Source organism: Vanessa cardui, chromosome 14, assembly GCF_905220365.1.
Source record: "Vanessa cardui chromosome 14, ilVanCard2.1, whole genome shotgun sequence".
NCBI classification, from domain to species: Eukaryota; Metazoa; Arthropoda; class Insecta; order Lepidoptera; family Nymphalidae; genus Vanessa; species Vanessa cardui.
Window position 1 is genome coordinate 9,518,597 of NC_061136.1, and position 72,089 is coordinate 9,590,685.

General features: G+C 29.9%; 1 long non-coding RNA gene across 1 annotated transcript; it reads left to right on the forward strand.

Moving 5' to 3' along the window:
* The first annotated feature begins 10,209 nt into the window (after nucleotides 1-10,209).
* On the forward strand, nucleotides 10,210-52,773 carry LOC124535038. The gene is made up of 3 exons (XR_006966777.1): nucleotides 10,210-10,442; nucleotides 19,869-19,907; nucleotides 52,731-52,773. It is a non-coding gene; the product is annotated as an uncharacterized LOC124535038 (long non-coding RNA).
* Nucleotides 52,774-72,089: the final 19,316 nt, after the last annotated feature.

A 72,089-nucleotide genomic window follows, 5' to 3' on the forward strand; every position in this document is an offset into this window, starting at 1 on the left:
GCCAATATCGATATTGCTTATTTTTTATAATGAGATAACCTAGATAATAGGCGAATTTTTTTTATTACTAAGCCCATTAATCATTAAGCTCATTTCAAAGACAATAACTTTACAGTTCCTATAACTTTCTAATAAAACCATCGCCTCCTCAACTCAAACCAGCAATCAATATTCAACGTTTGTTTGTTATTTATTCTATCATTTCCAACGAAGGTCGAAGAAAACAAAAGGAAACAGCTCTGTTGTTTAACTCGTTTCCGATACGGCCTCCCGTATCGACGAATCAAATTTCCTCTTCTATACGAATAAGTTTCTGAGATCTCGTTCGAAACGAAGATGGCAGGCGACCCGGAGAATAACAATAGGTAAATTTATGTAAATGAACACTCTCTACGCAACAAAAAGGAAATGAAGTGACGGTGTATACGACAGATGAGCGTTACGTTTGAAACGAACTTTGCTAGTTGTGACTGCGGCTTTGTTTGCTTTGATTACATAACGCAATTAAGCTGTAGTAAACAGATATGTTATTAACGCGCAAAAAGTGAAGACTAGAAAACGTCCTAATTGGGACGTTTGCCTTTAGTCGTTTTACGTAGTAATACGTTATAATACATCATAATTACGTAGTAATACGTTTTGCGTAATTAAAACATCTAGTTATTCCTTTTACTTATTGTTTTTATCAAGTTAACCTTTTTACTTTTAACGAAATGTAAAATAAAACTAAAATAAACGGTCCCCGGCGCGGCACGCTTTTTTCTGTTAATATAGATATAACATATCTGTTTATTAGAATATCATTGACATAACATATATTACCAAATTATACATTAAAAAATTAAAATTGGTAATTAAATATACTAGTTATATTAAACATCAAAATATATAATGTTATACAATATAGGTTTTGCTCGTGGCAGCCTCTGTTCTTCTTTAGGGTTCAAACTTGCCGTATACTAAATTTCATCAAATTCGGTTCATTGAACTAGCTATAAAAGCATAACAGATAGACTTATGACCGTATTTATTATATTAGTATAAATAAGTACGATGCGAAAATAACTTTAAATGTATATTACGTTAATAAACCCAATACATATAGATGCAACATGAAATAGATTTTGTTATTATTTATTTAAGAGTTTTTTTCAGCTAACAAATATAAAATCAGTTATATTTGTTAGCTGAAAAAAACTCTTAAATAAATAATAACAAAATCTATTTCATGTTGCATCTATATGTAGTGGGATAGGACAGACGTAAAAAACAGGCAGGCAAATTAACAAATCCATTACTATTTCGTGATTATACATAAATAATGTTTCCTTGTAAGAAGTAAAATTTATCTTTAAAATAAATTGTTTTTAGTGCCATATATTTTATGTGTAAAAACTGTATATAACCTTGCTCATGTGTATTATATACAAACAAAATTGTTGATAGATCAGATGTTAAATCAATCATAGGTATCTTCATACTATTATATGTCTCATTTTTCATTCGGTAAAGTAAAGATACACATATCCAATATATTAAAACTTTTAGTATAACGTATAACCGTCAAGATACCTACACATGCAATTCTATATGTATATAAAGCATTTCGTTTATTAAATTTAGTTGATTGAAGGCTTGCTGTATTTGCGAGGCTCGCGCATTTTTGCGACATATAGCTGAAATATCTTCCAATTTCATTTCTTGTTCACCTCCCTGGAGCGCAGTAAACACCATCTCATACCACCCGCCACCCTCGCTTATATTTGTCCGACAGATATTCTTAAAGATACACAAATGTAACACCAGCTTAAAAAGAACCCTCTATCTATTTATCATACAAACAAACGTTCGCAGAAGTGAATACTACGCAATTGCTTTAAAAGTTCTCCATTAAATGGTCGGGTATTCTGTTCGTACTTTGAAGTTTAGTAAACATCACAATGTCTAGAAAGTTTCGTAGAACTGTACGTTACGAATGTTTGTAACGAATTGGTGAACATTGTTGTTATTCGCATTGGGAATAAAACTAAGTATATTTCAAATTTTAGTTTGGTTCTATGTCATGACTAATAAATAAAGTCGTTCAAAGATTCCGGGCTCAGAACAATAAACTTAAACTATGAGAATATTTTAGTTGTGATATATTTCCCCAAGTGCTAACAAAGACCATGTCTTCATTGGTCATAACTCAGAGAATACACTTTGCAGAGACCTAGTTTATGGTAACAGTTAATTTAGCAGCACTGTAGTAGTTGCTGCTAAATATACTACTGTACATTAAGATTGAAATACAAATACTTTAAATTGTTGTTTAAAGTCGCTTGTTGTTGTAAAAAGTCGAGAAAGTCGAGAGTTTATTCGATATACGCAAGTAACACATAAATGCGTCTAACAAAAGCAAATACATCAGAATAACGCCCCTCTGCAAACAATCAGGACAAGCGTGATCACCCTTATTGGTTACAAGGGCTCTTCACACTCAATTGCGATGTTTGCTCGCTCTCATTAACTGTGTTTGTGTGAAACCTAATTTACGACGTGTTTGCATTTCGCAAGACCTTGCTAATTGACGTACACTAAAGTACATGCACTAAATATATCTTGCTATAGTCTATTATGTTGATATGATCAATTTCAAGATCTTATCGAAGTTGTGATCGGTGAATAAATTATAAAAATAAAAAACAAAATTTCGTTCTTTGATCGAAAACCTCACCAACCAAGTTCAAACTTCGGTGGTAAAAATGCCATGAGACAAAATTTACTCATCAAAGCCTACGAACTTTCGAAGGAGGAAAAACAAGTCCTTGTTACGTGGCCATAAAATTTATTGATAGACTTTATTCGGTACTAAAAATCTTTCAAATCTATCGATGTCAGAATGGTCTCCACTTTTTTAGCACATACAAATTACTTGGCAAAGTAACAAGATACATATATTTTTTGGTAAGAATATAAAAACAAGACATCGGCTTTAATTTCAAAGACCACGTATATCTGTTCACACTGACTCTTAACAAGCTTGTTTGACCCAAATATATTCGTCGACAAGAGATTTATTCAGGGCTTAAAAATAATTATGGATATTTATACAAGTATCTTTGAACGGTCTTAAAGTAAGGGGCACTGCTTTTTTGAAGCTGAAGAAACATCACTTTCGAAGTAATATCTCTTTCTTTGTATAAGTATTATCTATATCCTTGGCAAAACTAATTATATTGGATTATATAAATAATTTTTCGAGGGTACAAGTATCGATTGGGGCAGTCTTGAATTCTTGCCAAATAAACGAACCAAAGGCCAGGGGTAATGAGTTATGGGACAGAATTTCCGGTCGTCACTTTCGTTCAGATTAAAATTCCTCTTTATTGAATGCGACACGATTTTTCAATATTAAAGAATTAAAGTATTCTGCCTAATAATTTACAGGCCTCTGCACCAGCCAGCTTACACATATGCAGCTTTTATATTCATCCCTGTCCAACTATCAAAATCAAAATGTTCTCGATTGAACTAGGCCCTTAGAAGCACCTTTAAACTGTCTTTTTTCGAGGTTAATTTTAATATTACATTAAAACGAGTTTGGAATGTTGATTCTACTGAGAAAAACCGGAATAAATAAAAATCCAATGATTACTATTTTTTAATCAGATCGCTAATCGATAATCGAAACTTTAATATACCTAGTTATTGAGTTGTTTTTCTGATTAAGTATTTATCGAATAAATTACTCATATACCATTTATGTACTTATTCCTAATTATTAAATTTAAATTTATACAAACTTGTTTTCAAGGAGATTCTTAAAACAAAGTAGGACTATTCATTCATGCATCATACTTTAAAGGGGGATAACATAGTTGTTTACTTTATATGTTAATTAGTTTTACCCGTATCGGTGTCGTTACGTCGTCGTAAGATAAACGGCCCTGTAATGGCAGAAAGGTTTGGATAGACTGAGTCCTCGTCTGTAACGACGGACCAACCAATATGTAAAAGCTTACCCGCGCCGACATTACGCTACGCACACTGCTGACGACATTGAAAAGCTTCCATATTTAATTTTTGATTTTGATTTCTTTTCGATACAAATTGATTTCAGTGACTATGTTTGCACATGATATCAGTACCCTAAGGATATTTCTACCTTTTTTAATAATGCTTAATTTTATGTAACTATTTAATTTACTATAAATGAATGTCTCAAGATCCAATTTTATTAATTATTAATTAACAAATTATATCTGGTTTTTACCCAATATCATTAATTGTCAACGATAAAAGAAACAAGTATTTAATAATTTTAGAATCTAATATAGATATTCAACCTAACAAACAATACAAAAACCAGACCAATTTATTAAATTTAAAAATAAATGTTTATTTTGTTACTAAACATTCGTGTTTATACTGAAAGGAACAGTGTCTCTATGTGAGATAATAGTATTCATATAAAAACAAAGTATAACAAAACTCACTGAATACAAACAGGTTTTGTGACCTTATAAAACTTGATATAGTACTATATCAACAAAACAAAAATGTTATAAGTACATATATACTCATAATATATCCAGTTTGTAAAACTAGTTTCGTATAGCGGTTTGTAAACGACGCTTTACATTGTATATTGCTATTTACTTGTTTCAATGGTCATACAGTATTCATTTTATTATTTATTTCAATGTATATAAAGCCAATGCTATGCCTATATTTCAATGCATATAAATACATTACTAATGTATGTTTAAGCAGAACAAAGTACTAAAAATATTATGTTGATTGTAAATATATAAATTTAGGCTAAAAGAAAAAAATATTCGACTGCGTCTAGGATGACGTAGGCTGTGTACGCAGAGGGGACAAATACGGCACCAATATGAGACATTTTAGGTTACGCCTCTTCGTATATCCCGTGTTACACCTCGCACGGCCAAATGAGACCATTACTCCAACCTTATCTATGATATTTTAAATCAAACCTTATTTCGTTACAATAAGGTTCATTGTCTTTTGATTTCCATTTCAAACTTAAGTGCAGATACAAGCATTTTTGGAATATGGATCATATAATAACCTATATCTGACGCGTTAGTTCTTACGACTAAATGAAAATGTGCCTTAATTCTTGAAGCATATATTTTTTTTAATTCGATATCTTAGTAATCATGACTATGATTCTATTTAGTTTTAATAATTTCTTAATCATTTTTTTTAAATCATTGTTTTTTTTTTAATTCTATAAAATAAATACGTAATATTTAAAAATATAAGATTAAAGTAATAAAGCAGTCAAGTATTCTACTTAGAAAGGTTTAATTGATCAAGATAATAATGATCTTACTGTATCAGAGAATCTTAGTTTCATTAAAGTTTGAACATTTAATTGTGCAGCTCTATAACTCATGATCAAATCCAGCCATGAATAATCTCAGTTCAAGTTGAATAAACTGTCATTACAAGTGTCTTACGTCTGTATGTACTTCATATATCCAATCTTAGTATCCTGCAACGTCGGGTCATGGCCGCTTAAAGCCCTTGACGATATTGCAGCCGAATTCATTGCACAAGCGATAGCGTTTTGTGTAACAGTACCATAGACAACATTGATACATTATTATAATGTTAACGAGTTCGAACACGTTATCTCATAGTTAAATTTTATAGTCCAGATTTACATAATAAGCATACCTACATTGTAATAATCACTTCACAATCTTAAATATTGATTATCTTGTAGATTATATCTACATTCAAATATGTTAATTGACGATGTTGCGAAGGTATTTAAGAAACGATAAGCAACAGTTTTTTATTTTAATAATAATAATAGTATAAATGTAGTTTTGAACATTTTATAAATAAAATAATCGTAGTGATCTGTTATTACATTTTGTTTTCGATAAATATTTCTTTTAGACGCTCGCTAAGCCTCCCACTGAATCCACAGCAGAAGTTAAAGCTTCAATCGGAGCGCTCGGTCGAACCCATAAATCGTAACGAGTCCATGATTTATAAGCAACAGTGCATATATTTAGAGTACACTAAAAAAATCTTGGCTGATGTTCGTAGGGCAGATTAATGTGTAGGTAACAATAAAGCAGAGGAAATCGATTATCATAATATATAGTCTGTATGTTATAAAACACATACAGCAATGTATATTTTTAGTAATATATTAGGAATAATATTTATTTCTCCTCTATCATTCCACGTGAGTTCGACGAAAGAAGGCTCAGGAACATTGAGGTTTTTGACTTACGATTAACAGCTTATAGGTATATTGCTGAAAAGATTGAGAATTATTTTCAATAGATATCTTGGCTTGATCGAATCTAATTATTAAAATTGAGAAAGTTACACATCAAAAGTAGTATACTTTACAGATTTTATTATAATTGAGAATATAACAATCATTTATATAAAGGAAAAGATCATGATTACAAATTAAATTGCAAAATTAAAATATGTTATGATACCTTAATGAAGAAACAAGAATGTAATGAAGTAGGTAGTTTGTATATTATTAACTATAATTCTACCCATAGCTTTAGTAATAATAATTATTAATATTACAGTTTGATATATTTGTATCAGTGCGATTATAGGTAAGTATCTACCTATTTTTGGTATTTAATATAATTTGTTCTACAAAAAATTACAAAACTTTTTAACTAATTTTAATAACTCGTTCCTCCTTACGTATTATTACTCTTCTTAGCTGTAATCTACCTATTTAATATTACTAAATACTACGTACCTATTCAGTATAGGTCTACCGCCGTCAAGATGATACATATATACATTTTCATATAGAAAGTTAAGCATAAAACTAATGAGTATTTGCGTGTCTAACGTAATGTGTTCTGATCTATATTAGGATCATCGTTAGCTTAACAATTTCTCTCGATGTCACGGTATGAGCTGTCCAATTTTCTTTGTTTATAGCCAATTATCTGGTTACAATTGTTTCCGTTTGAAATAATGTCTTTTCCAGCTTTTGATATCTTGTTAGTATTGCATTATGGACACATAAAATGCAACATTGCTTGTTATTTTATGTTTTATGTGTATAATTGTGTCTATATGACATGAACATGATAAATATTATACATGTTAAATATAAAAGTAAACTTTAAATATCTCGGATCTGGGTGTTTCCTTTTTCTAAAGGCTTTTAAGCAGTTTATTCTATCACGAAGCTTTAATGCTGGTTAGTGGATACACGTGTCAGCATTTCATCCGACACGTGTAGTTTTCGTCGCAATGTTTACTTTAACCGCTGAGCACAGGCACGAGTTAATGGTACATTTATTTATTACTTATTAAACTAAGCACATGAAAAATTAGTTTCGAACCCCGAAGTTCAGTTAAGATTCACGTGTCGGTTAAGATAAGTCGTTGGAGGTTCGTATATGTGATAACATTAGGTATATTAAATGGCCATTGAAATGTTCGCGCCATGCATAAACTCAGTGTAACGTAAGTAAATGGTCACGGCTTTTAAAGAAAATTATAGAATACGTCTGTTCCAAAGTCGTTTTGTTTTCTATAGAAATAGTCCTAACCCTTTTTTGCATATTGCATAACAATTTAACGACTTCCTTGACAAAGATTTGAATAAAATAGTCTAAACTGGAGCAAAAAGTTTCCTCATATTGTTCGTTCCGTTACCTAGAAAGGGTTCAAACATTGCGGTTAACTGTTAAACAATCGGTACAGTTATTGTGTTGCCTTATGACTGGGCTGTAAATCATTTCAAGAAAAAAGTCCGTGTGACGTCATAGGCCATAAAGATTTAACGGCGAGACGATCAGCTGAGGTGAGGTCGCTGAATTCGATGACCCGAGCCTGGTTGTGGTATAACCACTTTTTCGATACCATGTGTTGAAATCACGTACTTAAAATATATATTTAAGATATTTATTTTTAAATGAATACTTTAATAGTATTTTCTATAACAATGATTATCAAGTTAGGAATGTATACTTACATATTGTAAGTATGTGTAGTAGGCAGGTGTGGATTAATCAATATTGAAATTAAATAACATATTCATACCTGAATATTATTGCACATTAGGTCAGTTATGTTAAAAAATGAGAAATAAAAAACATCCCCATTGCTGTAAACATAACTTTTTCATATTTTCAAGCCTGAATCATTATTCGAATGAAATATATTCAACTTATACCAGATAATAAAAACGTTTTACATAAAACATTTTATGTACTTATTTACTTAAATTGTAAATAATATATTCCTTTATTTTAAAGGCAAAAAGCATGAACTCTGCAATAAAGAGACCGATCACCATTTCTTAAAGCTTAAACGCAGTTATAAAAAAATCTAGAAAGAATGTAGTAAGTATATTCTCGACTAATTTTATGCAAACAATGCAAAATCTAAATTTTGGCAGCGTTCATATAAAACGCACGGATCGACAATTTTCTTTTAGATTACGCTGACATTACAAGCCATCTCATAAGATAAACATCTTCTGAATTTATTATATTTTTATTTATCTATACACATATTATATCGTTAAAACCTCTATGTTAATTCAATTATTATTTTTGTCGTAAGTGGAAAACCTAAATAAATATTTAAGCATATTTTTTATGGTTCTAGTTCATTTTAAATTTCTTCTTTAAATATGATTACTATTATACATGTGTACGTTTACGTCGTTTGTCATTCAATCACACTCAAAAAATTTTGTTCGAAATTCAATTTCCTATGTCATAGAAAAAAATCGAGAAATAGTAGGTACCTACTTTTGTTTCTTAATCTTTATTAGGTATTATGCATTTATGTCTTTATATATCACCAAACAAAAAACATCGAACATGTTATCTAATGATATGAGATCTACTATTAATTATTACTATTAATTATTCTATAAGATTAAATTAACAACAACACTCACATTATCTTATTCTTTAAGATATTATTTATTATTTTTATATTTACATTGTCATATTTAAATAACGAGTAAAGAACATTTCAATTAAGAATAATGCTTGGATTAGTTTCGCGTGAATTTAATTAAATTTTTTATATAATGTCCAAAGTGTAATAAATTATGAAATATTCTAATATTTAAATTGCATAAACAATTATAGCTCAAGTTACCAGCGTCGCCTTAGTATAGCATTATCTTGACGTTAATTGACCTCATCTGTATATTATTATAATTATTCAACTAATTATCTTAATCCACTTCCTCATATAAATTAATATGGATAAAATAGTTTTTATTTTTAAACAATGATATTAATTTTAATGCATAATCATTAACACTTTTTGCAATTTTATTTTATAATATAAGTTTTTTAATAAAATCTGTATTTTTTATTCGGAAGCAATACTAAGTCAGTTTTAGCATTTCTTATTGAATTAAATGTTTCTTAGAAAAATATTTTACTGCTGTTTTAAATGATAAGAATAACCTACCTATATTGTATTCAATCGAATTATGTTTATTAATAAGTAAGTAAATAAACCTATTGTAGGTATATATTTACTTATTAGTGATTATAAAGTAACTTAAGATAAATACTCAATATCTGAAACAAGTAATATAAATGTATCTAGGCTGTTGCTTAATCTCCTCAGACCATATATTAAACACAATAACAATTTCTACGGCAACCTGCACGATAACAAAATGGAACGCGTCCCTGATAACGAATGCGACTTTCTACGCATATTAAACTCGATAAACAGCGATAAGACTGGACCATTGTTGTTGAATTACTAATCAAAAGATCGCGATTGAAAATCCTTCGAGAACTATTAGATAAATGGGAATCGATTTTGATTTATTCATTATTAAGACCTCAATTTATACTGATTGTGCATATTTACATACAATACGAAGATTAATGAGCTATTTTAATTTGCATATTGTAATCAATTTTTGATTGTTGCAAAAATAATTATGAAGAGCTAGGGAGGCCTATGTGTGGTTTTAAACTGACCAAAAGTACCTGCAAAGACTTATTAGTAGAGTCAGCTACGCACCGCTGGTCGAGTCAGCGCAGTTCAAATCTACTTATGCTACATATCGCTATTAAAATCTGACTATAAAACCTATTATGACTCTTTTTATCGGTAATGCTTCAATAAAAGGCGCAACTGTAACCGAGCCGTATAAATCGGCAAACTAAACAATAGCCAGGGCAGTTTCGCTTCACATTTCTACGCGGCATGTTTTTTATTTAGTGAAACAAATTTTACGTTTTATCACAGTTATTAGAACACCACGCGTTGGGCAGCACGTCTTTGTTTTAATTATATATGTAAGAGTGTCAGTGTGTAACTGAAATTGTTTCTAAACTCAAGCATTCGTATTATGTGTTTCGACCCGAATACTGTCCAGACGTGTTCAACAGAAAACATGTGTGGAAAACACGCGTAATCTGTCCGCCTTGTATTGGGTGAGTGTTTCAATCTACCGATGTAAGTTGTGCTGTCGTATCCATACGATACACCCAATGCCATCTACCTAACCAATAGACAACTTAAGGGCAATGGAACAACCGTTGTACATGGGTCCTGACAACACATAAAAATGGCTACTACACGCACAATTTGGAACGTGTTTTTATATCGGTGTGCGTAAATATTTCCACGCATACAAACGTGCTATAAAGTCGTAAAAACAGCGATTGAAAAGCTTCAGCCGTTCGCCGCACGGTGGCGTTGTTGCCAAGGTTCGTAACTTAGTAACAACATTAACTTATGAACCGAAAGTGTGGCGCCACTGTGCACCTTCATAATATATTAATCTTCACATATCTCAGTAAAATAGAAGTGAAAAGTTTGTTACACATCAATATTTGCAAAGCAATTATTATTGAATTAAATATTATATTTTGATAATTATTATATATATAATCTAATAATGAGGTACATAAACTTATTAAATTTCTTCAATTAGAATATATTCCTATGGTTATTCAATATATGAGTTAACAGTATAAGCCACGAATAAATATGTAGTAATTTAATATACTTTAAAAAATATATCAGTATCATAATTTATCTTGTAGAAAATAATATACCATTAAATTTACCTTTCAATATTGTAAATTATACCTTATTAATTACCTTAAATGTCATTCCAATAAGAATAATACTACTAGAGTGCGTAGACTATAGATATAGATAGATATCTGCCTATATTAGAGTGATGATATTATTCTGGAGGTTGTTACTCGTAGGTACGCGCTTGAGTCTTTTTCATTATTTTAAAATGGCCGTAGTTGGTAAATTTAGTCAAAGTTCAAGTTTTACTTTGGGGCGGTGAAGGAATGCCCCTTTCCCCTCCACCCCCTCTCATCTAACTTCAGCCATTACTTGGGTCTTCCGTTCGTTCCAATTTCAAATTTGAAGCTGATGCCACGATATATGGCACCGCAACTTTGGAACGCGGAATTGAGCGGGACCATAAAGTAGATGAGGCAAAAACGTCGCTGTATACAGCCTATATTATGATATCAATACTTTTTTTTATTTTGTCTTATACAAAAAACTATTCTTCTTTTACTATCTCTTTCTGTTATAACGGCTTTCCGTATAGTAATGGTTATATAGATAAGTATTTTTTAATTATAAAATGTCAGCTATTATATACATAATAACATATATATTGAACTCTAAGCTCAATCATATATTAAGAGTACATTAAATAAAAAAATCTATAAACAATTCTCATTTAATATAAATTAATGAAACTGGACAACGTAATTTAGTACTGTGAACAAGATAATTTTTGGTTTTATTAAATTATTAATGTTTAGACTCTAAATTAATATTTATTAGACATTGACACAAACAAAAAGATTCGTGAATACGTTATGTATGCATTTTATTATAGTTGAATAATATTTATTAACAATAATACACTGATTTGCATCATTAACATCTTGCAACAAAAAAAAAAGAGAAATATGTAGCAATAAATAAAAACAGTTTAAATATAGAATACACACAAATAAAACCATTAATTTAAATAAACATTTAAATGAAAACAAATAAATAAATTCTAACATTTATTATGATAACAAAACAAAGGCTTCGTATTTCTCATTTCCAATTAACAGATAAGGCAATAAAAACATGCCCACAGAATGCTTCATTTAACAGAAGCTCGCGCTTCGCTACATTTGGGCAGCGTAAAAATAATTTCTTAAAGTTGCAGGGCACGTACGTTCGTTATTCTAGTCGAGTCAATTCTACCGTCTCGACTACACCCGATGCTGATATCTGAAATCATTCCATTCTAACACAAAGAGAAATAAAGCTACGTTTTTCAGAAAAGAATATCTTTTCTCATGCGCTCTTACGTGTTGAATTATATAACTGTAAACACTATTATGACGTAATATAAAAAATACGAGTGATATTATGTTACTGGTCCATGGTAATTGTCTTATTTGATATAAAAAAGTGGCCACAGTGTTTCTAACTTAGATATATTTTTGGATATTGATTTGGGTTTGTCTATTTAAAATAGTATATGTGTTTTATCACAGACAGCCTTTTTTATATACTGTGTTTAATTAACTATTCTTAAGCAAAAAAATATGTTTGTATGGTAGGTACCATACAGAAGCTGATGCTGGTAACGGAACCAGAACCAGCTTCTGTCTATCGCGGTCAAGGTGCTCTGCTAATTAACCTATGTAAATCGACAATGTAAATATAATGCTACGTGGCATACGTGGTGGTATAAAAAATAATTTTCAATCTCTCGAGTTAATTTATGGATGTGCAATACGTGGGTGGTGACATAGAACACTTCTCTGATGACGCTTTGACAATGTCAACAAGAACAACATAATTTTTTTTTTTCAAAACGTAACTCGTTTAGTAATCGTGTTGATTATTTCTGTATATTGAACTTTACTAGTACGCTTTATTCTATAAATAATCTAACTTGTTTAAACTTGTATGCTATATGCATTTAATATAAAATTTAAATAAAAATCTAAATCTGGTTTATGATGTGCAATACTACTAAATAATATTAAAATGATTGTATTTTGTAATTGACAACTTGATATATACGTACCTATATATAAATATAAAATTATATATAAATCTTGTTTAAATTTTAGTGGCATTTATTGGTGAGAAAAATATAAATTTAAATTAACAAATCGTTCAAACATCTTTGATTAAAAGTATGAAAATTTATTCTCTTGCATTTTGTAAAAAGATACATTTTTAGATAAAGAAGAATTAAATAAGAACTTTTGATAAACTTAATACAATTATTATTTCGATTGCAACATTGCAGTGGAATTAAAAAGTACCAAAATGATACTCATACATTTTCTATTAAACTCTCTGGTCTATGAGTGATACTATAGTCTTATTACAGCCAGTAGCTAAATAGTAATGCTTCCTCGTGAGAAAAGGACACCCAATCGTTTTATAAAGTCAACTTAAATGACCAGTATTTCTTATATTGCGTGTGCTCACTTGAAACTTCATAATACTGCTTTTGACTTAACTTCACTAAGTTCAATACATATTTTAAGATAGTATTTCAGAACAATTCAATATAATATTAATGTAATTAAAATACTTTTGTAAAGATATCAATAAATACCTATATTTAATATTGTAAGTACATATAATAATGTATGGTAAAAAATGTAATGAAAATGTTCGTTCTTAAAATTTCTACGTGAAACTATTTCTACATACACATTAATAAAATAAGTCAATACTAAAATGACCTCGATTCTTGACCTTTACTAAGTATTATTGAGTAATAATATGCCTATTAGTACAGTTCTCATTAACTCCGTAATTAAATATTATATTAATTTTTTCTTGAGCTTTCCTTAGAGCTGTATAATTTCACTGATAAAACTATGGGATTTTTTAACTTATTACGTTAATAATCAGATTTATGAATGTATTTAAGTTCCTAACCATAACTTATTATACACATACATGGCCAAGTAGGTTATAAATGTATCATATTACTTAATGTATTATAAGAACTGCTGCCAAATTAATAACACAAAGTGGTATTCTTGAACTGCAACAATAAAGTTTTCAATTTGATAAAGTTGTGGCTGTCAAAGAATCTTCCCTTACCAAAAATATTTACAGATAAAAACTAAGTCCATTTATGCAGTAACACTTTACAGAAACGAATAATATTTAAAATTTATGATGCAAAAATTTTATCTTAAAGCCGTGCTGTTAAATTTTTCAAAAGTTATATGTTTTAGTTAGAATGGAAACAGTTTGCAAATATTAAACAGGTGTAATTGCCTCAAAAGAAAAAAAAATCAAATATAAGTATATTTATTACACATCATAACCTTTAGTGCTGACAGTAGGATTTGAACCTTTAAAACTTAAACTAAAAATCAATGAAATGTTATTAATACTTATAAATGTATACCCCAATTCTTTACTAAATATCTTACGAAGCGAGTGACCACGCATACTCATAGCATTATTCATTCCCCGTTATAACCCATCAACGGACTGACAGCCTTACCATAAATCTCAGCATATACTTAACGACGAAGATTTTGTTTCGTCGAATAAGTATAATATTACAAAGCTTTTATATTAGAGAAGCTTTTACTTTGATAAATCTGGAGGTTTTTTTTATGAAGCATCGAAATATATAATATTTAAAATTATTTATATTTTTATATTTCAAAACAATATTATGTTACAACTTTTCTTTTTATTTATAATTTAAAGGTTAATTCTATTTATATTAATTATGTTAATTGTTAAGATATTTGAAAAAGAAAAAAGTAGGTATATAATTATTTATTGTCTTCGGAATGCATTCACCTGCCCAATAAGTAAATAAAATTAGAGCAGATGCTTCCAATTATAGCTTCTGATTATTTTATTTAAAAAAAAAATAGCAAAGCAATTACCATTAACATTATATTAATGATGCGTTTTATAGAGCAGCTTCTTTGTTTAAATTGCAATTTATAATTAAACACCAATTAATATTATAAGGCAATTAGATAGATAGCTCTGCATATAAACTGTGTAGGTACTTATAAGTTCACGTTTTATTTAAGCAGTATAAAAAGGGTATATATATAAGTGTCGTAGTAATATTATGTATCTGGAGACTTGAATATTATATACCTAGAATCAGTAACAATTTTCTTCGCAATGGTGTATTTGCGAACTTTTTCGAGACGGCCCGGAAGGCTCATGCAAAATGTATTTGCGCGACTCGCTTTCGTAAAATTTATATTAGACAGGGAATAGTTTGTCCCTCCCTTGACAAACTTCATATTTTTCGTGAATATATTCGAGAGAATTACGTCTCGTCTAAATCGAATGGATAAATAACACGCAAACAACAACGATGAATTTGTTTATTTGTTATTTTGGGTACAATACATATATGGTTATATCGTAATAAATGTTTACGTTTCATGTGAGAAGCTAATCTAAAATACTAAACAAAAGATACGAGGTGATCTTACTGAAATTATATAACAAGTGAATTTATAAAGAATACAATACCTATAAAATATAGATATAGGTACCTATAATATATAGTATTGTCTTTATAATAAATATACAATTTACCAGTATAAACAGGTAATAAGGTCATTCCATCATAAATTATTAAGTTATATTGAGGCAGTTAAAACAGTGTCTTAAGATTTATCATTTTAAAACAATAATGATTAAAAAATCATGAAGAACAATATTAATAAAAACTGCATTAACTTAAATCAAACTTATGACTTTAAACAAAGAGTAACTTATTTTAATATTATAAAAATTACAATCGAAATTATAAAATCATTAATGTTAACTAAATTGGATTACTGTCAAATTATTAGGTAATAGGTAATAATTTTATTATTATCACAAACTTAGTTAACCGATGATATTTTTCATAATTTCCTCTATCACCAAATCCTGGAAAACACACAAAAAAAAGTAAAATTAGTTTAAATTCTAAAGCCTGTATGGGTATAAAACAAGGTATATTATTTTTATAATACGATACTCGTTGATTCATTGCTCTTTTTTATATACTCGTATAATATATATTTTGTAAGTTTACCATTGAGTATAAAGGTTTCAGTAAAAAATTGGGACACTTTTTTTTAATATTACCTGATTGCATGTGTCACGGCCATAGCGTTTTTATAAATGAATATTGTAGTTCAAAATATGTAGTTTTTGTTAAAAGTGAAAGTTGAAATCCGTCGAGGACTAGAATTACGTAATACAACTAAAGTTAAGGGTTTTTATACTGACGATCGCTAAGCCCAGTGTTCACTGTCTGCAGGCTTTACGACTTACTTTACTATATTCGATCAAAATAAAAAGCGATGTACCCAATCATTAATTTTAATCTATTTAATACATATTTTAGAAATTACTATAATGAAATACGTTTGTTAAATATTAGTAAAAGCACATTTTATTTCGTAGTCTTGTTACGAACACGCAGATGTAATTTGACTTAAGAGGTAAAAGTTAGATGAACAAACCTTATTTCACCTTTTTGTTTTATCTCCGACTAGCAAAATAGCTAAAACATACGAGCAACGAGAAAAGTTGTAAGTAGACCGCCTTTAGTACAACCACGATTATTGCCCTCTAGATAAAGACACACGTTATATCCTGTAGCCTGCAGGTGAATGCAAATGTCTGAAATTTACAGTTATTTAGATAAAACCTTTTTGTTCCGTATATTTGGCTGAATACTTGTTTGCATAAAGCAAAAAAAAAAGTAATGAACAGATTATTTAAAAGTTGTTTTATAAATCAATATTTATTCGGCGTCTTCTTGTCTGCCATTATGTAAATATTTCTTTTAATCTACACAGAACAATCTGGAATAGATCGAATGATGGATGCAAGTCACGAACGAACCAATATATATATGTAAATCAGAAAAACTCGCTAATACTATACTGGAACAGGAAATCACAATTTTCGTTCGCCATCCAACGGAACCCTGGAAGGAAAGAAATTGATTTCATTAACATGTTTGCGCTCTCCGCATGTTATCCGACATTTTCCTTAAGTTGTTTATCTCAGACGAGTTCAATAATGCTATACTGGCACTCATAGATAACGATTGTAACGTTTTCCTATTATTTTCGGAATGGAGCATTTTCATTTTTCCATGTCCTATAAGTATCAGATACATTACATCCAAATATGACATAACATACATCATGTAATAAATTATGCTATATCACAGAAACAAAACTTTACATAGTAAACATAACAAAAAATTTTAACTATTTTTGGTGAGTACTTATCAATTATTATTACACTAAATGCATGTTGAATGATCATAAATCGTTTGAAATACATAAGTATTTTGAATGCTAGAAATAATATACCCACTAGAAATAAACTCTACATAAGTTTATAGATTTCACTGTGGTAGTACTTTTTATTTCAAATTATTTTTACCTTTGTACCTAAATAAAAGCTATAGAAATGTTTACAAAGATTAAAGTAAAAATGTATTGAAGTATTCCCTATTTCTATGCAAATTTAACAACGCTTTCTTCTCCGAATTATAATATTTTGATCTTTGAAACTAATTGGCGTAATTAAGAGAATTTTACCCTTTCGCAGAATGTATTTTATTATAGGAGCTATGAATACTAAATTTATTATCACTATGTTAGACCTGTGTTTTAAACATCTATGTATTTGTTTACTTGTGTATATACGGTGTGATGATTGAAATTACTTTTAAAATATTGTATTAATATTTCAATGATATCTATTTTTTGATAAGCAAAGGAAAATTGTTTCTTATATAAAACAATACCTCGAAATAATTCCGCTCTTAAAAAAATTAAAACCCTTAAGTAATTTGAAAATCATTTGTTCCTGTTCGTAGTGACCTCGTTTTGTCGCGGGAAATTCAAGGTTTCATTTTGAGAAGGTCTATTGTTTCGTCTATGTGATAGAGCCCCTATTTAAACGCGGCAGACATAAGACATTAATATCATTATATTTATTTAACAATCGTCTGCGACTGCGACCAATACCTATAATAGGGAAACAACTTTAGCGGTCTAAGAAAATCGTGAGAAAATATTGTGTTGAATAATACCCACAGAATAATGGGGAAATGTTAGACTGTTTGATCTTAAATTTTACTCACATCGCACCAAAACAAATGACACATCAATCATTTTAATTTATTTTAGTCGGATTGTTTTATTTAAAGAAATAACGGTTTGCGAGAAAAAGTGGGGCGTGCGATAAGAGGAATTAGCACAATACGGGCGAATAAATCGTTTGACTCGGCACTGATTCTGTTTATAATATTTGTTTAAATATCTTTATTTAAAGAATATAATTTGAAAAAAATGTTAGTATTCCCATTCGAAAATGGGATGTAAGATTTATCTTATTTATTTAAATGTAAATCAACAGTTTTAAATGTAGATTTTACTGAAAAAACTAGCGAAATATTCAGTAGATCACTCCTTTCTACCATTTTACATTATTTAAATATAGTACAATTAAATTCTGCACAAAAACAATCAATACAAACTCCATGCTCTTAATCATTTATACATGCATTTTATCATCTATATAGTGTTATTAAGTAGTCTTATTAAAGATACATATCTACTTCTTATTTTCACCCAATAACATCTGTAAGAAGATTAAGAGGAATAAAATCAATAATAAGTATATTTGTTATTTTAAAAAAAATATGTAATAAGTAGGTACCTACCGCTACCCATAATTGAATATATATATATATATACCTATCTAATAACTACCTCGATGTTATATTTTATTTGCTCTTCCAAATACAAATATCTTGGTTATGTCGCAAGTCTACACATTACTTCTGAGGGTGAACCTACGTACAATTATAAGGGTATATACAAGAAGATAATTATCCCCCGCGGCCCGCAACCCCGCGCCTCTGACCCTTGTTCTGCTTAATCCGTTTAAACTTTTATTTACCTAGTTCATTTGAATTGATGCGATTAATACTGGGTTCTTTTTTATTATATAAAAAAGTATTATTATTTATTAGATATCTACATAGCTTCAAATACTTGAGATATATCAATAAATTTATTTCTAAGTTTGGAATTTTTCTACTTAAGAAACGTTTAAATGCTCTTATGTTTAACATTCAGTTTAAATGAAAATTTATTTGTAACTTGATATTGGGATTGTTTATTTTGTTCCGTATAATATTAATTGTTTGTTATATTTATGAAGAATATATTGATGAGTAATCTCTTAACGTTCGCTCTACAAATAAAACAGAATAAACGCCTTATACTCTTCAATATCATAATGCATTTTACTTTCGCGATAACAATACTTGATAATTTTGAATACTCTTCAATTATTTTACTTTACAATTGGAAAATACTAGGTATGTACTGCAGTATTCGTACGCTGATAAAAACTAGATACTAATGAAGAAATAAAGCTACTTTCATTTGAAAAGGTAATATCATCAAAGTGAATATCTAAAAAAAACTAATTAACGGTAAATGAGATGCACATATCAGGTTAATTTATAAATTACTATAAACGTAATGAAGTGAAAGAAGTTTTATGTTTCCTCTATATTATGCAGTTGCAGTAGCCGACGGCCATGTTGCTGACCCGTCTCCGAGTACGCGCGACTCTATCTATCCTTGTCGATCGTATGCAAAATTTGTATACCTCTCTTTATCACTCTTAGCAAAGAGCCCCTGCACCCAATTAGAGTAATACGCATGCGTATCGTGTCAATGTCAAATCAATCCTCGTAGGCTGATGCAACGGGCTTATATTTATAACATTTTATTCTATTATATTTCATAGTATGTCTTTTGTTTCAGGATGAATGGTCTAGCGGCTTACCTACAATGGATTAAACGGTACGTATATCTAAATTACTAGACTGATTTGTTTAACGCACCCATTCTTTTAGAAATACTTATGATGTCCTAATGTCTAGTAAAGATAAATCATATCCATCTATCAATGCGTTTGGTATAGTAGATAATTATCGTGTCAAAAATACTACGAGGTCGTTAACCCCAATTATTTTCATTACTATAAACAATATAAGGTTTGAGAATATGTGGTTTAGGGACGAGTTGTTAAATATTTAGTCATAGATCGGGAGCCAACATATTTTTACGAGTGGCAAGATCAGCTCATTACTATCTTATTACGTACGGTGTTGGCTTGGGCCTCGATGAGCCGAAACACATCCAATTTCCCAACTTCCCATTTATTGATATTGACTCTGAGAGGACGCTCCGTAAATGATCTCCGGACTAGACGCAGCTGGATGTGACTAAATTAAAATATATGCAATTTCGATATTTAACTTTAACGATTTAATATTAACATTAAAAATCTAAGTAATTTGAAACTATCTCATTAAAAGTAACTTTTTTTTTTAATTTTTTATACACTTATTATAAAATAAAACATTGATACTGAATCAATGAACGATTCAAGTTTATCAATTTGTAATATATTTAGTTTTGTTCGTATGTAATATCTATATTGTGTTATTAAATTTTCATTTATATATAGTATAATATACCTAGTCATACCTAGCCCGTGTTCTTACAATGTTTAAGGTATATATTAAAAATTAATTATAAAACTTGTAGGTATAAACAGATTTTGCGTCATTTAATATACCTACTTACTAAGATTTTTGCGTAGAAAGTATTTTATACTATTTATATAACGGTTTGAATGCTATATTTCAAATTAGTTAACTGTGGTACATTTCATAGATTATTTTGAAAATGTATTTTCCAATAGATATAGGAACGTATTATAAAGACATATCCAGTGTCAATAATTCATTTGTTTCGATATTTCGCGGTATCACTTATTATCATCAAACCTAACGCCAGATAAGCCCGAGACGAGACGTGACTTGCGAAAAATAGTCATTTTAGCTCCCGCATTCGGATTTGTACTCACATCGCGTAAGAACGGATCAGTGCATATACGGCGCCTCAGTAATGAACTTGCCACCTATACATACATATGTACGTACAGTCACAAGGACGTGCCATCATGCGGCGTATGCCTAGTAATATAATACATGTATGTGTAATTTTTGAAAATGGAATCAATCTCTGATCTAACAGTCTTTTGATAAAAAAAATTAAAAAGTATACAACTGTAAAATAGCATCAAAGAAGGTTGATTAACTGGCATTTACGAACTAAAAAAAATATGCGGGACCTTTTTGGAATAAAACTCATTTGAACAAAACGATAATTTTGCAAATCCGTCTGTATGTGATGAAGTTAAGTCCGAACATAAATAATAAAATATAAGTATGTATTAACATTCAAATTGAGAACGTCCTCCGTTTTTTAAATCAGTTCAAAACGGTTTGTTATTAAATTAATTTGGAGCTTATTTTAAAATTACTTATTAACAAGCTATATTTTACGTGTCCACAATTAAATAACTAAGGTAGCAATAAATAAGTTCCGAAATTGGTATGATATAAAGCACGAATATCTATCTATCTTAATTCCAAACCGGTATTTTCTATAAATTAAAAGGCTAGACTTTTAAAATGTTGATTAAAAATAGCAAAATAATACTTGAATATAACAATTATATCTTCAATATAAATAATTCGATTATATATATAGGCTATATGTATAACTAAAGGTTGTGATATAATTTTTATCATCTTATATAACGTTATAAATAAAAATTATTATATTATCATTTTGTTACGTTAATCGTAATCATTCATAAAATCACATTACAGAAAAAAACTAATTTTTGAAAATATCGATACACAATAAAATAAGAGAGGGTTTGCTGATATTTCTAATATGGTAATGTGATCGGATATTCGACCCCAAACAAACTCAATATTGGCCTTTCAGATTCGTTGGGACAAAACGTAACAAACAACTTACTGTTATAAGTTCTCGGTATATTCGCAATATATGTATTTGGTAAAAAATGCTATCCCTATAAATAGAGATTTATGTACATTGGGTTGGTTATTGGTACATGTTTTTGAACGGAATTGTATAAGCCATATACATTATTATTAAAAAGAGGATAAAATGGTTTTATTTATCATCGATTAACTACTGAATTTATTTTGAAATGTACTTGTTTTTGTCAGAATTAACTGTCAGCGATTAGGTACTCATATTGATATTGATATATTGATAAATCATAGCCTATGTAAAATTCTGATATATGAGTTATATAATTGCAGAGTTTTATTAAAATCCATTCTGTCGTTTTTGTGTGGAAGTAAAAAAAAAACAAAGTTAAAGTAAACATTTATAAATACAAACTTTAGCCTTTGAAATGTAAGTAAGGATTTGACTGGCAGATTATTACTTTTATGTACTTTTACAAACAGACACAGCATATTATTTAACTTAAATTAACGAATGAATACGTATTTAATTATGGTATTGATAGGCGGTAATCTAATGTGGGCGGCGACGACAATGGTAATTTCAATGAATTGTTTTAGATACACGTTTACAGGTTTGCTGTATAAATAGGTATTAATTGTTGATAGATAATATAGGAAGTAAAGCGGGTTCGTACTTTATATGACTACCTCTTATCAACAGGAAGACACCGAACCTAAAGTTTAAATGAGTTTACTTGATCTAACAATTTATGTCCTCGTTCCAGATAGGACATTCCTTTTCACTGTATAAATTGTTGACTTAAACTTATTTAACTTCCGTACATATCTACTATTATTATTTACGTATAAAGAATTGTACAGCAAAAGAAAATAGCATCGAAAAGTCATAGGAGCTATTAATGTGTCGTACAAGAGAGTATATTATGGATAGTTACTAATTCCCTTCTTCTTCTAGACAAGTCAATAAATTGGAAGTCATTAAAAAAGAATCCGTTAGGTATAGGTAATATGATACTTTAATATAAATATGAACATTGCTGTAATATAACACAAGCATATATTAAAAATTAAATGTGCACATACTATTATAATAAAGTAATAAATATCCTAAACGCTTTGTAAAAAATGTAATTTACAAAAAAGTGTATAACCTACCTTTTGGATATTTGGATTATGAATTCAATTTATTTTTTTTTATCTATTTTTAGTAGGTACTTACTTGGGTAGTAGGTATGTTGTGCTCATTTCCAAGAAGTCGTATAAGCGAATCACAGTCATGAAATTCCAAAATCATCATTAATTGCAACGTACTTAACCGAATTCAGTCATGTACGCAGGTACTGAATTAATTTAAAGGCGAGCTGATTTCATTTGGAATTAGACCTGTCTTCGAAATTGGAATAAATGAAGCCAATCAGAGATAAATAACCGTCGGTCCACGAGCCGCTGGCGTGGGCCGTTTCATTTACATGTCAATGACGTGGGGGGGATAAGGGGTACATGCGGGTACCGCATTGGCAGCTCACCTGACTTTAAATACGTGATACACTGAATAACTATCTCTATTGCGTGTTTATTTCCTTCACTGGTCCGTTTACATTTTTTCTTTAATTAATAACGTTGAGAGAAACAAGATAAGACTAATGATGTAACTAACGAGAAATTTAACGATGAAATTGTGTTGGAATTGGAAATACTTTCTTACTTATCTTCTTTAATCATACAGCTTTACATTATAGAGTCGTGTAAATGTATTCTGGAACGATCCTGCGAACTACTCTTCTCTCAATCGCGTCGACTGTCATAACAATTGACGTTTACGCAAATTATAGTTTTAATACTACAGTGACTCCATTCGCCCTCCTTTGCTTGTAAACTTTTCTTGAGATGACTGAAAATAAAATAAATCAAAATTAATAATCTGTTATTAATAAAAATAAAATCCATAACACAAGGCACAACGAAACATTTATGTACTGAAGTAGGTACATAAAAAATTGTATTTCGATTTATTGGTCTGTCACTCCTGTTAACTATATAACAGAGTTTAATTAAATTAAATATGAATTAAATAATAATTAAACCAATCAACTATTACTAATTAACAGTTCAAATACTCCGTATATTTTTGCGTTTAAAGTGTCTTATACCATTTACGTTAGTTAGCATGTGTATATAAATAAACAACAAATAAAATTATGGTATTGTTCTCTAATGCCTTAATTATCTTTCATTATATTAAGCTATTTTTTTGTACACAGTATTATAATTGGCCATATGGGAGAGCAGGTAGTTACGAGGCCATATTCAATTGTATTTAATTAGCGTACTTACGTTACATTAGTCGTACAATTTATTTTAATTTAGATGCGTGGAGAATTTTCTTTTAAAGTAAAGTACAAATTATTCGTGTAATATACAATAATTTTCTACGTTCTACCCGTCCGACAGTAGGCATAATGTTCGTCTTTGTTCCTTTAAATTTTTTCTAAAATTAATCAACTATTTAATGAAAACACGTCTCTACCATACTACTAATTTTAAAAAGCTTTCTCTCCAATCAAAACATATAAACTCTAAATAAAAAAGGTTTTTTCTAAAACTAATTCAGAATAAATCTTGTTACTCTGTATCTTCCAAAGTAAATTACAAATTATGTGAATCCAGAGAATTTCTCCGAGGGTTAGAGTATTACCCATTAATAGCTTTTTTTCATTTGATCTAATAAAATGAAAAACAAAACAGACAACGTTGCACAAAATGAAAGACATGAGCCTCGTAAAGGTAAATCTATCTCGAAAGTCACAAGTCATTGAACCAATCGCAATTTAGCATAAAATTCCTTGACTGAAATCCTTAAAACTGAAAAAGACGGGTATACTAAAGAAAAATAAATTTGACGCAAGTGACGTCGCGAGAAAAACTTATAAAATAGTAATAATAATTTAGGTGTTAACGTTTTGACGAATTCTATTAATCTATTATGTTTAGTCTTTTATAAAAAAAAAATCTATATTTCAATTTCTTTCATTGATAAAAATAACTAAAGTAAGATGAACTTTGATACCCTTCAAAAATAAAAGAAAATCCTGTGTGGTTGATTAGAGTGAAACAATTCAAACTTACAACCTTCATTAATTAAAGTATCTAACCTAGCCGGCTTGGAAAAAATGCTGAACCTTAAAAATGTGTAGATATATAAGCATTGTATAATTCATTATAGTAGGTAGGTATATTTTGTAATAAAGAATATATATCAAGTATTTTTTTGGATTATCTTATTATCAACAGGTATGTTTTTGGAATTAAAGAATAATAGAATAAATAATTTGTATTCCCGAATAATTAAATTTACTAAGACACACAACACATGTATCGCGAAGTGTTTTTTTTTTTTTAATAATGAATTTGTTCTTGAACCTTATGTAGGTACTATACAATTTATATTTTCATGTTGGCGAAAAATAAAATTAACATAGTATAAAACAATACAAAAAGTAACAATAATATTATGCAAAAATATCTTTTAAATGAAACAAATTATCTATAAGTATGTATTTTAAGAGAATTTTATATTATAAGTCAAGTTCTAATATTTTAAAATTCGCCGTATAAGCGAATACCTAAACCTGAGAAGTGAAACCGGCATTCGGTAGCGACTAGCGACCATTGGTCGCGTACGTGACCTTCCCTCGTGTCAGCAATTCGTTCCTAAAACCATTTTCGTCGATTTTGCTTAATATAACCAGATATGGCTATCTTTTAACTTAAAGATATACCTACACATCGCAGTAAAAACGGATATACAAGCAGTAAGCGGGATAAAATTACAACCTTTTTTAATTTGCTGTTTGGAAATTAAAACGATAATCTTTTGAAATCACTACGTGTAATTAATTAAGCATGACATTTAAATAAAAAATATATTAAAGCTGTACAGTTACATGACATCGACTGTATTCGTTAAATATTAAACTGATATTTTAATTAGATCACGCAATAAAACATTTTTACTCCAACTTATAATATTGCTAGAGTTTAATAAAAATACAAATATGAAGAACGGTGTCATGTCGAAAGCTACTTTTACGTCTCGTCTGTACCCTTCAAAGTATTGGTTAGATATTGTTCGAACGAACTCACTTTGACTTGTTTATCCTAAAAATAGTTGGTATACGTCACATGAACTTCGATACAGACATGCCTATCGCAGGTGGGCGAGGGTGGATAGAAATATAGGTGGGGGCAATATGGGCGCATGTTTTATATTATTGAAGCCCCGGCCCGGCTGTTTACCTTGTTTACAGAAATGCGAGCAAAACTCGTGCACGGGATAGCCACTGTTACCTTAAATGTATTCCAACACACCGAGCTCGGAATTTAATTTTGTTTTTAAATGAAATAAGCTTTTCGTTTTACATATATCGTCGTCTCTTTTATCTGACGTAATCTTCGATTTATATGTTTAAAAGGGCGATCCAATCATGTATTTTTATATAGAACCATACTGTGGCGAAATATCGCCTCGTTCCAATATGATGTTAAACATTTGCGTTCCTTCAGACCATCGTCCCCGAACTATATAATATTGAATAAAAACAAGAATATGTTTGGACGCAACACGCATCCCTGATTATATTTGAACAAATATTCCTTGTATCTCGTGTACACAGTGTAATAAGTCTCTTGGGCCGTCAAATGGAGCCTAAAGGAAAACCATCGTGTCTCATTCTTACGTTTTACGTGATCCTTGCTGAGATGTAGGTAGAAATAGAATGTACGGAGGAAAATCTTTTGAGCTACGCTAAGGCACAAAGGTGGGTACCCATTCCCAGATGGCCTGGTTATTTTCTTATATTGTCGTCGTAGTCGTTGCATGTGACTAGGTAATAGAAAGTCATTGGCGAAATAGAAATATAGTTGGAATTGAAGGTTGTCCCGGGAGTGATATTCAACATTTGAAGGGGACATTTGGCCTCTTTTTACGTTACTTATAAACACGATATGTACGTTCATACAACTTATTTATTATTCATGAATATAGGAGAGAAAATATACATTAATTAACATCGATTAATAACAAATTTTATTAGCAATTATTCGCAAATGTTTTCAACGGAATTTATTAATTTAACTTCTCCCAAAATCCGATGCCGTGACAGTACAGTTTTGCGGAGAAATTTTGTTCGAATTCCACCATGTTTATGAAAATCGGGCCTTGTACTGACATACTGAAGGTCCATAATCTTTTATTAATATATATAAACGTTATTTATATCATCGCTAAAGAAAAGACAACTTTACGAGAAAAGATATAGGGTTCTGTATCGAATGTGGGATGGTGTAAAATTCGAGATCAGCGTGGCCGCCGCCTGTTGAGATGGGACCGCCAAATATTTTGGTCTTTATTTATGTCCACTTGAAGTTTCCCGTAACTATAATGAGGACATTTTTCGTAAAAGAGAAACAACAAGTACAACGAGTTTAAGCAAGTTCCCGTGTGTAGGTATTTAAACCCATTTGTATGTAAATATTAATCTCAAACCTGGAACAAGTTGTTTCATACTTCTTTTATTATATAAAGTTGAAATTTTCCTTAAAAGAAAAAAAAACTTCGCTTAGTTGTCCTGTTTTTGTTATAAAAATAACAATCATTTATAAACTTTTATATATTTTAAACTCTTATCGCTAAACTGTATCTATTTCAAGACTGAATAATGTTATTTGTATTAATAAAATATGGAACAAAATAGTACAATCATTCGTAAACCTAAAGTCTTGTCTACATAATATATCACCCTCATATGTCGTTCCCGGATGAAAATCCGGTAAAATTATCCGACCAAAACTCATTGTAAGAAGCCTCCTTCATATTATGTAGTGGTATGTTATTCACGGTTATATTCACATGTAAAAATACATGAATGAAAATAGGTGTAAAATGTATGTACAATTTATAAAGCTTATTGTAATGATTAAAATGAACGACTTTTCGTTAAGACGAATTACTCGAAATATAAATCGATTCTCTCAAATATATTTATATCGATACAGGAAATAATAGATCCGCGTGTTTTAATAAAGATTCAATCTGTATTTTACAGGTAATATAATTAAAAAATAGCGCAATATATTTAAAGGTGATAATATATTTATGTACAAGTAAAACCATCATAGTATTATTTACGTTACACGTATTAATAGGCAAGTGTAGCTCGTAGCGATTGATTTATTTTTACTACAATACTGTTTATACTCTCTAGTAATCGATTTACACGCTAAACGAAATTATTTACAAAATACAACGTATCCAAAGAAGTAAGATGAAAGCTATCGAGTATATTTACATAACCCAACAATATTATTCCTCTCTTAGGCAATGTTTTGTACTCACAAATAATCCGAGGCTTTTACTTTGAGATCCGACGGTATTAGGTTGATCTGCCTCGCGCTCCCACTTTGATTACCATACACTCCTTAAAAGCCCACATCCTGCCAAGGATTCACAAAACATCATCTTCACGGATATCTTTGTTCCATTTGTTAATTTCATTTACAATTTGTAACGCGTTATTTTATTAATGGAATTGATTTGAAACGAAAATTGTTATGGAATTTTATAAATTTATAATTATTTTGATTATGTTAGTCCAATAGAAAAATGATGTTCAGTTTTAGAAAATATATTAATAAAAAATAAATAAAGCAAATGAAATTGATTCTACTTAGTATTATCAGTTACTACATAATAAAATCCGATCAAAAGCTAATATTATGATTTTATTATAGGTGATTAGTAATGGATTTATATCATCATGACAATTTATGTTACTTATAAATTTAGAATCATCAGTCATCAAATAATCATATATTATAATAATTGAATAAATGTAATTTTAACTTATTTTCTTTCTTAAATTATATTAAATATTTTTAGATACTTTATTTTTTTTTTATTTAAGAAAACAAATTCTTAAGTGACATTTGTTTCGTAGTTTTCTCAACTCAGCTATACGCATAGATACTAAATTAATATATTCCTACGCATGCCGTGGAAGATTAAAACGTTATTTCCTTTAAAATACGACAAGAAACTCTCATTTCCTGCCTGTTTCAAAATTTTGTTAACTTTAATCAACTGAAAATTGCTCTAATGTTACCTTATTTGGATGATAAAGGGCAAAATATTCTACGCTACGACGTATGAATGTTTATTTCATTGTGCAATTAAGATGAAGCGCCAGTATTATATTTTATGATAAACAATAATTTAAATATTTGAATTTTACTCTTACATATAAAAATATTGTAAGTATTTGATAAATTTACATTTAAAACAAGTGGTTGAAGTCGATTTACATAATTTATGTTGTTGTAAAATCATTAACAACATACATATATGACATAAAGAAATTTGAATTGGCTGCTTGTACGTACCTCCCTAAATACCTACGCATTGCATTAAATCTGGACTTGAAGGTTATTTGAATGCAAGTGAAGAAAAAAATGTTAATCTGGAAACATTTTTGGTAAAACTTACAGAGGACATAATTTACATATTTTAATTTATATTATTACATACAAGTAGTTATTATTTAAATTTATAAAAAAAAAATAACAACATCGCAAAGTTAAAAAAGGACGAAATATGATCGTGGTCTTATTATATCGATATTGTCTGGTATAGATCTTCGTAAGCTGTACAAATGTTCATACAGCGAGTTAATTAATTTGATTCCAAAATTTGCATTTAAAATTTTTGATTCGAAATAACAGTTTTGTTGACAGGAGGATAAAAACATCGTAGGTGGTGGGTAAAATTATACTTATTAATGCCTTCGGTCTACTGAGTAAGATGAACAGACAAATCATTATCGACTTCTTAGATTAATTGTTTTACGAATATTTTGCCAAGTGCCAAATGCCAAGCTATGGAAAGTTCTTGTTTTACAAAGTTAAACCTGGTATTTTAAAGTGTAAGTTAAAGTCACTTCTAGACATATAAAAATAAGGGACCATTGTATTTTGTTGCGTAAAAAAATTCAAAACGATTATATAAATTAATTTGTAAGAGCACATACCTACGTAAGAGTGTTGGCATGTCTCTAGACATTTCTCTATAGATTTAAAAGTGACCGCTGAGTGCAGTCTATCAACTAGTCAATAAACGTTGGCGGTAATGCACAGCACTAAGCACGTAAGATATGTATACCTTGTATAGAGCTATTCCCTGAGGGTTGTTTTACTTAGCTCTAGTTAGGTTGAAAAGTCATGTCGAAATAGAAGCGTTGTCATGAATACCATTCGTTTAAAAATAACTAGAACTTGTTATTATATTAAGAAACATTATTTTGATTTCAATTAAATAGGTAAAAATATAAGAGCTATAAATGTGATATGTATACGTCGTAGCCTGCTTGTTTCAATAGCCCTTTGATTAACAGTCTAGTCTTAACATTTAACGGTGATGTTCAATCAGGGGCCTGAATTATATGCATTCAATATATCTTTTAAATTTGTTTATAGTGTACTTCAAGTTGCTTAAGACTCTACTAAAAATAAATAATATTTATTTTGGAGAAGTCATTTTCTTTATAAATTAATCTTTCAGCAGATTTTCTTGTCTTATTATAATTTATTTTATTGGTAAATATAAAAGTTTTATTAAAATACCACACTATTCAATAGACTACAATTGTGTTACTATTTTAATTTTATGTTTAAAGTAATTCTAAATATACGCGTTGTCCACTATCACAATACACTGCAGAGTGAAATACTTCGCTCAAATGGTCCTTTATTACTTACGTAAGGGCCTGTACTAACGGCCGTTGAGACAGCGAGCTATGCAAGTATACACTATACATCGGACGTAGCTTGCAGTTGAGTCATAAACTATCCACTTTCTACGGTCATGCAGCATAATATAACGTAGCTAGATACATACACGTGATAACGAATACCTATACGTCAAGTAATTTGATAGCAGGATTGGAAATTAAATTCAGGAAAATTAGTAGTATTTTGACATATCCATATATATAAAGATATTTCAAAATTAAACCTTATTTGTTATGAACAATGTACGCACCTTTTTACTTTTTTGAAAATTTTATTTATTTAATGTACCTAAGTATATTCTCTGTTGGATATTCTCAAATATTGAAATCACTCTCAGTAGTAGTCTAGTAGTTGCAGAAGTTATTACTACGGATATTATGTTATGATAAAGCCTTTTCATTTAAAAGCAGTGTCATTACAAAGATTGTAATTTTTATTTGAGGATCATATGATTTATATTTTAATATAGATAACATAAAGTAAATTTTATAATAAACGTTAACGCTTTTTAAACTACACCGTACTTACTACCTAGGTTAAACACGCACTATTGACTCATAAAAGTAATGTAATACAAAATAAATATAGACCTGATAATTTATTTTTAACTTCAACGTGTATAACATTGAAACTATTTAGAAATATCTGAAAAGTTCTCACCTGATAGGTTTCCTTACAAGTTATTTTTACCCGGATTTGAAGAAATAAAACTAGATGTTATATTTAAATTTGAATCATGAACTTAACCTTGTAACAACGTATCACGTCTATGCGATTTCACTCAGAATTTAAATTAAAAGGGCCATGATAGCAAAAAATAGGGAAAGCGAGTCCCATTGTGTCACCCTCATGTAAAAACTGGGCCAATAGGGAATGGTTATCCCGAACAATTGATTTTTTCCTGCCAATCGATAAAGTTTAGCAAGATGGCCGCGTTTCTATTCTTTTTTTTTTTTATTTAATTCGAAAGCGTTAAATTCTGGAGCCAAATGAATAAAGGTTCCAACAAAACGGAAAAACGGGTGTGTCTAAAAAATAAACAAATAGGTATACAGATTATTTTAAGAAAGATATTTAAAATAAATAAACATTGTGAATATAAAACTTGTTACTTTAATATAAACGTATTTCGATCTTGTAATATTGGTTTCTAATAACCAAAAAATACATTGTATGTGAAAGCATTTTTTTAAATAAAACTGTCATTCATTTTTTTTCTATACAAAATAGTTTTTTCTATACAAAATAGTTTAAAAAGTTACTTTGTAACAGTTGACCACTATCATTTTTAATAAATAAATCATTAGTGCCACAAGCGTCTTATTATAATTCTATCGTAAACTAGTTAATTAATAAGTTCTTTAGAAAAATACGTATAAATGACAAATTGGTAGGTACTTAATTGTGAAAAAATATTATAAATCGTAAAGTTCAGAAAAGCTGAATAGGTATATCATTCGTCTCTATATTTTACTACAACTGAATAAAAATCATCATTCGTATACAAGATTACTTGAAAAGACGACGACCTCGCGATCGAATAGGAATACCAATGCTACATAACAATCGATTCTACGATAATAATCTACAACTACGAATACTATAGCGGCTTATGTATACCTTTTTGTCTAGAACTTGTAAAAGTCGTCGCCTCTATGAATATCTCCATCAATTTTACGTTTATGAACTTATGACACGAAACCGAACGATCTTATATTAACAAAAATATAAGTATTAATATAAAATGTAAAGTTTTTTATATAAAAACGTTTAAAACTGAACTGACTAGCGCCATCTATCGTTATGTTTTAGTAGACGTTACTTTGATATAACTCTCAACGCATTTATTCGTATTTCACGCACAGAAAACACACACACGCAAGACTTTTTTATTTACCGTGTCCGACTCAAAGCTGATACACAAAACTCTACATATTTGTGTGAGTTAGCTCTATGCTTACACGGCTCGTATTCAATAAGCGCATGTGTGTGTGAATTGTAGCATCTACGTGGAGACCTGCACACATATAAATTGTTCAATGCACGTGAAGGGAACGAAAAGTTGCTAAAACTGACTAGTAGCGCCATCTAGTATGTACGAGTAAAACGAAAATGCTACGCAGCTGATGTATCAGGCTGTACGTGAATTTTTACTTAACAACGAAAGTGATGATGCGAATTAATCCTCAATTAATGTAATACTACTTTAAATAAAACTCATTTTTTATACAAATACATAAACATTTTAAATACAACTATGATATTGAATGCTTAAGTGATATTTAACTATCCATTTGGATTGTACTCGACCTAGAATCTTAAACAATCTTATTGATCCTATTTATTCTGTTTATTCCTATTAGAAAGTTGGTTATGACATTCAGTTACTTTTCAGTTGGTTACGTTTAATATTAAGACTTTGTTTTCTAACGGTTTACATCTTCATGATTGTGATGAAAAAAACTAATAGAAACTTGAATAGATGTATCTATTCAATTGTTGTATTTTATCAGATTCATATAACACGATCTGATTAGTTTAGGAAGTAGGCGTGTGGTTTAGGAATTACCAAAAAATAATAAAACAACTCCGAAAGCTTCTTCGGCGCAATTTGTCACTTTCATTTATAATTTTAAAAAGCAAAAAAGCAACTACGCAAGGAAAATTTAAGTTATTTTTTTCACTTGTAGATATTTAAATGACCTAAACTATAACAACCATATTTAACTCCATCGTCTGAATTAAGAGAGGTAGCAAACAACGGACAGGTGTAGAAAAACTTTGTCAACTAAACAAAACTAAACTAAAACGGTTTTTATTACTTAGCTATGAGTAGCTAAAACATAAAAGCCAAATAATAAAAACTGTCTTGTAAGACATATTTTTATCGTTAGTGTGAAAAGTCATTTAAAAATACGTTATGGAATTTCATGGTTCAGCAACATAAGTATAAGCAAAATGTATTAAATCCAGGTCTATCAGACTATAAAATTACAGATTATAAAATGAAATAAGACATACAAAAGTCAAAAATATGAAAGTTATTTTCATTAAAAAAATATTCATAATTGTTTGCTGAGTTTTTTTGTTATATTGAGAATAACGACGTAAAAATATTACAACTTTATTTAATATTTCCATTTAGATTTTTCACGTGCAACATTTTGCGCGGCAACACTAACTTAAAATAGAACTTTATCAAAGACTTACTTTGAGAGAAGTGATGTTGGAATGATTTGGATGTTATAATTAAAACGAATAAAATGATATATTGCGGACAATCAATAATATTTTATATACTTGATGATTTATGTAAATTAACACATCATTGACGAGTATGAATTGAAATTAAAGTTTTATGTTTATATTATTTAAATACGGATACTGAAAGAAAATACCATCATAATATAATAAAATATTAAAAAAATTAAAAACATCTTAACACAGTATTATTCCACACTCGACTATTTATTGTACTACATTGTAAACGTGTTTGACGCGTAGTACATTTTTCGACATAACCTATCTATTGAAATGAGTGCTGTAGTCGATAACTATGTATCTGCATAGGGCACGTCCTTGTCACACTTATTCAGAACATCATTTTATTATTTCGTGGGCGTAGTTACCGTATAAATATTGTTAAAAGTAAAAAAAAGTCGAAGTAACAGAGGTCTTTTGAAATGTATTCTCGATTCGATTATCTGTACAAACCCACGTCATATCTGCCGTCTCGTCACATGACCATTACGTAAGTCACATGGCTTTTGACGTGCCGCTGATCAACTTATATTCAGATATTTAAACACGCTTTGAATAAGTCATGCTCAGTGCGAAAAATTCTCCATGTCACGTCTAGCTAAATTTGCGTTCGTATATTTAGATCGCGAAACGAATTTAGACTCATTATTTTTGCTCCTCGGACAACCGTATCGTGGGTGCCTGTAGCCAGATTAGTTCATTGACATTCGGCGTAGACGACTCGAGGGGATGGTGGGCCGGTTTTCTAACCCTCTTCGTTCACTAACGTTAGAGGGAGACGTAAAATAAAACGCCTGCGAATTGTCGCCTGCTTTCGTGGTAGCAGGTGGCAATTATTGGCGTTTAGTCGGTCGGCTGCGTTTGAACTTTTGAAGGTCGAAAAATAAACACTCGTACGGTTTTAAAAAGAAATATTTACTAGTTGCGCAGGTTTCGGCCAACGTTAATGAATGCGGTACCATAGTTGTTACGTTCCGTTGAACTCAAGGTTACACGTGCTCAACCGTGCGTGCCACATACCTCGGCTCACTGATGAGATTAGCAATAGGACAGAAATAAAATCAAATCACTTTCATTCTTTCAAACATCGATCTTTTCTACATCCTATTTATTGTTATTATTTTAACAAAACTTCACCCCAATACTTGAACGTAATATAGTTTCGATTTAATAAAGAATCGTATATTGTCAGAAGTTTTTCAATAACGCAAAGAATGATACAGTATGATAGGAAAGCCAAGCGGAAAAATCCGACCGTATCATAAATATAGAGATAATACGAATAGAATAAGCTGGTATCGGACGAATCAAAATAAAAACTTGTTGAATTATTACGAATCTGGATGACATTATCTAGTCTTGTATGACCTTCTTGAGTGTAATGAGGAAATAGACAAAACAATGTGAATTGTGTTGCTTAATCTGTGGTTTTTAATGATTACAAATTAACGAATCATGTGATTACACAACACATAACGTTACACGTAGGTGTCTATTACCATCTTAAACATATCTAGCATGTAGATTAATGTGTTTTGAAACTAGAATGCTGGCATTCTTCTGAATAGTAACTGGTTGCATAAAAAAATACTTGCATCTCTATGTCGCTACTAAAACCGTGTGCATTTCATGATATACGATCACCATTTATGCAGCAAACAAATTTACATAGTTATGTATGTAGGTAGAAATTTTTTGAATAATAAGTATGTATATTTGTAAAAAATTTACAATTAGATATTGCATATTTTTTAACATCTTTATGCAAGTAGCTACCTATATTTTTGTATTTATAGCATGGATAAGAAAAGTCTTAATGAGGACCTAAATACAAATGTTTGAAAGAAAATAGTTGTTTTGAATACATATAATAATAACTATATTATTTCAAATAGATTATGAACACTTCACACTACGAATATTTTAAATTGTAAATTAGTTTTATGTTTTGTTGTTTTTTAGCAAATTTATAATTAATTAACTTATTTTAATTTATGTTGACCGTATTTGAACTCTTGGGATGTCAGACATAAAAAAATTACATGTGTGCTAATAATATAATAAATACTAACTTTACATCAACTACGTATATTATGAATTTAAAATGATTTTTTATTTTAAACATTATTTGAAACTCATTATAATTTGAAAGAAGAACCATATTTAGTCATAAATTTTAGTTATTATGAAGTATAAACTGTAGGTCTTCAATAAAATATCAAAATGATCATACCAATCCTTTGATCTTTAAGATGTTTAAAATTTATAATAGGTATATTATTTTCTCTTTCCTACATCGATTGATTGTATCCTTTGGAAAGAGACAACCAATAATTGAATGTGCGTCTTTAGAAAAGGCTTCGCTAAGGAAACTTCCTTGCGTCGAAGGCTTCGGGACGTTGATATCGAAATTTTATTTTAATATATTTATACATCTTTTACTATTTTGGTATATATAATAATTTTCATCTAAATTCATCTTTAAAATAGTGTAGAATGTATATGCTATAAATAATACTGATATAATATTATTAAATTAATAGATAAGTTTAAAAACATATACCGATATTAATCTTTTTCTACAGTCTAAAAAGTTTTTACTTAATAATTATATAATTGTATATTGTAACTTTAAATACGTCTTTAGTATGGTATTTTTAAATAAAAACAAATAATTTAATTTTAGAATCTAATTTTGGACAGTTAAAGTCAGTAATACTAATTATTAATAATTTTGACTTTATGAAACCAACATATACATAAAACAAATTTTACGCTAGTTAAAAAAATATTTTAAATTGAAAAAAAAATGTTGCTACGTCCCGCAGCTTTCGGTGTGGTCATGAAGAGCCTCCAAGGATTTCGGATAGATGGCGTTACATTCCACTTAATAGGAAATCTCTACCATGTTCCTTTAAAATCTAAAAAAAATATTTTTTTTATTAACTTATTTTTTTTGTAATTCTGTTCGATACTTAATTAAAGGTATTAAACTAAAGCTTAGAATTTCGCACGCAAAAATAATCTTTGTATTGTTCCGTCGAATGTTTGAATAAATTTGAATACATCATTGTTCTAATTTAGATACAGATAGGCCGCCGGCTAAGTACTCTTTATATTTTTTCGCAAAACTGAAATATTTATTAGATTTTCATTGTAAGGCTAATATATATTCGCTAATCATTGCCGACAAAATAGTCGAAGAATAAAATCGGCCCGTTATTTTTGTAATTAACTTTTCTACTTTTGCATTAATTCTACCAAAATATATAGAGGATCGGTCTAATTAGTTTTAACGTAGCGAAAAAACAGCCTCGTCGCGCTAATCCTAATAAGATAAATAGTTTAACCAGAGTCAAAGAAATATTATTGAAACGTGACGAATCTGGCGCTCTGTGATGTTCATGTGACGTTAATTGCCTTGTTATTTTATTTTACTCAACGATTGTACAAATTATGAGGATGTTTCTGGATCAAACGTCGTTGCATAACCGCGGTCAAATGGGCGTCCCGACGCCATATTTATAGTCACTCACACAGGCTCATCGACGCATGCGTAGTATCATTTTCGTCTTATTTGTTGGTAAACACTAGCAACATTATGTTTGGTCGATAATATCACGTCTCTAGGAAATAATAGGGACAGAATAGGCTAGTCAGAAGGCGTTGTCGAGCCGAATTCAATTAACATACTTACGCCGTTTCTAATTAGAATTTGCAAGTATCAAGACGATTTGTGTATATAATTGAATTAATCTATAATTTATTTTGTATAAATATTGATACTGATTCAATTGAGCTAAGTGTAATTAGATATGGCAGTACTTATAAGATAAGGAAATTGATATTTTATGGTTTACGATATCGATATAACTATTAGTTACATAAGCCGCTTTTAAAGTCAATAGTCTTATAAAATATTCGTTATTAGCATTTAAAACTGTTCATTTAATCATACATAAGAAAAGACAAGCCTAAAATTTGTACACTATGTATATAGATAGGTGCGTAACACCTGGACCCCAAATTCTTTCACACTTTTTCTAGGTATACCACGGGGCAACATTTATTCTTATTAAAATTGTTTCGGGTTAGAAAGACACGATTTCCCGAGGGTTGCCTATCTACAAAGTAGGGTTACATTAAATAAGGGACAAAAATGCCAAGAACGTACTAATTCCTTACATAGTAGGTAAGTATAAACAGGTAAGATAAAATCAAATTATTCCTTCTCTATTATATATTAATCTTGTTTTTATTAATAGTGTACAATAAGGTCAAATTAAAAATAAAATTAACACGGATAAAGTATTTATCTAATTTATAATAAATAAGTTAATTGTTATCGCATTATTTATATAAAACGAACGGAGATAAGAATGAAATATACCTATAACAACAGCTAAAAATGCAATAATTTATTAAGATGAATTATCTATTTTTTTATAAACATTTCAATGAAAACGCTTATAATTACTTCGCTATGTAATATGCTATTCATTAAACAAATGAAAGAAATAATACGCATTTTAACTCGTTTTAAATAGTTGATGACAGGTTATCAAAAATTAACGTCAAAACATTAGGTAAATAAGCATATCTATTAATAAACAATATTATTTTATTTTACGTTAATTACCTACCTAAGCACAGACGATAAATACATTAAATGTCAAATGTCAAAATAAATGTCACTCTTTATAACCTACTAAACACATTTTTTTAGTGGACATCTGCTTTCATAGATAATTAGTTATAACATTATTTTGAATATCTACTAACTTATAATATAAGTGTTAAATTAAGCATTTTTGTAATGATTTCATTTGGAAAAAATATTTAAAAATGCTTGAGTATTTAATATATTTATTGATTAAATAATTTGTATGCTATAGGCGTTAGGTAGAAATCAAAACAATTTCATGCACATCGCTATCCATAACACGTGGCTATTAAGATAGCAACAGCCAAATGGTTAGATTACTTCACAATTCTAATGAGAAAATCGTGCAGCTCTCATTTATTATGATAAAACACAGCCACAGATAACCCCTCGTGACTTATTGGAGTTGCCATTCAAATTTATTATACATTATCACTGATAATGCATACCTTTTATATTTGTGTAGATAATACCTATATTTTCAATTGAATTAGTATAAATAACAAATACACATACACACACACACACAAATCACGATCATATGATGATTCTGTATGTTTTATTTTAAATTCGTTATGTAATTAACTTATAATTTTATTTATATTGAAATATTTGATTATAATTTAAACATCTGTATTTAGCAGATGGCTAAATGGACTTGCATTATAGTTGTAGCATCAACAGATACCTTTCAAAACTTTAATCTATGTTATTGTAGATTATAATAGTATTTTCGTCAATCACTTGAAAACTACTGAATACATAGGTACCTATGTATGCTACATACGTGATACCTACGATGACCAATTGACGATATGTATGCATTTACATATATGATCCTGAGGTTATAATTTTTAAAATTTGAAGCAAATCGGGCGAATTAATAATAATATTCTTACTATTACATTATCAATAAATAAATTATAAGTACAAAAATATACGCCTCTTACATTCCGTAGAACTTCTTATTTTCATATTTACAGGGCTTGTTCTTTCAAATATGTCGCTTCATTGGATCAATTTTGTTACATTTCTATTTGTTTCCGATCGTATCCGATCCATCAGTGAGGGGGTATCTCCATTCCTTAAGGGAGCCTTATAACAAAAGGCTTCGTTGCATTCACATTGATCTGCATGCGAATAACCGAATTTGCGAAGTTCGATATTCGAAAACGATTCTCTGACAGCGCTGATGAGATTTCTATGTCAGAGATATTACTACTGAAAAACCGTAGTGGCCCAGTAGTCAAAAGACTTGAATCTTAGTCGAGGGTTTTGAGTTTAAAGCCGGGCAAGCGCCATTAAATTTCTTGAGCCTTGAATCAAGTAGGTATATTATTATTTATTTCTATCCACGACCAGAATAGTATAAATCTATCTATACATTCTATATTATTAATTCAAATACTACTCTCTATCATAATAATGAATTATTTTATTAAAAGATTTAAGTACTTAAATAATCTCAATATAGCGTGAGTTAATTTATTAAATATCCCTGGTTTGAAAAGGTTCTTAAGTTAATATATACCTATATATTAACTTAAGAACCTTTTCAAACCCGACTATTAAATTCGATATATATCAAAGACTTTACGAACAGTATTAAAAAATATCACAATTTTACATTAAGCCTGCTCTTCGATTGGATAAAAACCGGTACGGTTAGGATGCAGTCATGTTTATTATAATATTCACTGTACTCTAAATCTTATACCGACGAGTTAGTGATCATTTTTCCGTGTAATGATTTTAATTCCTCGGAAGGTAGACGTAGTGCTTGAAGTATAAATGTTTATGTACTTTTACATGGATCTAGAAATATATATTGTAGCAAAAATACGTAATGCATGTAGGTACTAGACGAAAAGGTTGCAAGTATTTCTCGTAGGAAACCTTTCTAGTGATTAATCTTAGTCTTCAGTTGTTGGGAAGGTTAAATGGTTGAATGGGTCTGAGTGTTTTGATTTAAGTTGCAGAAGATAGCGATTTATATCGTTCATGATTTCAGACACTCATAAAGTGTAGGAGGTCTACACAGACATTAAGACACATAACTTTGACAGAAAAAAAAACAGTTGGATTATTTTTTATACGGGTTAGTAATTAATATATTTCAGACCAGTGTTGTGAATAGAACCGTCAGTCAGTGTTCGCAATTTAGCTATTGTCTGTTTCTTACATATCTACCGGAGTTATATGATAAATCTTCACTTAAATATATTTTTCACGATACCTAGACCATTTCTAGAAGTTTACATTCCGAAACACGCTCTCGTTCTAGGCTACCGTCTCGTCTATGTTGAAGGAAATAAAAGCCGTAGAGAACGCTCGAGTTTTTGAGAAAATATCTCTTAACTAAAATATTAGAGTTAAGAAACCGACTCGTTATCACAGACCAAGTCTTCCGCCGAACTTTCTCTTTTGAGCGTAAAAAGAACGTAAATTAAGTTTTGTACTTCGAGTAAAACATTTAAATGAAATCATGTTCTTTGAGAATATTTTTAAACAAACACAGAATTATATATCAGAGAGCTATATAAATTAACAAGTCAAGAATAATATATTTATATAAAATATGAAGAATAATAAAGAAACAATCCACCAATCTTTGTTAATTAGCTCTGGAGTTAATTGGTTAGAAAATAAAACGAGATTAATCACACGCCTCGGATATTATAAAGGCATGAACAGAATAATCTACTGACAATTTTAAAGAGATTACACAAAAACAACTTTGGGGGCATCTGTTCCTGTACGCTGCTTTTTCAAATGAACCTAACTTAGTTTTGCTCCTCAAGAACATCTCTCTAGCCTTTATATCGCCGGGATGAAGACCATATTTAATTTATACGTTATATTGGGTTGGGAGTCTCAATGTTTGGTCGCGTCAATGTTGTTCTGTTCTTTAAATTAATTAAGGCCTCTTGAGACTGCTCTTGGTCGGTAGTCGAGATTAAACCTATTCGGATCCAATGAAACTGGCAATATCGTACCAATCATCGTTGAACGACCGTTCATTAATTCAGAAATGTAATAAATACATTCAGAAATAGCGTAAAGAAGTATATTTGTTCAAATAAGGAAAACAATGACTAACACAATTGTCTTTAAATAACGTAATAAATTTTTGAGATGGTTAGTTAATATTTATCTATTTATTTATTTGCAAAGTTAAACAGCAGCTTTCGATTTGAGAAGCTTAACCGTTTTTGAAAGCAATCTTGTAAGCTGTAAATCAGGCTTAATGCAACATGTAGGTAGTTATTAAGTTCTGTAAGTCAGTGCAGGTATCTTTTATCTGTCATAAAGTTACAATTTTATTACAAATTCATTTACGATACCCGCGCATAAATTGACAGTAATATTTGTTGTTACACAACGTCCAGTCACAAAACGAAATAAGACAATCTTGCTACATGCGATAAATACATATCGATGCGTTAATTTGATACGTATTATAAAAATTGCGAATTTATTATGTATACGGCATTATCCCCGTACATAAAATGTGTGTTCGTATGTCCATGTGTCAAGCAGGTGGTCCTGAAACACGCTTATGAGATTAGTATCGAATAATTTTCGTTTCACGCTGTGAGCCTTTTAGCGAAATTTTATACCGCATCTTGCATTTAAATGCAAGATTATAAGATGGCTTTTATTGGATCTTACCTTATAAGATTTCGTTAGTTATGTGCCGAAAAGTCACCTTAACTAGAACATTAGGGCATAAAAAATATAGGTACCTATCGGTAATTTGAATAACGTTAATAATTAAGATTAGCAGTGAAAATGAATAATGAAATATCAGTGGTTAACGTCATTACGAATTTACGTAAATTGTTACGTACAAACCTTCCAATATTCCTATATAAACATTATATGGATACTGTATAAATTAACAACCCTTCTATGAACTATGTTTCGAAACAAATATTTTTATATCTTACTCATTTTATCTTTCAAATAGCTCCTCATCGAACACGGCCATTTTGGAGTTGTATTCCATTAGCGATCGAGTTAAAACATGGTGCCGAGTGCACCGAACCCCATTTCAATATTCGATACAAGCGACCAACATCGTAGGATCCCCGAAGTTTCATACATTACTTCTTTCATGTCGATAATCCCTTTATATGAGAGGGGTGAGGAAGATCTTGTTACAGTGGATATATCGGCGCCCAGCCCTTGAGAGTGGGGACGCAACGGTACCAAGCAAGGGCTTGTCGTCATTCATCATGCATTTTATGGCGAAGGCTTGAAAGCTCACCGATTACATGCAAGTTTTCATCAAGACCTGTTAGCGTATTTCGAATTACAATGACTGTATTTAAATGAAACGTCGATATAAATTCGATGTTTGTAATCACAAAACTGAATCAAATAGCATTAAAAATAATTTCAACTTTACATTGTAGAGTCCTTTTAATAGAAACAATAATCAATCACTTCGAACGTAAACAGTCTAAGTAACTCAGCGTTCGTGATAATATAGTGTTCATAAATTAACGTCAAAAGATGTAAATAATGTTTATGAATCAAAATATAAAACACGGAGATAACTTTTTGTCATTCATAATTACATTACACATTCGGCGATAAAATTTGCTCGACAAAAAGTGTAAAATTATATTTTATAACATTCAAATTTCCTCAAATCCAGTTATTTCGCACATCAGCTAGCCGTCGATCTGTGAAATTGGACCATTTATAAACTTCGTACTCATTTAGCCAGTGGAATTTAGTGTTATCAAACTTCCACGCTTAATACCGCGACCTTTGAAACGAGAACTTATCTCTTCTGATATCAGAAACGGATTTTATCACGCAAAATTGAAATTGGGATCTTGAAAACCTTCCCATAACGTACATATATTGTAGCCTAAATATTGTCATATATAATTTCAATCGAATCGAACTGACGTGTTTATATTCTTGCATACCAAATTAAACTCAACACATATGTACTTAAGATTTCGATTAGATTGATATATATACGCGTTTATTGCCTTTATGAATACAAAAGTTCATTGATCCGCTATTTTGGTTAGTAAAGAACCCCTGTTCATTTTTGAAACAGTCTATTTGCATCTTTCCGTAAGTATTATCTAAACACGATTCATGTGTACAAAAAAATGTTTACATTTGCATTTAAATTCAGTCCTGCTTTAAATATATGGTAATGGAAATCTGTTCATGTGCGGTAGGTAAAGGCTGTGAGTCATCGTTCGACAAAGAAATGACGTTGGAATGAAAATTTATGTTCGTTACATTTTATATTGTCACGTTACATTTATTCGTTGATATAATAATGAATGTTATTTACGATATCGTGCTCACACAGGCTCCGTTTGGCTCCTGAAAATTGACGAATTCCACTAAGGCAGTGGAATCGACGCTTTATCGTAGCGAAAAGAAAAGACGACGAGATAATAACACATGTAATAACAGAATACGTCGTTCCGAGCAACGTGTCACGCCTAGATATGTTATATTTGACACGCCGGTCGACACGTTCCACAAATATTTTGCTTCAGACTCGGCAAATACACGGTAAATAGTATACTCTAGTGGCGTAGAACAAACGCTAGCGCATTACGAGAAAACAAATTGTGCACGTCGATATGAAATTACGTGTCGTTTGCACCCATCGTCTTTGTTATTCGTTATGTGTCACGTTCACGACTTATGGTTAACTTATAATAAAAAAAATACCGATTTCATATACAGATCACTTGCTAGTTTTAGTAACATATAATAAAATTTTCACTGAAAGATTAAACTCGTTAAACGTTGTATTGTAATGAATGCAAGCAGCTGAACTGAAGGTAAAGTAATTATGAATTACACGTACAAACCATATCCGCGTTGTGGGGCCACCGCTGTTACCGCAGCAATAAATCAATGATTAGTTATAAAAGAAAGCAATTAAGATCACGTTGGAGACAAAGAGATACATAATCACAATAAGAACAAACCACCTTCACTATTTCACCTGTAATTTTGAACTGATGCGCTCATCGAAATGTTACAATTGTCGCAATGCGGAAGGGTTCGGTGGTTTTTTGTTTATGCTCTATATTTTTATGGTCGCACTAAAAGCGCAAACAAAAAGTAAAAACGGACTGCAATACAACAATAAACTCTCAATTTCTTTATAAATTTATGACAATGGACCCGGACAGAAGAACGGGGTGAGGTGTTTTTTGATACGCCGAAAGAAACAATGGTTACGTTACGCAACTTTTGTTAAGATGAATAATATTAGTTTTAGGAGTCAATTTGCGTTGCATGTGCCAGTCGTTTTTATGTAACAGTGCAATACCGAGCAAAAAGTGTGGGTTTCTGAGTAGTTGGAGAAGCAACGCTTCAGCGGTATATATTTTAAACAAAAATAAATTTAAAAGATACACACGAGTACAAGACTTAGAAGTAATTGCATATATTTTCAAAATATCAATGAACATATAATTTTCATATAAATATCGTGCATTTGTTATAAATACTCTAAAAAATAAAAGTGTAACAAGGTTTATTTTTAACATATTCACTCTGTTTTTTTTTTCATTCGTGGTTAAACTGTTTTATGTGCAAGGACGCATCGCTATTGATATTGCCTGCATGTACGGTGCCATGAGAACTAGGTATGTTCAATGTTTTGTGAGAACTCGTGGTTGGACCATTAATGGTTTTCGTGACAACGCATTCTGTTTTAAATAATTTTATTGACGTTCTTTTGTTTATATACAAAAGCAACAATTGATATAAAATTTATTCAATATCACTCACATTTATCACACACAACTACCTAGATTTAATTATGCAATATGTATTTATTTGCATAAACAAATCTAGTTGTGATAACATTTTGAGATATAGGTAAGTCAATTATTATCAGTAATTAAAATTCTACTATAAACGAGGAAAAGGAAAAAGACAACAAAATTTACATTGCATTTAAATGAGTAAAATAAGTTAAAAATAGAATGTGTATTTCAATATAATTAAAATCTAGATAATAACATACATATAAATAAATCAGCAACACAATAAAAAATTAAGAAAAGAAATTTCTAGATTAATTTAATTCATATTCATGATTTACGCTAAAATAAAAACCATTCACAAAAATAAAACTCATTAATTTTATGACGACAGAAATAACTTGAAAACAGCACAAGTAATTCCGACTCGAATTAAACTAGGAAGAAGATTTGTATCGTACCGAGGTAACACTTTAAAATAGTCAATTCTTGCATAATAATTGTTCATTATTATGTTTTTGTGTATTATCTTAATGCTAATCAATGATATTTGCATATTTAATTGCAAGTAATTGATAAGAATAAAATGTTTTTACATATGGTTTTGCTTGCGCGTTCATTTATCGGCGAAATAGTAATTTTACTATTTTCTATAATTCTTCATATAAGGCGTAATCTATTACAAATTATACTGCAATGATCCAGAATATATATCTAAAGAGTTTGATCTGTCAATAATAGAGTTTTGAGAAAATCGCATTATGCAAACGAAAAACTTTAATGTTTTATAACATATACCTAATGAATATAATTAAATAATGGTCAGGTAATATTTTATGCACCGAGAAACAGAGTCCCGTTAAATACACAAATTTATGGAAGATATTTCAACATACGTCTATATGTAGCTATAGCTTTTTAATTTGTTGGGATTATACGAACACACTATAGCAAAAATTTAAACACAACTGTTGGGATGTACGAGTATGTTATTGTGAACTTCCTATTTGTCGCCCGCGGCTTCACTTGCGTTTTCGGGGTTGCTTGTCATATGTTAGGTATAAAAAAACCTAAATTTCATCAAAGAAAAACAGATAGATAGAAAGACAGTCAAAGCAACTTTCGCATTTATAAAGTTAGTATAGATAATCTTATGAATACAAATTAACGCTTGTACTCCATGGTCGTGTTCACGCATCGTTCGTCAAGTTTCGTTGAAATATTGTACAGTTATTTTTTGGCAATTGCTTTTGCAATGGTTTTGAACTATCCTCAAGAACCGTATCAGGTTGTTACCCGTTACAAAAAAGAAAAGTCCCATATAAAGGATAAAAGTTGGATTTAATATTTACGTTTAAGAATTGTTCTTTTCACTTACTGATAGATGATTGCAATATAATTATGAATATGTACTTAAAACGCTATAAACGCGGCGCACGCCACTAACGCTTCTAGTGGACATTATTTAACACTCATGATCAAATTTCAATAATTTCAATAAACTATACTTAGATCGAACTAATTTTACAAAAATCGTTTCTAAAATTTTTACAGTTTGTTGCGTTCAAACAAACAGCCAAACAGAGCCGTTGTTATGTAACATGTATTAATAAAAACCAAAGTTCACGACATTGAAAAACGAAAAATTATACGATAATATATTTATATTTCTTTTATATTTTTTTAAGCTTTGCAATAAAAATTAGGTATAGCCTTTTGTTTGCAAAGTAAATGTCCTATGAAATATCGATGCTTGCGAACATATAAAACCTCAACAACACGCAATATATCTCTGAATAAATATTCAGTAGCTTAAATAAGTTCACCAACCTTTGGCACTCAATCATTATTTTAAGTCTACATTTGTGTCTACAGAGAATAACTGCATTTTGATACATCTGAATAACCATAATCATATACGCTTCACGTCAAGCCCATACAAATGTTTAAATTATTCAATCAAGTTTACTTTTGCTGATCTTATTTGATTTATAATCAACAGTTTTGCGCCAACGACGTACATCCTTTGCATGACCTATGTAGAGTATGGCTTGCAATGATAAAATATTCTACATGCACTTTTTATGCAGTTTTTTTATTAGTCTCTCGTGTCCTGCCTAAATAAGTGGCCCGTGTACATCTTTTTATATGTCTATATAAAAGTTGACTTTTTAAATCAGTACACATCGTCAATATTTAATTAATATGAAAGTTTATACAGTTTTTATATAGGTTAAGGTTTTTTCGTTGTTGGGACACGCTGCTATATGGCTCAGAAGCAAATAAGTTATACAGCGTTCAACAGATAAAAATGACAAGCTATTTAATGTGTTAAAGCAAAACTAGTTAAATTAGCCGTTTTAATTAAAAGGCTAGCCATTTTACTAAACTGCGACTTTTAACCAATCGCGTGAAGGACATCTTCGGTTAATAGAGTATGGTTATTTACATTTACATTATTTGGTTAATAATAATATGATAATAAAACATTCAGCTTTTTTGTCTTGCTAGTCATTCGGGCCGCTGATTTAAAGGCGCCGCTAGTCTATTAATTTAATGGCTAATTAAGCTAGTTTACCTGAGATATGTACGAAGCCAAGACAACGTCTGAAGGGTTTTGTTAGCCGTATATATTGAAAGTATCTAAATAGGCATTGAAACTTTATCAGCGTATTGATCTTCCAGCTAGACAATCAGAAAAGTTTTTTATATATAACAACAATTGTGGTACCTACATTTTCTTATATAACCTTGCCCATAGTTACCGAAGGTTATTACTCGATGTTTTCTTTCTACGTCAAACTAACCAATCTTATTATACAGAACATTATTGGAAAAGTCTAGTTTACTGACAACAAAAGCGATATCAGGATTAAAGGTTGCCGTTGAATATGTAATCTAAATAGGATCTTATTAACGAATCATTTTACATTATCTATTATTTGTAAATCATCCTACTTATAAATGTGGGAATTGGCCATAAAGGATGTATCGTTCAATACCCATTATAGATAAATAAAATAATCACAGACAGTTTATTCTTTATTCATGATAGTCCCTTTTAAATGGGGTGACGAAAGGTTAAATTTTCACCTAGATAGTGATGGGTACCTAGTACATATATCGAAACTTTTCAATAATTATTTTTTAATTTTATCGTGTTCAATTTAAGGAATTTAACTCCTATATTTTTAATACGTTTATATTATTTATTTTGATCTGGATATAAAGATAACACCAATTCATTTAGTGTAATATAATGTAAAAATGTTACAAAGATAATATTATCAGAAATCTCAATGATATTAAATGAATGCAGCACCGAGTACTATGTAAAACTCATTTCCTATTTCACCCGTGAAAATTAATAAGCTTGAGTTATGTATATGTGTTTTCTACCTTATAACTATTAGCCTTATATTATATTAAATATTTCAAGGCGCTATTTCACGATTGTAGTCGACGATGAGTTTCGATTTTATTCTAACAGAAACCAAAAACGTGTGAAAATTATTTCACACGTTTTTGTTCGAGTTTAGAAATAGTATATTATAAGCCTATGAGGTCAGAAAATACACATTATCATGTGTTTTGATACGTATCGCCCGTTTCATTTTCGTGAGTAGGAGTTGCGAATATGTATGTACTTAAATAGTGAACTGTGGCAAGTATTTTAAGGTTGTAGTAGATAGTAGTAGACAAGCTTCGCGTCCTTGATTCGTCCGGTTGTAGTATCAATTTTATTTATTTCACGATCCAATCGTTATCTACCTGGATCTCAAACTGAACCTTCTACGAACCCACTCAGACTCTAATAAAAATTTATTTAATCTAACCGTAAGGAGTTCAGTTAAGTACATATTCAGGTACAAAAGATTTATATAAGTATATACCTACCTAAATATACAGGTACTGATATGTATGTATATGATGAAGACGTATTCTAATAATCTAAAAGTAAGTTCCTAATTACCCTATTATATATATTTTACTAGGCTATATATAATGTTTATGTTTCATATATATTTTTTTGTTTTTCATGTTATGTAACGTCAAAAAATTTTGGTTCGATTCTTTTGAAATAAAAATGACATTAGTGCCTATAATAAATGAATTGCAGCTGTACATTTTGGACGTTTTAGTTTAAAACAACGACCTCTTTTATTAATATACTTTTTTTACGTAATAAATCCATGTGACAAAGAAGTTCATAGTTGTTGTAGCCGTAACGAGGAACTGGCTGCTCGCCAAGCGTCGGTCCATCGAAATTTTAATATAGAAACATGGCGGTATTAACGTTACTTCTTACTCTATTTTCGATGCTTAGAGCGCCTTTGTTTTCAACTGAATTCAACAAGCAAGTCTTTCAAAAAGAAAGTAACCCCGTTTACGGCTCATACTGATATAATAATCGTAAAATACTGTTTAATAATGTTTTACGCTGTGTTACGAAGCTAGTTTGAACTAACAATGTTTTCATTTGCGTTAAAGCTACCATTATTTTTTTGTATGAACAAATATTTATGATATGTACCAATGGAATTTATATTTTGTATAGGTTATAATCGTACATACATTTAGATCATCAATATTTTTATAACATTTATGTATGTTATATTGTATGTATGTGTATATTAACAATAATTTAATAAAACAGTAAAACGTGTGTGTGTGTTAGGTACCTACACCTACACTTATGCATGCAACCTACTTATTATCCAAAAGTAAAAAGCTGTTTTGCGAATTGTATAAAATATTCCTTTTTTAAATTTTCTACAAAATTTAAATATAAGAGTTCACAATTTAAACCGAGAGAGACGATAAAATCTCAGGGACTTTCCTCTTCGATTTAGATCATTAGTTCACCCTTTGTATCGCGCTTTCAATCCCAGAGGCGCTCGTTGGCGAAATGGTTCCTATTTACTTTGGCTCAGCTCGAGCATACAAATTGTTCGTTCCTGACGAGAGACGAGGTGCATTTCCTGCATCCTGCCTTTTACAGTAGCGTCGGCAGAAGAGTTACTTAAATCATTCCTAAAATATACTATAAAATTTTCCTTTACCTATATTGTTATGTATGTATATTATGTTCTTACCAACTGTTTAGGTTATATATTTTTATCGATACGTATCACAAATTGATGCAATTTTATTAGGAACATATAAGTTTAAATTAAGAGCTCACATTTATACATATTTTAGTACCTATTAGAAATATTTAGTTCAAAAAGCACTATTCTACAAAAAATACTCTTTGGGTAACTCTTTTGATATGTATTAAGACGAATATATATTTTTACAACAAATTGCTAACAAACAATAGATAAACTATAAATAGGTAAAATTACTTATAAATTGATTATAATGCTATTGAGCAAACTCTATCTTACATCAAATGGTTATTAAAAGTTATTTTCTTTAGTTAATTAATAATACGACGACAAGATCTCGTTTTAAAATCAAATATTTATTTAATCACATTAATAAATACTCCTTTAAGGAAGCCTTATTCCAAGAAAAAACTTAACCCCAATCATAAGATCATACGTTTCGAACGTATATGCTATTTGTACTTTATTAGCTATCGTTACAGGAGCACTCAGTGCTTGCAATCTTGGCACCCCATCTTGTAAGATAAAAACACGTATCGACTCAGCTAAAAATTTTCGACGCAAACAAGAGACCAAAATGAATGTGTAATTTTATAGAGGCGCCGTCCGACACGAAACACATCATGATCCTCCTTCACATAATATTGCTGATTTTATTAATACATTCAAACAGTTTTCGGAAGATACGTAATGCAGAAACGGTGTTAATATTGGATTTTATGCATTGAACCTCCGATCGGTTGATTAAGAATTAAATACCTTCGAATTCCTTGTTGTATCGGGTTTTTGGAAAAAAATATGGTTATGTCGGCAGTTATTTATGCGAGGTAATGAGGGTTGGCTCGGATTTCATTTAACTTCTTGCGAGAGTAGCCATTAAATGGGAACATTGTGTTACAAAGGATTACCCCAAAACTTTATATACCTACCTCTGTTGGTATCAAATGATAGTTTACAAATGACTTAACTTCTAATTGTATATACCTAATAAGGCATGTAATTTGACTTAAAAGATTTTCCATTTCGTTATAATAAAATATAAATTTTGTTAGATCTTTGCAAATTACAGAGAAAAATATGCACTTTGCAATTTTTCTATCAAAAGATCCGTGCCCCTTTGAAATATACATCTGAGCCCCGAGCGAAAACATAAGATAATAACAAAAATATTTACCTACCGGAGCTCGAAAGAAATAAAAAGATGTCCCTTAATGCGGGCCCAGATGTATTGGACCTATTATTTGTTCCCGGAACGTTACCTTAGTAAGGAAATATGGATGCAAATACTACTTTCTCGGGGAAGAACCATTTCGCTGGTACGATTTGCTCTGCCTTTATCCAATATGTAAATACCTGAGGGAGCGATATGTAAAATATAGATAAGTAAATTCTACTTCGAGGTAAAGGTTATCTAAAACTCACATTTGTGAGATATACTAAGAGTGTATGATCATTTGAAAGGAAACTTTTAAAGCATTCCTTACATTTTCATACAAAACGAAATCTGTTTAGAGGTAAGCATTATGACAGACGAATTAGAAATGAAAAGTTACGGCGTATCAAATGAGACATGAGTCAGTCCACGGCGTACGTTACGGCCTCATATTAAACACGTCACAGATTACGCCACGATCGTAAAATTCGTCCGTCCATTGAGCAAAACAATAAAACGCGATTTGGATCAAACGGTGTCACTAGCCTGACAAGTTCAAGTGTGCTATTAAGTTGCACAACAGGCAATAAACACTTGAAATAAAAACGTAAATATTCACTTGTCGTAAAGGCGGTATCATTTATAATAATAGCGTGTGCACGCAGTTTTATACGACGGTTATTTTTATAGGCATCGGTTGGGTCGTAAAAACAGTAGACTAGAGGCAGACGGGTTTTACGGTGTGAAGCGCTGGTGACGGATCGGCCCAGGTGATGAGGCGCGGTTACGACTTCGGATTGAAACATACTGCACCGCACAATACAAGGACAGCGGGGCGTGCGCTTACGTACCTACATGTGACCTAACGCTGCATGTTCAAACACGTCACGAACGCATTCTGGACACACACGAGGCTTCGTTTCTTTTTAAATCTTTATTTTAGTACGTTCCTATTTTGATTCATACTTTATACTATGTAGTTTATTCTAATATTTAAATTTTTTTGTTACAGATTCAAGGACTATGGTTGACAACGCGTTTGCATAAGGTAAGATATTTTTTTTAAATTAAATTTAAAAAAAGAACATTCGCTATTACCTACTATTATAATTGATCAGCTACTTAGAAGTCAATTATTGTAAACGTGCTTTGATTATTGTATACAATGTTAATTATAATCAAATCTCATTAGTTAAGCGAGAAAAAACATATCATTTTTATTGATCTGTTTTTATTACCATTTTAACCTCATTGTTAAGAAATAAATCTTCATTAAATATAACGGACCTTCTGATATGATAAATTATTAGCAATGTATTCATACATTCAATAAAATTAATGTATCCATTAAAAATACCAACGTATACCTAACGATATAGCAATAATATTTCAATCAAACAAAATTGTAATTGTTAAACGGAACTGATCGAAGATATCAATAAAAAAAATATTTAAATGGTGTTTGATTGAACGATAGTAATAACAATTATGAAACTATACTTACATTGTAATAATCGTAAAACGTAATTGCTATATTCGGTCAAAACAGCGTCGCGTGACCGCAGACAGTAAGTTTGGTTAGTAATAGGAGGTGATATAAACGTTGTTTGCGATTACAAATTGATGCATTCACAGCACATCCGGTTTCAATTATTTCTAGATTAAATTTAGTCACAAATTGTATCTCGGTTTAATAGCTTTGCATGTAAATATTATTCTTATCTAAATTCGTTCTAACATGTTGATCTTTATATTAATATTAATATCAGTAGGTAACTACCGTACTGATATTTTTTTAATATGAATTTTACAACATAAACGATTTTGATAGGAAAGTGTGAATAGTACAAACATTATTTGAAATATATAGATGTTTTAAATAATTTTAATAAATGTATTATAATTATAGGTACTCTAGTAGAGTTCTAATCGTATAGTTGTTTTATTGAAGCTATGAGGTACAATGTAGAGATAGAGATAGATAAGTTCTTAATATACGAATAGTAGGTATTGTCATAATTATTTTTTCACTTCAATAAACCATCAAAAATAAGTAGAGCTCCAATCCATTTAGCGCCATCTTGCCTTTGTCAATGTGAACAGATGTCAGCGAAAATATAATAAGGGTCAGTAGCCGCAGGCGAGCGTCTTCCGACCCTGCAGATAATGAGCTCGCCAAACCACGCATTTCCTTTTCAATTTAAATTATTGCACTAATATTACAGCAAATTCGTTCTCGAAATCAAATACCTAAACGTAAATAATACGATACATACATTTAATGATCAATTTTAGTAGTTATAAGACAACTATAATTTACCTATAAGTATCATTCGTATTATAATTCAATACATAGGTAACTCTACATTATAAGCTTACTATAAAGCACTGCTATAAATCTGGCTGATATACTAGCCAATAAACTTATTTAAATAGAAATTACATTCAAATAGAGCATAACATTTAAGAGCTCTAAAACCCATATGGCGTGATCTTTAGGTAAGTATCTAATACCTAAAAAATTACCAAAATACCTACAATATGTACAATAAATTGTATTCTCAATCTTTTCAACTATTAATCCATTTTGAATATTTGTATTTATAAACAAAAGTTATTGCTCTTTTGGACAATGTACTTACTCAGGTAACTATAATTCTGTCTGCATTCTAGCAATTTTCATAAATATGTTCACAACCTACATACTTATCTATTTAATTTACAACATATATTTAATGGTTTGTTTGGACGGGCAGACCATAAGTTATTGCTTCTGAATTATAAATCGAATTTTGTATTTAATATTGATATAATATAGGTACCTACTTAGGTAATATAAGTAGGTATACTTCGATGTATTTTTTAATTTAATTTAAATACACCTTTTTTACATTTAATTGTCAGGTTGTTTCGATAATATATGTTATTACTTATCGAAGACATAAGTTTTAATTTAAATCGTTTTGATAATAAAAATTAAAAAAAACGAAACAGTTTTTCAATACTTATATATTTTAAATTTATTATATGTTTATATCATTAGTTGGTAAAACTAATTTTATGTCGATTACAACATCGCAGGTGAAACAAAAATCAAAAAATATATGTAGGTATATTATGTACCTACTATAAATAGGCTAGATAATAAAATCGTATATACGTATACATTATTTATTCTATAATTAATGAATTAATTTACAAATATATACAGGTAGGTATGACAAAATAATCGGTTCGTAAAAGTAGATAGGTATTTTAAAATCGCATTTAAAATCGAACGGCTTTTGACGAGTTTTAATGTCCAAGAGATTCGAGTGACAGTGAGTTTTATGACAGCCCCGCACGAGTCGCTCGTAAAGCACTGGTCACCTGTTTTATGGTTATATTGAGGTAGGATGGCGTTAATAGATGTTTAAAAACACATACCATTAATTAGGCCACACTTTTGTAGAGTGCTACTCTATATTTAGTAGAGCTCGATGACATACGTAGATACAATTTTGTAGAGTTTTACGTATTTGCCTAAAGTATTTTTATTCAAATGCCTACGGCTCATACAGTATTATTTTTGTCGTAGACAGTAACAAATCAGAAAAAATGTAATTTAAGACTTTATTAATATGTATTTTTCTAACGCTGAATGATATTGCCAATCCCCAGTAATGTAGACGATGAATAAGCCTACTTAAGCCAGATATTTGGCACGTATTTCACTAGAAATATTGGAGAGAAAACAAAACTCAGCAGAATTCTTAAAATACACGAAGCTCGAACCTATGACGCCATGTTCCATAACTCAAATGAGTGCATACGTCAGGAATATAAAGGAGGATCTTAAGCTATGCTCCGCCTAAAATAGCATGGCCGACAATTCTCGAACAGTTTCCCTGTTTCTATTGGTACGTTCTGCAAGTATCGGCTAGCATATCTTTTTTTCACCAATCAGCGAGAAGATGATATTCAAAACCTCATTCGATAGATAAGTTGTGATATATGTCTTACTCTTTCTATACACAAGTGAGTAAAGAATACGGCGATAATGTCAAAAGGGAGAGATGGTTTGAGTTACTGCTACAGAGTATTGCGGATAGATGGCGCTGGTTATATCGTAGTTCCTTCACTTCACAGTAGATGGCGATAAGATATATATAATAATAACATGATATTTTTTATAAATAACTACGAAATCTTTAATATAGAAATCTTGATTTTTAAATCATAGTATACGTGCTAACTTGTAATTAGTTACTACATACTATATTATAACGGGTAAGTTATAATACTTGATTATTTTTATCTAACTAATGAAAACCATTTTACTTACTTTAACAAATTGCGAAATAATTATCTATGTATCATAAGAATATATAGGCCATTTTGTATATACCTACCTACTTTAATTAAGAAGGTGGTAAGTAAATCATGAAGGTTTCAGGGACTAACATAATTAATTATACATTAATTAGTCACTGATAGGTTGGTTTTGCAATAAGAAATAAGCAGGTAAGTATCTAGATATCACTACAAAAACAGGTGTTCATCTAATCACGGGATTTGAGATGTTATTTCATTGTGTCTGTATCTGCACAAGCTTAGGTACACCCTGTACAAACTTAAATACACAAATAAATAGTTTGTCTTGATTTCTGAGTGGGTTTACTCCAGATAGCAATATTCTAAAAGTTTAGGTATTATTTAGACGAGTAAGAAAGTAGACAGATGGATAGACGTACCTACTAAAAGCAAATTAAACTTTAATCTATAAGAAAAAAATATCTAATTGGAAATATGATCAAATTAGAGTAGGTAGAGTAGTACCTATTAAGTAAGTAGGTATCGTCGGAGATCCAATAGAACTTAAATATGTACCAACATACTTCGTTTTAGTAATTTTATAAAAACAGGTACATTTGAGACTTTAGTAAAGAATGATTTTAAAAACACTTTTTAATTTTGCTAGAAAAATACAGTTTTTAAACCTGAAGCGTTACGTGCTAAAGAATGAGGAGATTGTAATACCTAGGTGTTTCGACCTAGGCTTTGTAGGTACCTACTAAGTAGTAATAGAATACACAGATTTTTCAATTTGCATAAATTCGCTCATCTCAAATACTTAGGTACATACCTACTTACCTTCATAAAATTTTAAAAATATTATCTAGGTACCTATGCAATTATTTTAATTTTAATTGGATTTTGTCCTGGACTTTCAAATAAAATTAATACTTCATTACAATTACACTATATCTGACTGTCTACATAGATTGTTAATCATACCAGTAAAGAATGGGTTACACCTATATTTGTATTTATTATTTATTTTATTCTTTATTGTAAGTACGACAAATAGAAATTAAAATAAATACAACATAGATTTGGCCTAATAAAACAGTATAAAGTATACCTGAACTTTATGAGTGTATTTTACATTCTCAATACTTAACAGTTTAGACTTTTAGTTTCTACTAGTTATGAATTTAAAGCTTATAAGTTTTACTTTCAAGTAACAGCATAAGTCACAATTATTTGCATAGCAATATAATACTTTTTGGGTTTTGAAATAGGATCTGTTTTGGATTGCAACTATCAACGCTCTATTTGTATCCAGAGGTAGCGTCGAACTACGCAATGATCATAAAATGCACGATTTAAATTCAATTTCAGTGACTATGAAACTTTGTAATTTTTAAAAAGTCAAATCTGTTATGATAAAAATTATATACCAATTATAATCGAATGTATGGATCGGTATAGTAGATTTGTTTAATGCCTACTTAATATTACATAGTGTTAGTTCTTTTTAAGTAAAACTTTCATTGTAATGTAATGTATACGTACCTACCACAGTTTTAGTTTACACGATTAATCTTATTGAAAGTAAACGAACACTCTTTATTGAATAAGTTTATGCGTAGATATTTGTATTGTGTGAATATTTAAATAACTTCCTCGCTAGGATTTCCCGTCGGATTTCCGGAAACACGCACGCCTTGTACGAATGTACTTCCACGTAACATGCAAATCATCTAATACCTAAGTGTACATAACTTATTATGACAGGACAATGAACCCACGCACTCCGACGGAACATGCTGTATTCTTTTATCGGTAATAGGTATGAGATAATAATGCCTATTGGTAAAAAAATGCGTTAAAATAATGTAAAATGATGTAGGTAGACAGGTTGTAAACATATTATAATAGTGGGAAGACTATTAAATAAGACACAGTTTACTTATATCAAAAGCTTTATTATTAATAACACAATACCTATTTTTTTACATTTGGTAGGTAAGCAGTTTCGTAGGTAGGTACGTTATACAAACGCAGGCGTAAAATATACCTAGATAATAGTAAATTCTTTCTGTAGACATTTATTACATAAGTACCTTCCTACATATTACAAAAAGTTATTTCATATGTACAAGAAATAAACATATAAATAAAATTAAAACAGTTTATATAAAAAGCAACAACAACTTACTTAAGAATTTTATTCTTCTAAAAATTATAATGGCGAAAATGATATACCTTTAATTATTTAATAATGAAATACCTAATTTAGAATTGGAAAAATCCCAATAAGTACCTAACTACTAGAATTGAATAATCAATAACACATTCATCTCTCTTAGTTCTTATTACATACCTACCTAAGTAGGTAAGTATAGTTGGTAGGTATTATAGGTACCTACCTAAGTATTAATGAAATAACACAAATATGAATTAATGAATCCTATGTAAGTGTATAAATAATTATTTCATGGTATATATGCACGTATATGTTTGTCATTACTTACACATGGTAGGTAGGATAATAAAATATATAATTGTGTTCTTAATAATATAAGTAAATTATATTTTTATTGAATAAATAATTCTCTTATATATTTTTTTAAATGCGCCTACATCGACATGCATATAATCTTACTAGTAATTTAAGCAATAATGGACATAATTACCTTTATTTAGGTGTTTCTTATTGAACATTATTCAACATATATTTAAATTTATTAAAATTAATTCTTTAAAAAAAAAAAATCAAACGTAGCATGCGACTTTAATTAACAATATATAGGTAAAATGTTTAATAAATCTATTTATATTACCTACTTAGTTGTATTTCTTATTAAATATAATTTATAACGGGAAATAAAATCTGGAGATAAAAGCGTTACTTAATGGCATATAAATTACCTACACGCATTATATTTTTAAATGAGAATAAATTACAATTTTGAATTTTCTTATATCTAGGTATTGGGGTAAAACATAAGAATCTAGTCTATTTGACATTTGTAATTTTTTTTTCTACATATTTATTATATATATTTATAATATATATATTTCTTTATTCTAGTAAGGCTCACATTTGTTCCTTAAATATGATCTAAATTACCATCCATATCAACCTAATGTATGAAAAAGACCACACATCAATAAAATATTTATTTTTAACTGTTTAGCTTACAATTATCTTAATTAAAAGAATAAGTACATACCTAAAACAATAATATTATGTTATACAGAATATGTTCATTACATCAACGATTATGAAAATCCTTATTAAGATTTAACTTAACTAATATTACAACTGTTGTATTACCTAAATGTAAAATTATTAATATAGTACTATCATAAAATTAAAAATAATAATTGCATTTATACCTAAACAATATATTTTTCAATCCATAAAATAGTATTTATTCGTTTTTCTTTTATCCGAGGGCCGATACAAAACTCCCCAACTCACCCTGTAATGAGTTTTATAGTGAAGTAAATTGCTTTTTTTTTTTACAAAACGATATCAAGCAGATGTTATGTTTATAAGGTTCATTAGTCATCTACGAAAGTGTCTTATGAAGTTAATTTAAGAAATAAGTCACTTGAAATTAATGTCATTTAATTTAAACATATACCTAAATGATATCTAAGCTTTCTAGAGTTACAAGGGGCAAACGCCTAACAATATGATTCCCAATTTTTTTAACTTTACCAATGTTAAGATGTTCGTTTGCATTCCTATTTGACAACAATAATAAAATCATGACTATACAATAATTATAAACATAGTTACATCATCAGTGGATACATATATATCAAGGTAGGTACTGTCTCCACACATCCAAACTACAAACAATGTACTTACATAACAGAACATGTTCAAAGTAAATATTTTATACATTTATTACGATTATTTATCACTTTGTTTTACAAATAATTGAAATTGTTTGTAAATTAATTTAAAAATTATTGATCGTTAAATAACAAAGTGCCATCTAAAGACGAATAAAGCCTATTTAACCTTTAAGGTAATTTATAATAACTTCAAGGTGATAAGTATGAAATAGTCGGTTATAAAAAATACTTTATATTTCGAGTCAAATGTATTAACTAACTGTTTTTTATATCCTTTATGTTAAAATAAAGGTAAAAAAATAGAACTGACATATGACATGTCCATCATTGGACATATCATATTATGTACTTACTTTTATTAAAATACTTAGGTACCATTTAAATAACTAATTAGTTTCATATTACTGTGAAAGTTTCATCTAACTGTAATACTTTACGTTGGATTAATCTTTTTATTCGTATAAATCGTAACACTTGTTAATAAATTAAAACGAAAAATATCATTAATTAAGATAGTTCTCTCCGAAATAACATTTAAATTATCTTATGAAAAATATATTCAAATTTTACCTTTATACCTACTCTACCATATAAATAGGTACGTTCGATACCTGCCAATATTCATAAAGTAACATTCACAGTAATAAAAAAAAAACATTATTAATCAAAAAGTTTTTAAGCTAAAATTATACAAATATCAAAATTATAACTATATATATACTAGTTACATATCTAAAAGCATTTTTTTATGTTATATGAAAAAATAGTTACCGAGACGAGTTATTATAACATGATAATATTAAAGTTTATTTACGATATGACAAATTTATGTCTATTTAATATTAATATTAGCGGGACAGGTGCTTAATGAGCGTGAAAAGCCGCGACTCGTGTTAAATATATCTCACATTGAACGTATAAATGAAACTTCATAATATATAGGTCCTATTTGACCAACATCCCGTTCTTCAAACGATATAACGATCATAATTAAGGATTAGAGACGAATTTATCTTAAGTTATTGCGTTAGAAATAACTTTAAAACTTTATTGAACTGTTTTATATGTATATTTACATATTATATGATGTTTTTCCATAATCCCTTAGTTTAAATAAAGAACCCGGTGCTTCTTGTCTTTAAAAATAATGGAAATAAATTGTAAGTAAATCATTTATGTTATGTTTTCCAAGATAAAAGCAACTTATTAATGTTATTATTAGCAATATTTGGGTATCTTATCAAAAGTTGTGTTTCAACGGTATTCGAATCCACGCTCTTAACAATCGTATCTATACATACCTACTTACATATAATTTTGTGTGATATATTCATCTAGGTACAGTTACAGGTACTCAAACCCTTTAACGTATAATAAATACATTTGATAAGTATGATTTAAATGGCTTAATCGTTGTAATATCTAAGTAGGTCTCATCTAGGTAGGTAGCCAGTGTAACTACAGGCACAAGGGACATAACATATTAGTTCCCAAGGTTGGTGGCACATTGACGATGTAAGGAATAGTCAATATTTCTTAAAGCGTCATTGTCTATGCGTGATGGCGACCACTTACCATCAGGAGGCTCATATGCTCGTCCGCCAACCTATACCATAAAAAAATCTATTGGTAATTGTTGCCTATTAACTTGTAACATATTCGTGTATATAACTATAGAAGTTTCAAAGTTAAAATTATATTTAATCGTAAAAAATACACAATACTTTATATTTAGGAAAACATAACGATAAATCAGCACAATCGATTATAATTCTTTTAAAAACATATATTATTATAAAATGAATTCAAAGACAGATAAAGAATTTTGTATGCAGGTATTGGTGCGTGGCATGTATGTATGTAGTATATTATATGAGTCGGTTGGAGCCCTGAAGTGCAGTTTGGGAATACCGCACCGACTGATACGCCGTAAAGAACAGAGCGCGGTACACCGGCCCTGACAGGGGAGGGACGCGTTTGAAGATTTGTTTTTTTTTTTCATACGAATTTTAAATGTTAATATATAATTTAATTGGGAACGTTACCTTATCATTTAGATATCGCATACGTTAATTAATGTCAATATTAATACAATATAATTAAGCAATACTAAGTACTAAGTAGTTGTTACTAAAATAAAACTAATTAAATCAATATCAAATTGGATTTAGCTTGAATTCTGACTTTTTATATGGGCGAGTAAATGAAGATTTAAAAAATAATATTGATGCTCATGATGGGAAGATATGTTTGCGGCTACCTTCCTACCTACTTAATCAAATATTATTTATAATCTATTTACATAGGCATATAACATATGAAATATATCTAGGTATATTAAGGATATACCTATATCAGATAACCCATTTCTTATACTTAGGTATTACGGCTAAGTGCTGTTGCTATATTGTACGAAAATAATTTGTTCTTAACGCTACTTTTGCTTTTGGTTTGGTTTCCCGCAACATACTCGTACATATTTTTGAAGCGGATTTTTTATGATTATCTTAACACATATAAAAATCATATTTACATACGGCTCTTATGGCATTATTTACACAGATAAAAAAACTACGCAGTTTTTAACTAACATTTAGCTACCTATTATAGGTATATTGTTACTTTTGCTGAATTTTAATATTGCAATATACATAAACATTATATTATGTAGTAAATATATAAGCAGTTATTATTTAAAATTACATCAGGCAAAAAATAGTTCATTAACTTATCGATATATTCTACTAAAATAATCACTAAAGTATCTTTGGCGTTGTGGAGATATCTTCGGACTGGTCTCGGTCTCGTCCCACCGGCTGCGTGTAGCGACGTCAATAAAATATGTAGGCATCCTCGACGTGCGGCCCGAGCTCTCTCCCGCCTTTTCTATAACAAGAAAGAATTTTTCTATGCATTTATTTCTTGTATCGGTGAGAATATTTAATACCCTTTCTACCTTTTTCGTGTAACCGTATCGAGACATATTTGATCTTGAAAATGTATTGAAAACATTTCTGACTTGGATATATTTATTAACAAAAAGCACATTTAAATTGCCTTAAAATAAGCTGACTTGATCGGCATTGAAGAGAAGTGAATTTAAATAATAAGTTGGATTTAAAGCATGAGTTCTAAATTCAAAATTGTTATTTGAGAGGATCTAGTCGATAAACGAGGTTTGAGTTATCTAGAATTTATTAGAACTGGAAACAATAATTCCAAACACCCAATAAACAATATGTAAATCAAATTTAAGTGATATTTATGTACTGATCGCAAATAAAGCAATTCCCTAACCTACTAAATATTATTTAATGAGACATAGACTCAATTGCTGAGGACATTGATTATTTAGCTGGTAATTTGTATCGTCTCGTATATGTTTTGAGTGGTGACGTCGACGCTCTCGATTACACTTACATAAAACGACAAGTTTCAATTGATTTAGGACTATGTACCCAGTGGCGCATAGATTATTGTACTTGATACTAGAAGCTGTACGGTTCACAAAATGTGGTTCGAAAATTTTCGAAGGCGCCATAATGGTACAGAATAAGCATACCAACTTGCGAAACATATGTATACACAATATAACATTCTAGTAGGAATGACAATTACATTAAAATGTTTCTGATACATCTAGGTTTATTCATTTTATGTAGGCATTTATAGATATGTAGGTTACATCGATTACAAATTTTATTTCAAAACTATTTACATATATATCATACATTATATGTAATACCGATAAATTAGAATTATGTATTAATTATCTCTTTATTTAATTGAAAATTAAAAACTATGAATAAAGTAAAACGTTATGAGCAATCGACACAGTGGGCGGTCTATTAAAAAAAACATCCGTATATTTGATTCTATAAGTTTTTTTTTTTCTTTATAAATACTAAAATCGCCTTGCCAATTTTATCGTAAATTCCGAATGCGTATTTAAGCGATTTCCAGTTGAAAATATTTTTTTTATTTAAACCGGATACACAACAACCAAACATTTATAATTCTAGTTAATTTAGCACGAGTTAGATTCAGTGAATTCTACGAATATCATAAGCTATTCCACGATCCATTCGCAACATCCACGCGTTCTACAATCAAATAATAAGTCGTGGTTAATACGAAACATAATTAATTTCCACCAACATTGTACCGTGTTGCTTGTGACACTAAAACGATGCTGTCTCATTAAGCGAGAGCGAGGGCTTGTTGTGGTAAGTTACTGTCGGGTGTAGCCGTAAAATACGCCACTTGATGGCGCACAAACATGGGCCGGTAGTAAGTAACCATTGGCTAAGGTTAAAAACGATTTCGCGTATTCTTTCGTCCGTACCTACTGTTACCCTAATGAGCAATACACGAGAATTATGGATGATAAATAATTTGAGACGTTCAATTTCTTAATTCGTACAATTTTGAACCGATATAAAAAGGCTTTGCACGTCGTTTCTTGCTTCACTAATTCTCTTGTATCGACCGATGTTATTTAATGTTGCGTTTTAATCTTTTGATGAATTTTCATTCGTTTCCGTTTGTGAATTCTGTGGTAACAATAATTCATCTTTAAAAGTATTAAATGTTCGATGACTATTAAAAAGATTTTTTATTTAATACTTATTTAGAATAATATTTATAGTACCTAATAGTAAGTCATATTAATATTCGACTGTATATGGATTTGATTTATCGATAAATTATGTCCTTAATAAACGAAAGCCTTCTTAAATTAATTTATGATTATATGCTGTATTAAATAAAATTTTGCTTTGAGTAAATAGGTGTAAATAAGTGAATGAGTTATGGATTATACCTACTAAAATCATATAAAATATAGAAATAGCCTTAAGACAAGCAGTTAATATATGTGCTATGTTAATGCTATCCGTGTATTTACGAAAATTATACTAAAACACAGTAAATGTCCCATCGATGGGCAATTTTATGCCCATATATATATGGTTATGCAATGAAGAATATTAAAACTCATTTGGGTTTGCTGGGTTTTGAACCGTCATCTTAAGCTCAGACTTTTGTTCCAGCCACTGAACCATCGGAACTCGCAAGTAAAAAATCTATTAATTGAATTCAGTATCAATAAGGACTCCTATATTTCAAATATAATTAAGATAAGGTTTCGAATTCAGAGTTCTCAAAAGCTATTTACTAATGGACTTTACTTGGCTCTACATTTTTTTCAATTCTTTTCTTATCCGTTGTTTACAACATTTAGTTCGTATTTCCTACGTTACTGTTAACAAAATGAATTAAATTTCAATATTACGAGCATAAGCTAATTTATTTAAAAGTCGAATAGTAAAATTAATTGAATTAATTGAATACGAACTGAATACAAATAAACCAATAAAACCTATCCGATGCAAGTAATAATATTTTAAGTATAGGAATGATGCTGTAATATATGAATCCTGTACCTATATGTACGTACCTAAGTTAATAAGGTGTCAGGCGCAATCTTACGTACCTACAAGCCTCATGTGAGTTCGGCTCAGTTCAAAACAGGTCCGATAATATCCACAAGCACTTAGATACTAATTTTATGAGACATCTGAAAGTAACTGCCTTTCGGCCTTCTACTGCAAAACGTATACCTACCGTGCCTACTTATTTCGACTAAATATAAACGACCTTCCACGCTTACTGTTTTATCTTCGGTTTAGATACGCACAGACATTCGATTGAGGTATTAATACGGTTTAATAATCATTTACGCACTTACATCGAACTTTTACATTTATTTTGATTTAAAATAGAGATGTAGCCAAAAACGATCTCTTAAGCTGTAACATTCGAAGTTTACGATACCCACATGTAAACATTGAGGTTATTAAAATTTTCGTAAGATGTTTCATGTTTTAATAATGAGAATAAAAAACATTGCAGGGTCAATATAATGTCCGAAGATTAAAAGAGATTTTATAAATAACGACCGATATTGCAATGACTTCTTGATCATTGCAGTCGTTTCGTAAAAGTGATTATAAGTGACCTTTAACACGAAACAAAAGTGAAAATACCGTTAATGATTTAATGTTTATGAGACTGTATATGTTTGGATTAATTACCTACTATATGCCTGTGACTTGATACTTGTAGTCAGGTGCGTTCGTCTTATTTTAAATTTTTTTTTTTATATCTAAATAAGTAGAAACAAAAGTTGTTATTAAAAGAAATCTGCATTGCTGTCATTTATATTTTTTATCTGTTGTTGTATCAGTTCTTATAATTTACCTTCATATATACTTACTAAGTAGGCATATATTTTTTTCGACTATATACTTAATATATATTAAACTTTTTATATAATACATAGTCAATATCAATTTATATCAAAACATCGATGAAAATGAATTCCACTAAATTTCGATCCAGATCGGCTGAAGAAAGATTAGCGCTACGATATAACGCACTTTATTTATTGTTGTATTCTAATACCGTGTGTATTAATACACAGAATATATACAGTAAGCCCAGATTAAAGTTGTGTATAAATTTCATATATAGTTTACGATCAAACGTTTCCATAGTATAGTAATTTTGACATAGATATAATTCTTGCCTGACTTTTCTATAATTGCATAAAGAAAAAACAAATATATAAAATACATTAATTTTATTGCAGCTCTGTTTATATACAATTACAGATACATACCTGATACTTTATCAAATTATACAGCCTTACCAATTTATATAATATGCTTGCGCTTTATATATAATTAATTGCAATTTAATGGTTGGAAAATAAATTAAATGCAAAAATTAAAACAATGATTAACATCTATATACAAGTAAGTACGTAATAAAACGTTCATATTACAACCTTCGCGTTTTCTTTATTTAAGAAAAAAAGCAATTTTACACTCAATAAGGCAGGGGTTAATTGCAAAGAAGCAAGTATCAAATACCTGGTATCCGCGCATATATTAGATTGATAATAAATAAAGATTAACCGGGAAACGAAGACGATTTTTTAATTTGTCAAACAGGAAACTGAGAAGTCATTCCATCTCTTGAAATTATTAACACATAATAATGTAATTTTATGGTTTCTTTTAATGGAACGCTGGGGCTATCAGCGTTGCTTGGGGTTCGAGATACGGCCTCCATAATGCTTGATGTTAATGGACTTGCCCGATGGAACGGGTATATTTCGTATACTTATGTTTACCCATTTACATATGCCTTTATGATATGCCTACCAATAAAAGTCATATGAATAAAATACAAACCTACGTCCGATAGCATTGCATGTACTAACCAAATGAGATATTTCGTGTAAATGGAAAAATTAAGCACTGCATATATTTACGTTGACATGAAACCAATGTTAAAGAGAATTCTGTAAAGTTCCTCGTACGTTAAATATTGTTGATACACATATTTTTCATGTGATTTTATTTGCTGATTAAATTATAAAGACAGAAGCAAATACATTTTATTTAAAAGGAAGTTATGAGAACATACTTTCATCTTAAAACGTAACGTTAATATTATATTTAGTCCTGAATCATTTTGAAAGCCTTTTGCGAAGAAATCATGTTCGAACAGCGTAAATAAACAACAGTCAGAGTTAATTAATCATTACAAAATGTAAAAGGCATTATTGATTATACCGAAAGAGCTTTAATACCATTTGAGACGAGTTAAAGTATATCAAATAGGCCATTACGTAACTCAAACCACGGACATTAGACGGCTATTAACGCTTTATCAAACGCAGCTAAAATATCGACAGTATTCTTTCAATGTATAATTCAATGCTGCGTTAGCCCACAACGAAAATGGATCTTGAAAAACAACCAGTTATTTTGACAAGCGATATTTTAAAGCAAGTCGTAAATAAAAACAATTTCAAGGGAAAACTCTCCTATTTACGTTTCACTAGATTCCATTTTACAATGTCAAACAAAAATATATTATTAGATTCTTTTCATTAGTTACGCTAGACCTTAATTTTAATTTGGAATCATCTTTTTATAGTGGGCTCTCTGAAGAGAAACGGTTTTTCATAAGTGATGAGGCGGCACCGATTGGATAAATATTTTTAAGAAAAACTCCTTGGTCGGAAAAATGTGGGGTGTAATAAAGTATGGAGCCTGAGCTCCGTCGACACGTGTAACTAATCGTTCGATTATACATGTTTGTAATGAATTAGTTCCCCACGAATTAAATCAGGTCGGATACCGAAGTAACTTTGAAACACCGTCATAAATTTAAACGCCGTTACGGGAATGGTTATAGCCAGGTAGAGAGGATCATTGATTCGACCGAAGAAATAGGAGGTAAATATATATTTTTTAATGATTTGCGACGTATAAAGTGAACCAGTATCGAGGTCGAATCCGCAAAATCGTCGAATCGAAATTGAGTATTTGTTAGAAGGAAGCTACGTTGTCGAACGCAGGTGTGTGTAATGATTTAATTTCGGCTAAATCGCGCACTCCCGACGTAATATTAGCTCTTGAATACCTAAATGAATCTGCTGATTGGCTAATCAACATTTTTGCTCCGGATTTTATGCGAATATTCTGTATGCGTAACGTGCATGTAATTTAATTGATGAAAATAATTTTGCTAGTCGTTCTAATATTTTCGTTTACGTAAAATTGATGATAGGATATTTTATTGGCTTATTAATTAAGATTTATATTATAACAATGCCTATCGTCCTTTCATCAGATATCTATAAGACAAAATCACATTCGAATCTCCTATAGCTAGCTATACGATGCAAGATTTGTAAATTAAATTTCAATTTGCATGCTAATAGCTCGGGTCAGTTCGCATACTTTGCTAGAATTAACACGGACTCGATTGTCAACCGAAGGCAATCGGAAAATAATAAAAACTCAATAAAATTCGATCGTAAAAAAAATTAATTCACGTGTATATTTTTTATTTCCATTCAATACGAGTTCGAAGTAGTAGTTATTATTTTGAACTTTTTTATATAACTTTTGAAAACCAATTAACCTTTTCGGTAATATGTCGAAAGTCACGAATAACTTAGTTTTTGAATTATATACCTAAGTGGGTTAACGCCATTTTGTTTCAGCGTTCGAAACTATTTTATTTTGTTCTTTTTATTCCATGAATTGTCGAAGTGGAATCAAAGAGTTTTCATTTGAAAATTTTATACAAGTAGGATAGAAAGTTTTAAGATTTTATTTGGGATCCCGACCCCATTCTGCTCCAAACTTTGCTCATTACATTCCCGCATAACGGGAGAGTATCTTCGTTGAAGAAACAAAAGTTTTCAATGTTTAAATAGGATTATAAATTTTCAAAATATATCTTTATTTTTTGACTGTAGATTGTAGATTTACTTTTTAATAAGATAACTTTTATATATTATAAATAAGGTAACTTGTAGACATGATTTTCGTAATTTCAAACAATGTAATTTTATCATACAACTGTGGCATCATGATACGTTTCAATGACATTTATAGGTACATTTGTATGCAATAAATTTATCGATAACACTTTCAATCAATCAAAAAATATTACTACAAAAACAATATCTCTTAAACGATAAAAATAGATCAACCCCGGGCAGTAAATCTCGAACTAATCAATATTTAAATATAGAACGTAAGTATATTCGTGCTATGACCGTATAACTTATCAAAATAACTCCTAAATAAGCTTTAGTCAAATCATGACTGAATTATCTCGAAACAAATACCTACATATTCCATTACATTGATTAAGGAAGCTCGGCCATGTTGGTATTTTACTTTTAACTAGTCACACCCGTTACGTGTATTGTTCGTTACACACGTGTGGGTTTCCTTGTATCAAATTTATATCGAGAACAAATACAATATGTGAAATGTTTCAAGGGATAAAGGCCTTATTCCTAAAGGATACGGATTATTTTCCACTATTCAATATCTCGGAGTTATATCGGTTCGGCACGGAGCGATTGCGTATCGATTAGTAGTGGCTCAGAGTCGATTCAAACGCTTCTATTTACGCTGTTTACCTATTTATAACCCACGCTATCTGACTCCCTACCTGCACTCGACCGATCGTGTCAGTGATCGTTTCAATCCACGTATATAGATTTATATGTAGGTAACATACGATTATTCGATCCTTAGATTCGATATATTATTTATAGAAAGAGCGAGAGTAATCATTTTTTGATGAAATGGTAAGAGATTGAAATCAACTTTAAAATATTTAATAAACTCTTGTTTAACCTCTTTCTGTGTTTAAATTTATAATGAATCGCTATATTTTTGTTATCTGTATCTAAATCAAGTCGAATATAGTTTAAAGCTATAACCCACATTTTATAATCAGTCCTCTGCCCAAAGAAGAGATTGCCGCTTTCGCGATAAGACTATATGTGCTAATTTTGTAATTTAATATGTATATTTTAGAATAAATATATAGATATTAATTACATATTATGGATTAAGATATATATGATATACACCTATAGGTATACTTATTTTAAGCTGTTGATACTAAAACATTTTCCATTATACGCTGCTTCTTCTGGTATAAGTTTTATGTATATTAGTTTAGCATTACAAAAAAACCTTCTTCTCATTTATTAGTAGAGATGAGCTTAATACGATTATATGCGTCGTGACTGGTTTGCTACATAACGTTGAATAAAACCGGTAGTCAGTACATAATAGAATTCCTCTATAACTACAAACATTATGTACGGTCAATCTTGTTTATTGGGAATAAAATTATAATAAATGTAAATAAGTATAAAGCGGCCCGAGCGGCTTGGCATGAATGACAGTCGTATGTTTTGCTTAACCAAGCATCCATAATATGCAACATCTATGAGGTATTTTGAATATATGTTTATTTTGTAGGCATGATGCGTTTTGATGTCACCGGTATAATGCAACGTCCTCTTTTATTATAAGTTTAATGTTTTTTAAGGAATTCCAAAAGGGGTGTTGTATGATTTTTGATGTGACGTAAATGTTCTTATTCCACTTTATCAGGTGAGAAGTGTCGCGCGTTGCACGACGCGTGCCAACAACTTTACTGTCCATAAACGGGGGCAGTTAGAGCCCATCTTTCTTTTTAACGAGCGAAGGGGATTGTTTATAGTGTAAAAAGTAAGCATCAAGTCCTCTGAGCCAAACTCTTAGAAATATTTATGGTTATAGCGCATAAGTTGTGAGAGTTAAGTGACGTGTATTTGTCGGTGTATGTCGGGATTTATCTCATTCATTTGTTCTGTTCTATTTTCAAAAAAATAAACGTTAATAATTGAAGTTTTTATTTAAATTTATTTCAAAGTTTTTACCTAAGTAATTAGGTACAAATAAAACTTCATATAGATAACAATTATAAAAACTCTTAATCATGATCAAATGTACTTATCTATCGTACATTTATATGTATCTAACTATAGCTCTATATGTATGATGTGTTTGCTTAAGGTCAACTAACACAAAATTTCGCAATGCTCCATATATTATCAAAGGTGGTCATAAAAAGCTTGAGTTACCGATTCTTTAGACATTTAATGTTTAACAATCGACCGTCGGCATGAGTCATTTGGCGCCTGAGGAACGACGACGGACTACGCCTACAAAGCCACACATCAGAAAACATGCTAGCTACTAAACAAACAAGAAACGTGATACACAGAGCGTGTACCTACTGATTATTCTTGTCTGTGAATGAATAACCTTAAAGGTTCGTATTCCGTGAAAAACACGGAAGGAACACGATAGAATTTTGATTAGAAGTGTTTTATTCCAGACGTCGCTCCTTCCGAGGAAACGCAACAATGTTCTGCCCCTCGAAACATATGGAACGTCTCGCAAAATACATACTCCATAATTAAATATTTTAATTTATTCATTTCATCCGTTCTAAGTATTACTTACGTCTATAGAGAATGTCGAATTGCTCCCTGTCTTCGTGAGAATGGATAACGCGGTATGTAATTCTCAACTAATCATATTTGCTTACGCGAAAAGTTTTAACTCAATTCAAATTCATCCTTGGTTGGCCAAAATTTTATATTAAATGAAGTAAGTTATGAATGAATGCTGAAATATTACATACAATTATTTACAAGAGTTGTATTTTTTTTTGTCGTAGCGTAAAACGTTTAATTTGATAACATCGCGTCTAAAGATTGGGGAACACCGAAACAGACCATCAAAAAAACAGCACGACCAATTAAAATATCATAAAACTGATTCCCACA